At 50.2% G+C, this 71,332-nt stretch overlaps 1 protein-coding gene and 1 long non-coding RNA gene across 4 annotated transcripts in view; one reads left to right on the top strand and one right to left on the bottom strand.

The window, feature by feature from the left end:
- Positions 1-28,049: 28,049 nt before the first annotated feature.
- LOC117868946 lies at positions 28,050-32,616 on the bottom strand. The gene is made up of 3 exons (XR_004643743.1): positions 32,372-32,616; positions 32,029-32,268; positions 28,050-28,152 (listed from the first exon to the last, which is right to left on the bottom strand). It is a non-coding gene; the product is annotated as an uncharacterized LOC117868946 (long non-coding RNA).
- A 38,492-nt stretch (positions 32,617-71,108) lies between these two features.
- Positions 71,109-71,332, top strand: part of DUS3L (dihydrouridine synthase 3 like) — a 17,971-nt gene continuing 17,747 nt past the window's right edge. For 2 of the 3 annotated variants that reach the window (XM_034755390.1, XM_034755391.1), the window contains exon 1: positions 71,110-71,245. In XM_034755390.1, coding sequence (XP_034611281.1) covers positions 71,205-71,245 — 41 coding nt within the window. In that variant the 5' untranslated portion in view covers positions 71,110-71,204. Of the gene's footprint in view, positions 71,246-71,332 lie in introns of all 3 variants that reach the window. The other variant, XM_034755393.1, reaches the window with a different exon arrangement.

Raw genomic sequence — 71,332 nt, forward strand, 5'->3', positions numbered from 1 at the left:
ACAAGGTTGCAATGCTTGGAGTGGGGAGCCAGGCCCACCCCGTGGGACAGGAGCCACCGCTGTAGGCTGAGGGCTGGCCAGGCTCGCTCACCAGCCCTCCCCCTCAGGGCCTCCTCGCTGGGCTGGGCCGAGGTGCTGGGGAGGAAGGTTCTGCTGAGGGGAGGAGGTGGTGCAAAGGCCATGGACTCTGCTCCTTAAGCCCTTACCAAGGAGCTGTCTACACCTGGGGTATTTGTAACCAAACGGATATTGCTGTGCCTCTGCCCAGGTGCGAGAAGGGGCTGACACTGCTCTGCCTTGCCCCAGTTTGAAAGTAGGCACCAGCGCATCACACTCCATGCACATATCCCCAGGAGCTCCAGGCCTTAAGGCAAAATTCCCACTGGTGTCAATGCACGGTACACATTACCAAGCGCTCTCTTTGAGTGGTGAGCATGTAACCCATTGATCAGCCCATTGCGGGTCCCCCTTGGCGGATATGAGTTTATTCCAGCGCTGTGTAGTGGGGGGCGTTTCTTTAGCTCACAGCGTGAAGACTTATGCTTTCAGGTCTAGAGGTCGCTAGTTCAATCCCCGATGTGTACGGCAAGATGGGGGTTAGCATAAGTGCACATAGCCCCTCTCTACGAGTCTTGCATCTCCCAAGCAAGCTCTCTCTTTGCAGGCTGGGGAGCAGTGTGAAATAGCCCTGGGTGCAGGGCAGGCCAGAAGGGTGGCTTCTCTGGGCACCACCAGCTTCCAGGGGGTGTCATGCTGCTTGGATGGATCTGAGGGGGGTTGGCCCAGCCACAGAGGAGGGAGCATCGACAGTTTTATGAGCGGAGTGCATCCTTGTGAAGGAGTCAAATTCTAACAGCCTTACCCCCCAAATCTCCCTTTGTTTGCCCACCAACCACCTGTGTGAGGCAAGGATGGGGAGACGGTGAATAGCTCCTGAAAATGGGACCGAAAGTCAACTCCCAAAACCTCTTGGATGAGTAGGAGAAGTTCCCTTTCCAGTGACACATGGCCTGACTTTCCTCGTCCAACTGGCCACGGGGAGTCCAAGGCAGGCTGCCGGTGCGCTCTGACTGTCGGAAATCTATCGCTGAGAATGCTCTTGATTTCTGCGTGAATTAGCAAGGCTTTGTACAGGAGTCGATTACTGTGGCTTTATAACTTGCATCCCCCACTATTCCCCTCCCTAAGCTAGCAGGACTCCAGGAATATCTGGCCAAAGCACCTTCTCCTCCCACAACGGAAGCATGAACTAGGCGTCATGTCTTTGCTCTGGAATCTGCCATCTGCTTACAGCTGTGCAGAGAAAACCTTTCCTCCAGGCCTGCTCTAGACAGCACCTACGGGGCTTGCTCCTCCCTGTCATAGCCTCGTGGCATCAGGGGAGTCGTGCATACGTGTGCTGCACAGGGCTGAGATAGTGTAGTGCTAATTGTGTTTTACACTAGCACAGAGCATCTGCCCTGTGGGTCGCCATCAGCATAGCCACAGCAGTGTGGATAGGAGCTTATGATCACTGTCTCCTTGGGTTGGATTCAAGCTGGCACCCTGGAGAGAAATAGCCAGGATTAGCCTCCGAGACAGGTAGGACTTCAAGTGCTATCCAGTAGCTTCATCTCTGCAGTGCGCGCGCACACACACACACACACACACACACACACACACACACACACACACTTACTTACTTACTTACTTACTTACTTAAACAGAGCCGGCCTTGTGACCTAAACAGCACAAACAACTGCATCCCCATCGGCGCTTAGAGAAGCAGCTGGGTAATTAGGAGGAACATGAACTTAATTTCCAGGAGGGGAAAGAAGAGGAAGAAAAAAAGCAAATAGGATTATATTTGACAGGAGGAAATTAAAAGTTACTTAATCACAGAGCAATTAAAGAAAGTTTCCTAAACTGCGCAGCTGGCAAGGAATGTCTCTAGCTGCCTAGGATGGGGGCTACAGGACCCAATGCAGCGTCTATCCGCACTTCATGCCAGTTCTGTCAGCACAGAGAGCTCTTGCTACTCAATGCCCTTTTCTAGCTATCTATTCCTAAATCGTTTTCTAACGCCAGCTTACCCCACCGGCTTACCTTTGTTGGGGAATGATGAGAAGGCGGTGGGCTCGCAAACACGTGCTGCTCTCCGGCCACATCTACTTGGCCAGTGCTCTTCCCAGCTCGGCGTGATCAGACTGGTAGTGAGACGGGAGGCAGGGAGGTAAGGCAGGGCTGGTGGTGACTCATTCTACAACCTGAGGCAGTGCCGTGGTACCCCCAGGACAGAGAGCTGGGGGAGAGGCAGAGCAGTGAGAGTAAGAGGGGTTGATCCGATACGAATGCTGGCTGGGAGTGGGGCTTTAGCCTAAACACGGGCTGCTGATGGGGTCATGTAGCCAGTGGCACATTGATTTTGGAGACCTCGAGGCTGGTTCCGATGTACGTTCCCAGCAGCTGCTGCTAGTTTAAAGGTTGCTTTCTACGTGTCCTGAGCAATAAGATCTGACACGTTGCAGCCCAGGGGCCTTCTGACAAGCGGCTAATGAGACGTGATGGTGACGGACAGCTGGCAGTCCATCACAGTGCTCCGTAGGAGGGCAATTGCCTGAGCTAGTTCATGGGGGCAAAACCCAAGAGAAGCGTGAGTGATGGCTAATGTCAGCTGGAAAAGAATTCCCAGCCAGATCGAACGGAACGAGATGCGCCGGGTCAAATTCCACCACACGCACCAGCACCGCGGTGGGCTTGTCAGGACTCTGCCAGCGGCCTGAGTGTGACACGTTCCCCTTTGTGGCTCAGCCACGGAGAGTGTGGGTCTCTGACAGCTCTCAGCTCTGGCTCTTCCGCTCAAGTTCTAGGAGACTCACGCCTTTAGCTCTGGAGATCCCTGGTTGAGTTTCTCGTGGCAGTCCAGAGGCTGGCCGTCACACGAGGAGGGCTCATCTGGGTCCCCAGGAATAGGGACCCCGTGGATCAGTGGGTTCCAGGTGCCTGATCCACCGAGCATAGGAGTCTGCTCCAGCTCTGGGCTAGAGACCCTGGATCAAGCTGTAGCAATTCATGCCTTTAGCTCTGGAGCCCCATAGCACCAGTTACTGGTAAGATAAATACCCCCGGGGTGGTGAGAACCCAGCTCCAAATGGTTCTGAGCGAGACAAGAGCTCCTCCCCAGACAGGGAGGGACAGACAATGATTATTAGTAATACAGGAGCTGGGCCAGCAAGGAACCAGCTGAATCTTGTCCCCAGCCCCAGGCTTCTCTGTAGCTCACTTCTTTCAAGTCCCCCGAACCCGCACAGCCTCCACCGCTATGATCCAACTGGGCTCAGCACCACTGTGTACCGCTAACAAGCCCTGGCCCCTGCCTTGAGCCTTCCTCCAGGGCTCCCCCTCCTCTGCCTCACAGTTCCCCCTCGGTGCTGCCTCCGCTCTGTTAGAACTGCCCACTCGGCACCATTCTGTGCTGCAGCAAAGCCCCTCTGCCCCCCCCCCCCTCCATTGCAACTTCCCTCTGCTGCACCTCGCCCCAGGGCGTCGGAGCCCGGGCCCGCGCCGGGCCCCTCTCACCAGGGCATCGGAGCCCGGGCCCGAGCTGGGACCCTCTCCCCAAGGCATTGGAGCCCGGGCCCGCGCCGGGCCCTTCTCCCCAGGGCGACGGAGCCCAGGCCCGCGCCGGGCCCCTCTCACCAGGGCATCGGAGCCTGGGCCCGCGCCGGGCCCCTCGCCCCAGGGCGTCGGATCCCATGCCCTCGCCGGGCCCCTCTCCCCAAGGCATCGGATCCCATGCCCGCGCCGGGCCCCTCGCCCCAGGGCGTCGGAGCCTGTGCCCGCGCCGGGCCCCTTGCCCCAGGGTTCCCCCTTCCTCCTGCAGTGGCTCTGAGCTCCCACACTCTGTACATCATCCCAGATTCTAATGGCCCCTGCAATTCAGCCAGAAGGGCAAGGGGAGCTCCGAGGGCTTTGCTGAGCCCGGGGTGAAAATGGGGCAGCCAGAGAATAGGGATGTGCCGGGGCCTGAAGGCAGCAGACAGGTCTGTTCAGAATGACGATTCCTTTCTAGTGACGTTCTTGCCCAGTGCCGCTGGGACTGGAGGTGCTGCTGGAGCAGCAGGCGCAGAACTAACAGTAAATGAGCCGTTTTCCGTTCGTTTCTGCCCTGGCGGCTCGCCCCGACGAGCGCTGTTGTTTTCTGTAATAACAGCGGCTAGCGGATGATCGGTTACCGCTCTAATGAAGGCTCCTGACACATGAAGACTAAGCAGAGGTGTCTCCATGGGGCGGCTGCTGACAGCCGGCAGCATTCGCTCCATTTAATGCCTTGCCTTCTCTGTCATCCGGCCTCAGTTCTGGTTTCCTTGCAGATGAGCGGAGACAGGCTCTTCCATTGGGGGCGCAGCCCCATGGCTGATGAGCAAAGGTCTAGGCAGTGGCACAAGCCTCCTGTTCGACTTGCTGAAATCCCCCCAGAAGATGGGGCAGGACCACTCAATCCTACAATTCTTATGACTATTCCACCTGTTGGTTTCTGCCTTTCAGCATCAGGGCCGGTTAGAGTGTTTGTTCTTCTTGTTGTGCCTTTTGTGCCCAAGGGCCCCTTGATGCCAACTGGCAGAGCGCGTAAGGGGTGCAGAAGGGACTACAGGGACCCCCTGGGTCTGATGTCTATATAAAAGTGCCAACTGCCAACAATGCACTGGTGGGCCTAATCGTTGTGAGATGTATGTCCAGATTCTATTTAAGGAGTTATGTATCTATACTGAAAACTATCTTCTTAAGGTATGTAAGACAGGTCACTAGAAGGTGATAAGCAGGATCTGGTCAAGCAGCGGAGGAGATGCTTATCTGCCTGGCTGACCATTGTGTGGGTTTTACAATGTGAGTCTATTTGCATTCAGAGCCACCAGTTGATCAATGTTTGCAAAATCTACAGGAAAGGAGGCTACAGGAAAAAACAACCAGTGTGGGGTGGGGGTAGCCTGTTTGTAATGAAAGACAATGGATTGTTGCACTATCTAGGGGCTCAGGGTTGTACCCGATCTCCTTCACCTAGGAGACAAGCTGCCAGCATGCATGTCTTACGAACAGAGGGTCACAGCTGTATAATGCTCAGAGAAAGACTTTGGGATGAGCTAAACTCTACAGACCTGAAAATATCTGGTTAGAGAAGTCTAGGCTCTAGAATGCGTGTTACGATGTTAGTTGATATGTCACCTTTCGTTGCCATCAATTCTACTTGCTCCTTCTTGAATCTCTGTTTGTCGTTAAATAGACGTATTCTTGTTTTCTCTATAAACATATCTAAGTGCAGTGTGTTAAGCGGGTGGTGTTTCTGCCGTGACACTGGTCAGCGACTCCTTTGGGAGTAGCAGATCTGTGAAATCTCTGAATGCCCAGTGGACCAGGGGCCGGACATTCCAGGGGGCACTTTGTGGGCACAAGGGTCGGAGTGTGCCTATTGCTTACCTGCAGAGAGACAGCAAAGTCTGCATAGGCTGAGGTGGGGGTGTGTGCTTGTGTTGCTTGTGGAGCCAGGGAGCTGACCCTCACCTAAAGGCAGGTGCCGCACAACGCTGGGTACCCCGGGAAGCTTCACACCTTTCCACCTCTTCCAGGCCGATTTATCAACAGCAGCTCAGAGAATTTGCAAGGAAAAAAATCAAATTCCACTGGGATCCCCACAAAGCCTCCCTTTGCTGTAAACCTCAGAGTCCTCCCTTCCGCCATGTGACCCTCTCCCCCAAACCCACCTCTGCCACAACGCCTACCAAACACCCCACTAAGGTTAAGAAAGGCAAGAAACCCACGCCCATGTGGGTTGTGCCAGTTGGCTGCCAGTACCGGCAAGAGAAAAACCAATGCCAATTCCAGCGGTTATAGCTCGCTAGCATCCAGTTACCACATGGGCGCTTCCACGGGAGTCCGGTTGGCAAAATATTTTCCAATAGACAAGAAGCTGGGCACAAACTTCTGTACAGGGGTGGGAACAACAGCAGGAGACAGGGCCTGAGTGAAATTATAAGAGCAGCCCATTTGTTGGGTGCTGGAATCCCGGGAGATAAATACCACTGAAATGCCATGATCACAACTTGCCCTGTTACTGTTCCAACACAATGGCGTGTGTGTGTATGTTTCTCAGTATCCAATGACAGCCAGTGAATAGATCGAAGGCAACTGTCAGGGGATGAGGCATGTCTGAGTAAGACATGCCTGTGGACTGTTGTTTTAAAATCCTTTTTCTCAAAATGCTTTGTTCCTATTGTTAAAATAATCAATACCATGGTTTAAGAAGGCTGCCTGGTCACTATACATTCTCTTATACATGCACAGGGTTACCACATACAGCCGGGTTTTCCCAGACATGACCTCTTTTTTGATCCTCCAATCTCTGTCCAGGCAGATTTTTGAAATATGAGCCAATGTCTGTGATTTTGGTATTGCCACCCTTACTTCTGCGCTGCTGCTAACGGCGGCGCTGCCTTCAGAGCTGGGCAGCTGGAAAGTGGCAGCTGCTGGCCGGCATCCCAGCTCTGAAGGCAGGGCCACCGCCAGCAGCCCTGTGCAGAAGTAAGGGTAGCCTGGTACGTCCACACCCCCTCCAACTCCACCTCCCCCCGGCAGTGTCCTCTATTTGGGAACTTGAAATATGGTAACCCTATACATGCAGGAATCACTTACAGTGGGGCAGGAATGCAAGTTTGTCAGCAAAGCAGCCAGCACCCTATATATTTATGATAAGGCACCAGATGGATCTGCACAGCCCTATTGACTGGCTATGCCCTCTGGGGCCAAGAGGGGATTTTCTCTTGATGCTCACTCAATCCTCGGCCTGACTGCCAGGTCTGCCAAGCAGGGGGCAAGTTAGTTCCAGTTGCGGTGCTGGAAACTAGCCAAAAATGTGACCCAGGCCAACTGCTTTCCTAAGACACAAATACCTTTTCTCCATTCCCGGGCAAGTTCCAATGTGCCGGGGGGTGCTCGACCCCTGCGGCTCTGCCCCAGGCCCAGCCCCCACTCCACCCCTTCCCCTAAAACCCTACCCCACCTCTTCCCACCCCATTCTGCCCCTCCCCCGAGCGCACTAGGTCCTTGCTCCTCCCCCCTGTACCCACCCTTTTTGCCCTGTGGGTGCTTCAGCCCCAGAGCGCCCAGAGAATCGGTGCCTATGGTCAGTATCATTACCCCACCGTCACAGGGAAATGAAGGCAGAGGGGTCAAATGACCTGCCTATGGCTACACAGGGAGTCAGGCCTGCTCTGTGCTGAAAAGTTATATCGGCATAGCTACATCAGTCAGGAGTGCAAAAAACCCTGTGCCTCTGACGGATACAGTTATGCCAACATAACCCTCAGTGTAGACACAGCCGTGTTGGTAGAAGAGGGCTTCTGTCCACATAGCTCACTTTGTTCTGTCTCCGTTGCTACGGAGACAGAAAAACCCCTTCTGTTGGTGCAGGCTGCATCTACACAAAGGGGCTGCACCAACGTAGCGACGCCAGTATAGGCTCCAGAGTGTAGACGTACTTTCGGGGGCTGGTCTACACTGAAAACTTACATCGGCCTAACTACGGCAATGAGAGATGTGAAAAATCCACACCCCCAAGAGGAGTTGCTATGCCAACCTAACCTCGGGTGTAGACAGCGCGAGGGCAACAGGAGAATTCTTCAGTCACCGAGCTACCCCCTCTCAAGGAGGTGGATTAACTACAGCGATGGGAGACCCCCTCTCGTCACTGTAGTGAGTGTCTCTGCGGAAGTACTGTAGCATTCTAAGTGTCGACACAACCTCAGCGTCAGAACAGGAGTTCCTGGCTCAAACGACGAGACAGACAAGAGAAATGTTGTTTTCCCTGTTTTACAGATGAGGAACTGACGCACGGAGAGAGTAAGTGATTCGCCCAAAGAGAAGAAAATTGAAAAAAAAGTGATGGGACTTGAACCCACATCTCCTGGACCCAGATAAATGCCTTTTAGCCACAAAACCATCCATCCCCCCAACTCCACACCGAAGGGCATGTTTGCATTCCCTTTTCCTGGTGTTACTAATAATGACCATTGTATGAATTCCAATGTCTTGCTCACTGCATTGTTGGGTTCAGTGAGGAGAGAGTCTTTGTTACTTTACACGGAAAACATTAATAATGCAATATTTGTTTTTAAATTCTGCTTTGTGGCTAGGGAGTTTTAAAAAGCCTTTCTGCTCTGCCTTCGGACAGCTCCGCTGGAGCGAACTTGCCCGGGAATGGAGAAAAGGTATTTGTGTCTTAGGAAAGCAGTTGGCCTGGGTCACATTTTTGGCACGGTGGGACCTATTGAAATTAGAGAGTGTTTTGCTATCACCTTAAGTTGAGCTGTATCGTGCCCGAATCATGCAACCTTTGCTCAGAAAAGGAATCTGCAAATAATCCTACTGAAGTGGAAAGGGCCACTCCCAGGGGTCAGGCTGCTTTGGTCACAGAGTTGGCCTAAAAAGGGGTTACTCCACTGGTGATGGAGGACTTGATTCTCCATTACTGGAGCCCTGTGTTTTTCACTAATGAAATGGCTACCAAAGTCTCTTTTTACTTCTCCTTATATTTCCCCCAAACTGCCTGTTTTGACCCCAGTGACTAGACAACCCCAGCAGCTTCAGTTTCTGCTGTCCTCCCATGCTGATTTCACATCCCCCTCCTCGACCTGGTTTTTCCTGTTGACTCACATGCAAATGCAGCTTCCTTTGTGTTGCTTTCCCAATGCTCAATATATATTGGAGGCAAAGAAATAACTCCTTTCCCTCCTGTCTGGAAGAAAACCTGTCTCCCGCGGTGTTGGAGGACAGACTTTCAACCATAATATCAGCAGGGATCCACATATAGCGTTAACACACACATTTCACAACGATTTTAGCAACCGGCGTGTCACCAGCTCTCTTCGCTACCTTACAAGATGACTTCCGGATAAGCACTTTGAAAACAGTGTGTAGTGAGTTTGTCAGGCCTGATAGGAGCTGCTGACGCTGGGTAGCGAACCACCCGTGGGCCTCTGCATTGCAGTGTTGTTTTGCATTTACGAAAAACCCAGGGGCTCTAGTGATGGATCAAGGTGCAGGACAGCGTAGAATCTAGCCAAAGTGTTACTGGCTCATTATTTTGGGACTAGTGTCAAACCCCGTTCTTCCAAATCTCGATTATCTCTTCCCGATGGGTTTCTCTGCTCACTTATAGGGACATACAGGGTACAAACACTGCATGCCTCTGTGACGTCCCCCTCTGGTGTTATCCGGACCAGTGACCGGCTAGGTCACTCCAATCTTTGACTCTGGGAGCCAGCCTTACCCTGCTCTGCTGTGAGAACCCCCACTCCTGGGCTGTTCACGCACAGCCTCTGACATGTAAACTGCTCCTTGGATTGTGCAACCGAATGACACTAGCCAATATCTCCAGTCCCAGACACAACTCTAGGAACTTCTGTCTTGCAGTGTCCAGTTATGCCCACTGAACGCTGCAAGCTTATATGAGTTCATCAATTTAACAAAGAAATTGATATGTACCAGGCTTTTATCCCAAGGGGAGTTTCTGACACGCTTCAAACCAAACGCGTTGCTTCAGGTAGAGTAAACAAACAGATTTATTAACTACAAAGATAGATTTTAAGTGATTATAAGTCAAAACATAGGTCGGATTTGGTCAAATGAAATAAAAACAAAACGCATTCTAAGCTGATCTTAACACTTTCAATGCCCTTACAAACTTAGATGCTTCTCACCACAGGCTGGCTGGTTGCCCTTCAGCCAGGCTCTCCCCTGCTTACCTGATTCCCCATTTACCTAAATTGCTCCTGCGTCTCCCAAGTTTCTCTGTCAGGGATTCAGCGTCATTAAGCATTTGCTCCTACTATGCTCCAGACTCTAAAGGTTCCGGGTCTAGTGTACGCAGGCCTGTTGAGAGAAATGTGGGGTGCCCGTACATCATTTTCACTGCCCCGTTTTCATTTTATTTACACAGACATTTCAGACTTTTGCGGGGGCGGGGGGCATACCGGCCTCCCTTTCGTCAGCCCTGAGTGTATGCAATCTGCCCCATAACAGTTTTGCAGAGATTGCATAAGCCCACATGCCTTCAGGCTAATGCTACCCTTTATTGTTTATTTGCATAGCAGTAATTAATTTTAACCAGAGCTCATTACATACAGAATTATCCAGCTCTGCTCTTCTGCCCCGTTCTCTCAAGTCATTTGCCAAAAGCAACCTTAAGATTCTCGGTAACTGTTTTGACATTTGTTTCTGAGCAAAAATGAACAGAATGATAGAAAGGGGAAACGGAAGAGGGGAAAGGAGAAGGGGTCTATCCATATGCCAGCCCTGCCTGTCTGTATCAGCTGACGTTTTTGCTCTGGACTAACCCTTGGCTGGGAAGTTTACCCTTCTGAGTGCAGTAGTTTTTATAGCTGCCGTCAAGCAAACATGTATGTCCACACTGGTCTTTTTTACTTCAAGTTAACCGATTGCCAATTATCTGGAGGCACTTGGTACGATTGAATAGATGAGTGTGGACGCTCTACAGGTGTTCGATCCAGGTTACCAGTAAAGAACAAATGTTGGTAACTGGATCAAAGGTGTGGGGTGTAGACCCTGGCAACCCAACCTGAACCCAATGGGACCTGGCGACAAGTGTTGCGGGGTGGGCTGGGTCAGAACACAACCCGACCCTCTTGGGCTCAGCTTGGGTCACTCGGATCACCTCCTCCTGCCCATGGGGTTGGCGCAGTGATGGGGCATGTGAGCGTGCCGACGAGCCTGTGCAGTACTGCGAGGCGGCAGCCAGTAGGAGTGGGACACACAGCCCGTGACGCATGCAGCCCCCACTGTGCCCATGGGCAGGAGGCAGCTGGAGAGTGATGGCGGGCATGGGCATTAAGTGGCCAACAGGCAGAAGGCCAAGGGTGAAGCAGCCGCAGTGGCGGCACTGACTCAGGCTTGGGGAGAACGGATCAGGTCCGTAAATGACTCGGGATTGGGTCAAGTCCAGGTTGGGCTTTAAAGTGAGGCCCTGGAGTGGGATGCATCCACCCCTTTAAAAATCTATTAAGTACCTTGAGTCAATCCATTAACTTGAGACAAGAGAGCCTAGAGAAGAGAAGCCCACACCATGGTTTTCTTCTCCGTGGAGCATGGTGGTTTGGCATATGCAAGCTGACCAATGCTGAGGAAAGGTCTGTACCCCCAGGGCTCAAACGGCTCAGCACTTGGGGTGCTGAATACAGCTCTTTGGGAAATGTTGTTCCCACAAAACGAATCAAGGAAGATGAAAAACTTCATTTTTCTTCACCAGTTTTTAGGATTTGTTTTTCGGGGAGGGGGGGATTTTAATTGTTCAGGTTTGGGGGTCTTTAGTTTTTTGGGGAGGGGGTGTTGATGAAAAGCCCAAAAGTCAAAATCAGCCATCTCCCACAGAAATTTCTGTTTTGACAAAAACGCCGTTTTTCAGTTTAAAAAAAAAAAGTTTTTTTCAAATGAACGCTTTTGACCAGCTGTAGTGCAGACCTCTTTGGAGACGCAAAGCGTCACAACGGGAGCTGCAGGGTGCTCAGTGGTGTTAAAAATGTGGCTTTTATTTAGGCACTTTGAGATCGGCTGCTGAAAAGCACTAGGTATTAATTATTATTATTAACAGGATTATTAATATCCCATCTGATGCTGGTGTCTCTTCCTTCCACTGCCAAAAAGGGATACGCAATTAGGGAATTTCAAGGAAGCCCAAGAGAGTTGTCTTAGGGTTGTCTACATGGGGAAGTTGACCAGCATAGCTCCCCGTGCGGATACTCTGATTCCCAGAATAAGGGTGTCTGTGGCGGAGTGTGACTCACCACTCTGGCGCCTCCTGCCGGATGTCATGGGAATTAGCTCTGCTCTCCAGGGCACCCTCCTCTGGTGGTGCCTCACTGCTGTCACTTTTATTCCAGGATCCACGCCACTCCAAGGAGTGTGGCATCGTCTTCAGTGACACTGCCCCCCGGCAGTGCCACACTTTGTGTTCCCCCCTTCTGGGGGACCTGCAATCTCTGTCCAGCCACTCCCAGCCTCAGTGGCAATTGCAGTCCAATTTCCCAGGGCCACTTCCCATGCAGCTCCAGCACCCTCTTCTGCCCTTACCTCAAGGTGTCAGCCTTTAAGCCCTAGCAGCCAGCCGGGAGCGCTCTCTTGCTCCCCGGGTCCCTGCTTGCAGCACTGCTGTGTCCCAGGTACGGGTGCTCCTTCCTCCTGCCAGAAACCTGGTCTTCTCTCCTCGAGCTCCAGTCAGCTACTGAACTCTGCTCTTCCCTGCAGCCCTCCTTATATGAGCCTGTTGGGCCTTGACTGGCTGCTCCTCTCAGCCCCTTTCTAATTGGCTGCCTCCAGCACAGCCTCTGTAGGCTGCTTTCAACCTCTTTTCTGCCAGTGAGGGGCAGCCGCCTCATCACGGTGCCTCTTCTCAGTTTAGCTTGACCTGCTTCCCAAGTAGATTAACCTAAACTGGGGAAAGGCACTTGATTAGGTACCCAACTCCCACTGAAATTTGGTAGGAATTGGGCGCCTAACTCCCTGCAACTCTCCAGAGGATCCCAGCCCTTGGACCCAGTGAGGCGGCCACCTGTCCACTGGTAACTGGAATGACTCCCCCCTCGCCAATTCACTCCACAGGGGCATCAAATTTTAGTCCCCACTGACCTACTAATGGAATCCAATAACTCCCTGCCTGTTATAGGATCAGCTCTAGTTGAAATGTCCTGGCCAAAATGTTCAAACTGAGATGCCTGAAGGCAGGTTGTAGGTGTCTAAGTTTAGACTCCCATGTCTGAAAACTCCGACTGCATTGCCTCGCTCATGGGTAACATGCTACTCAGCTGATCAATACAACGTCCAGTTGAACTAGCCCTCTACATACACTGGGAAGTGCTGACGTGATGGCTGCGATAGAGGGACACACGGAATCTAGGACATTGCTCTTAAACACATCCGCACACAATTATGTTCTGGAAGTCGAGCATGCACTCAGTCTGAAGGGGTCACGACCTTCCAAGGGACTCGGACGTGTCTATCTCTGTCTAACATGAAAGCCTTGACAGCTCACATGGGTTGATGAAATGGCACTGGCTGTAGGTTTCACGTTGGCCAAGGCCAAGTGAGAAATGGCTACCCATCCGAGCCCACAGTTGCTCCCACAGCAAAGAGTCACTGAAGATTTTGCCACCCTGAGTGACTGGCTTTAAACAAGGAATATTATAACTGGCCCTGGATCCAGAGGCAGCCAGCAAGGTAGGCCCAGGAAAGCTCTACTACTTTTCTATCTGGTGGCTTCTCACGCTCCCTCCCACCTGGAATTCCCTGGGTCTCTGGGATGCTTCAGCTGGTGCCAATTGTAAAACTACCTACGGATATGTCTACATGGCAGCCGGGAGCATGCTTCCCCGCTCAGGTAGACAGACGCGCGTTAGCTCTGCTCAAGCCAGCGTGCTAAAAACAGCAGTGTGGTCATAGCAGCATGGGCAATGGTCTGGAATAGCCACCCAAGTACAAACCCTCCCGAAACCTTGTGTAAGTTCTCAGGAGGCTAGTCCGGGCTGCCATGGCCACATTGCTATTTTTAGCATGCTATCTCGAGCAGTGCTAGATCACGTCTGTCCACCCATGCTGGGAAATATGCACCCAGCTGTGATGCAGACATACCCTATGTCACTTGCAGGCTGCACCTCCCTACTCAAGGTCACCTAAAGTACAGACCTCCTTCTCCCGATTTAGCTTAATCTGCTTCCAAAGTGGATTAACCTCACTGGGAAAAGGCATTCCTTAGGCACCCAACGCCCACTGAAATTTGGTCAGAAGTGGATGCCCACCTCCCTGCACTGCTTGGGTGAATCCCAGCCGGTTGTGACGCTGTCCCGGGTGGCATGAGGTGAGACAGAATGGGACGGATGAGTTAGGGACAACAAGGCCATTTTGCAAAGAAAAAAAGTTTTCTGTTCTGAAAATTTCAGACAGCTCTGCCTACCCTGCCACCTACTGCCTAAAAACCATTCCCCTCCCCTCCACCTATTCTGTGCCAACTTAGCCCAGATATACACAGGCGAGGACAGGACTGGGTAAACTTCAGTTAAAGTGCCATAATCTCGAATGGTTTTCCAGAGGATGCTGAGGTTTGGAGAAGCCAGTGGTTTTGTGTATTCATTTGCCAGGTGTTTTACCTTTAGGAAGGCTCTCCAACACACCAGTATCTCGCATCACAAAGGACAGGATCCTTGTGACAGTGCCCGGCTGACCCAGGAGAACACAATCTTATGGGTTTTGTGAGAGCGTAATCCACTTTGAGGAATTGCTCCTGGCCTGTATGTCAGACAGGGTAATTATATCAACCCTTGCCTCTGTGTCTGCTGTGTTTGCATGGCGGGATCCTGTCACTGCTTCCTGCCTGGGCGTGTGACAGGGTCCTCCACTCACCGCAGGGATGGCACCTCCTCCTGGCTATTCTGGGGATTAGCTGTGCACGGCCAACGCCCCTTCCTGCATTTGCACGCTGTCTCCCTGTCAACCTGCGGCTCCTCTCTCGCTCCAGGAACCACAGCGTCCTCTTTGTGACTCGGCCCTCCGGCCAGGTCGCTCAGCATTCCCCCCCTTCCGGGGTAGAGTCCTTCAAAGTCTCTGCGACTCCCACAGTGACCCAGGCAGCCTTCCAGTTCACTGCCCCACCGGTATCATTTCCCCAGGGGCGGATAGGGGGACCTGGGCCTGCCCTCTACTCCAGGTTCCAGCCCAAGGACCCTACAACATACAGCCAAGGTCTGTTCAGTCCCCAGCTTTGCTGATTACACCCAGAGCTGCTTCCTACCCCACATCCCAAGGGCTCTCTTCTCCGTCCTGCCTCTGGGCCAGCCCCCAGGATTCTACCCTTTCCCTGGGTTCCCTCCTTCCCTTTCTACTAAACAGAGGGTGACCACAAACTTTCCCCCGGCCACCTTCGCTGCTACCAGTTTCCTAGGTTTATACGAGCCCAGTCCACCTCTGTTCAGGTGAGCTTCCTTCTAATCAAGGTTCTCCGCCCAGCCTGTATCTCCCTCGTTTGCTGCTTAGTAGGTTAATTGGCCCATTGGGCCTCCATTAACCCTTTCAGGGCAAGCAGGGGGTGGACACCCCATCACAGGGTGAGATCACTCATTGGCCAGTTGCAGGAGGTCAGGATGGAGCTTTCCTATGGCCCGAGATCAATAGCACCCATATTCCAGGGATGTGGAGGACATGCTGAAACCTGGCTCGGTTCTCAGGCGCTTCCACTCTCCTGGCCAGCTACAAGGTACTTTTACTAAGAGGTTTGGGGACTCTAGGCCTCTCTTTTGTGGACTCCTTGGTTTCTTTATGCTTTGATTCCATATGGGCCAAATGGGGTCAGGCCGTCAGCAGATGGGGTTGCGGTGATCCCTAGTGTGCAGAGGATGACATTTTGCTCCACACAGCGTCACCTCGCATTGTACAGTGTGTGTAAGATCACAATTGTCAAGGTTGATTCCCCACTCTGACACTTCGAGTGCAGAAGGTGGGGGCCCACACGGATTCTAAAAATTAATACTGGCCACTCCAGGCTTGTATTAAACTCCCAAGGTTACAGTTTCTCTCCGACCTTGGATGGGTAGATGCTGCTACTACCCAAATGCAAAAAAACTTTTAAAACCAGAAAGGCGCACTTGGGAATTCCTGCCTGTGGGGTACCCTCAAGCCCTTTCACCCCTCCATGCCCTGGGGAAGAGCTGAGAAAGGAAAACAGCTGTTCATAGAACATCAGGGTGGGAAGGGACCTCAGGAGGTCATCTAGTCCAACCCCCTGCTCAAACCACTGAGCTACGCCTCCCCCCAGCTAATGAAATAACATATGCACAAGCCTCTTAGCACACCAAAAATCCAATCCGGTTCTTAAAAAGAGGTAAACGTTATTAAAAACAAAAAGAAAGAAAATACATCTGGAGCTTCGGCTTTTGCTAGATTTAAAAAACCCACTTACAAAATGTAAACATCAAGAATAACCTTCTTGAGGTCCAGCTTAAAGGTTACAAGCAAAACAAAAAAGCATTTGGGGTTAGCCCAGAGGAATCCACAAGCCAATAAAAAATAAAAGAAATAACCCTAATCGCGTCTTCCTAGACATTCCCTAATTTACTTACATTTTGGGGGTTTTTAGATATGCAATCTTTAGGTATGTTCTGATGGTTTTTCATACCTGGCTTTCAGCTTCTCCCAGCATAACTGTTCCCTGTCCCCCTCTTTCCCGGAAAAACAACACGCAGACAAAGGGAAGTTTTTTCCCCCAATTTTAGAAAGCTCTAGCCCTTCCATTGACTCTTTTGGTCAGGTGGCCACTCCTTTCCTTTGACTTGTGGGCTTGTTAACCCTTCCCAGGTAAAGCAAGTAGAGAACAGCTACTAACAGGGGTTTTACAGCTAACTGGCTGGCTGGGGCTAGGTCTACACTACGGGGGAGAGGTCGACCTAAGATACGCAACTTCAGCTATGTGAATAGCGTAGCTGAAGTTGTGTATTTTAGGTCGACTTACCTGGCTGTGAGGACGGCGGCGAGTCGACCGCTGCCGCGCCGCCGTCGACTCCGCTTCCGCCTCTTGCCGCGGTGGATTTCCGGAGTCGACGGCAGAGCCATCAGGGATCGATTTTATCGCATCTTCTCTAGACTCAATAAGTCGATCCCCAATAGATCGATTGCTACCCGCCGATTCAGTGGGTAGTGAAGACGTGCCCTGGGTGTCCAGCAAAGGGAGCTCCCCCCCTCCCCCCGCTTTCATTTATCACAACAATGCATGGAGGACGGATGCCATTTTGCTCCACAAAACGCTGTCCTTGGTGCTGTCCGGGGTCCCGGGAGGAAATAGCTCATTAAAATGGGGTTGTGCCAGCAAACAGTTTGGGAACCCCTCGGCTAAGGGCTGCGGGAGCAGCGGGGGGGACGCAGCTTCAGGTCTGGGAGAGCTTTAGCAGAATAACATGGAGCAGCAGCCTGGAGATCCGTCCCACCCTCACCCTCAACTCGCTCTCTCTGACTCTCACTTTCACTACCACGCCCTTTCCTTCGGGCCTGGAGCCAGACTGAAATCTCGCCTCTGGAGAAGACGTTCCTTGACGGTTTCCAGAGCCCGGCTTCCGGCTCAAATGCTTGGGGTTCCTTTGTTTCCCATCACCTGGAAAGCAGGTGTGAGAGGAGCTAGTGTCCCCGAGTGACTCCGCCGTGACCTTGAGGTGCCCTCCAGCTGTTTGGCGTTCCCACAACGTGGCCTGGAAGGAAGCCAGAACCAAACACTGAACACACACACACGCTAGTTAACAGAATCTGTGCCTGCCCCAGCCAGTCCGTTCACCACAGAATCATTCCCCACTTCCTGCGCTGTGTGCAGCCCAATGTCTGGGGCCCGCTTGCCAGAGCTTGAGGCGATCGGCTGAAATGCTGTCAGAGAGAGATGTCAAAAGAGGCGGAGCTGGAACACAGGGCTAGGTTAAATAGCAACAAGTCCCCGGGATTGGGTGGTAGAAATCCGCAGGGAATATCGACAGGAGTTTTTCTGCCTGTGTAGGAATGCCACCTCCCCAAACGATGTTAGCTATGGAGACAGAAGCCCTCTTCCATTAACACAGCTGCATCTACAGTAGGGTTTTTGTTGACATAGCTGTCGGTCAGGGGGGTGGTTTTTCACATTCCCGATCTATCTTTGTTGATATCGCTTTAAAACGCACACCACGCCGAAGAACAAAGTGGCCAAGCGGCTAGCAATAGCGTGCAATCTCTCGTTAAAATCAGCGACAATCCCGGGGATTGTCACCGCTATCTTTTTAAAAGCCAGCATGGCTCGTTAGTGGATATAGAACCCAAGAACCTCGGCACCAGCCACACAAGCCCCTGGCACTTGAATACAAGGAGCAGCGGTTAGCTTGAGTAAGCAGCAGGCTGTTATCCTCAGCGCAGGTGGAGCAAGGAAGACGCTAACCCATGCACAGGGCTTGGGGCTCTTCTTCGCCCAACCTATGTAAATGGCCACCGTGTGAACGTTGTGATGGTGCCACACACTCAGGCGTGCACAGCGGTTCCGTGCTCTCAGGTGTGCACGATGGTTCCGTGTTCTCACATGTTCAAGAGGGTTGCGTGCTCTCAGGCATGTGTGAGGGTTCCCCGCAGTCATGCATGTGTGATACGCGCGTCAGCCAAGTGGGAAGGCAAAGAACCACCTCTCCCCTCCCACAGCAGAGCCTCACTGAGGGGAACTGTACCTGGGTCAGTCTTCTCCCAAGTGTCCCCCTGTGGCCTGCAATGGCTCTACGATGACCTGCCTCAGTTTCCCCTTGTGCTCAGGACCCCTTAAGAATGCCACACCACAGAAGGCGAGTTGGCTCTGTCCCCAGTGGGGCTGGGCCCATCTCCACCCTGAGACAGGAGCACCCTGGGCTGGCTCATCACCAATCCTCCATCCCTCCTCAGGCTCACCAGGGCCATTCCAACCGGCTGGCCCCAGCAACACACAGACTCACATGATGTAGAAAGGCAGGCCCCAGCATACTTTGAACGTGTTGCTTCTTGTCAGGCAACACACAAAGCACACACTGTCCTGCACATCAGCTCGGGTCTGGGGCATGTGCTGGCACAACCATTTGCTACTGGAAGCTGCTGGCTGTGGGACCCAGCAATGCTAAGGCACACACCCAGAGGTTCCTACTAGGTCTGGGCTTCCCTTCTTCAGGATGCCTGGCTCTTAAAGGCCTTCAGAGATGACACTGTCCCCAGAGCATCTCCCACGTTCTTCAAAACGGCAACATATGGGTTTTTTCCTATGACAATATTACATCAAACAGCCTTTCCCAGAGCAGGAAAAATGTATTTTCTGTTAAGCGAAATGCTGCTGGCGCACGCTGGAAAACGCATGTGTTTTCCTGTTTGTGACAGCTGGTTGTCAGCAGCCAGGGGCCCATCTGTTCTTCAACATTTTTTTGTTAAAACTCGGATCAAGCTAAATAACATCAGCTCTTAAAGAGATACAGCTAGACGGCAGCGTGGTTTAGTGGGTACAGCACAGAACACGAGACCTGGGTTTTACTCCGTGCTCCACCTCTGAGTGGTCATGTGGCCTTGCGCAAGTCACCTCCTCTCTCTGTGTGTGTTTCCCCACCCGTTTTCTGTCTAGATCGGAAGCTCTTTGAGACGGGACCTATCTCTCACTGAGTCGGTGCGGCACCTGACAGAATGGGGCCTCGATCCCAGTTGAGGCTTCTCAGTGCTAGAGGAGGAAGTAGAAAAGCAAAGTGAGGCATGAACATCAGAAATGGACAGACAAACGCATGAGCCCATGGGGGTTAGATGGACAATCATGAAGAAGGATGGTCTTTCTTCGTCAAGGTACCAGAGCAAGATTCAGGGCTTCAGCCTGAGCTTCCTCTCTTAGCAGGTGGAGGAGCCAGCCGCCTCTGGCCAATTCCATCTTTTTTAGCCGCCGTGCAGGGCTAATGAAGGCAAATAAACTCCGGGGGAGTGGCAGTAGGAGGTGGAGCAACTTCCAGCCAGGAAGGCATCATGAAATGAATACACATCACTTTCCTGCTGGCACTTTTTAAAGGGGCCTTGTTTGAGTGAGACAGGTGCTCAGCATTGCCTGGAAATCAGGCCTTTGCAAGTATCTCAGGTTGGGTATTCAAAATCCCAAGTCCCTGTTTAAAATCTTGGCCATCAAGCACAATGGAGCATAGCAGAGACGAGAAACAGCTGGGGGAAGATTCACTCTTTCAGTGGACGTTCCCTCAGCTTGGCATCCTGGGCTTTCTTAGCTTCATGACGTCTCCATTCCAGCCACAACCAATCAAGGGACAAGAGCATAAGGACCTGAGATGGTTCCATAGCTGTCCCATAGGGGACATGTCCCATGCATGACAGTCCCGTGTTTATCTCATGCGTGACGTTCAGGATGCGCCCGTCGCGCTCCAGGATGTGTGGTAGGATCCCACGGTAGCTCCCTGTGTGAGATGTTTCTGTGGAGCAGCAGCAAGAGCTAGGGGGGTGATGTGGGAGGGGGTTTTGGCCAAAGGTGGCTTTTCAAATTAAAAAAAAAAAAAAAAAACACCCAGAGAGAAGCAAACATCTGGCACAAGATCCCTTCGATTCATTTTAAACTTTCCAAAAATGGTTCCACTTCCCCACAAGTTTCACAAACTCGAAACACACAGTCAGCCTCTTGTCATCAACGAAAATGTCCTTCAGCCCTAGAGAGGAGGGGCAGGTGAAATCCCTTTCACCTTGAGATAAACCAAGGAGAGGGGCTTGGTTCCAGTTATTCATTAGCTGGAGGTTTGAGGTTTAACCAGGGCTAGGATTTGTGTTTGGCTTAGGCGATGCTAACGTCTCATGAGCGGCTTTCTTCAGCCAAGATGGCTGACAGCATCTGACATTGGTCACTGCTTCAGATAGGATCCTGGACTAGACAGCCACCGGTTGTAACTCCTATGTTTCCAGGGAACAGGGCCTGTATTTGCTGTCTCAGCTCCAGGGCCTGCATGTGGGCTCTGTTTTCTGAGGGTCTCAAGAGGTTAATGAAAAAAAACGCCCTGAGTTCTTAATGCCTCAGCAGAACACAGAGCCTCTGCCAATGGGCTTATCTGAAGCGCTTTGTGAACAAAGTGAGGTGATGAGGCTCAGGAACAGGATATGCAGGATACAGGCCAAGTCTCCTACTGCTGGTGGGAAGAGAAACTTCCATCTTAGAGGAGGGGCTGGTCCAATTAGCTCACACACCCCATCCCACACGATCTCAGCCTTCTGGCCTAATAGCTGCCCTCCTTTTGGGGCGGCTGAATGGCTCGAACTGCTGGCAAGGCCCCACTGCGCCTTTTCCTCTACAAGCTACCAGCTAGAATCCAGTCCAGGTTGGTAGCATTGGCCTCCAGGAAGTGCGTGTGTAGCCCTCAGTTCATGTCCTACTAGGCAAGTATCCACCATCATAATTAGCACTAATGTTGTAGTCACCGCAGAGACGTGAAGGCTGGAATAGGGCGTGGAAACCAAATGGGCTTAGTTTAAAGATGGTCTTGTCGTTAAGGCACCGACATGGGCTGCAGGAGATCTTCATTCAGTTCCCAGCTCTGTGTGACCTTGGACCGCTGACTTCATTTCATTATGCCGCAGTTCCCCAGCTGTAAAGGGGGGATCGTTGCCCTTGGTTGGGTGGCTCCAGAGCATAGCGGTTCTCGGCTTGGCTTTGCATACAGAGGGGGGGGGGGGGGGGTGTCAAGCCCCAGTAGAAGCAGGAAGCCACAATGGTCCCTCCAGGCCTTAAAACAAACTGAACTGAAGAGCACGGCTAATGCCTGGGCAGGAGAAACCCAGGGCAGTCAGCACTTCACAGAGGCCAAGCCTGGCTGTCCTCTTTCCAAATTCTCAGTATGTCACAGGGACTGGAAATGGAAAGAGAGAGAATCCAGCCAAGTGCTCTTTCCGGTTGCAATGTAAGGGTGGGGTAGATAAAAATCAGCTGTAACTGAGGGCAGACCAGCTATAATTTGTGTTTATTCATAAGCGGGTAAATCTGCGGTTCCAAAGAATAGGTCCCGCCAATTCCTGGAAACAGAACCTGCAGATCTCTTCTCTCGAGCTACCGTGCAGCGGCTGTGGAATCGCAGGCCCCTCAGCACAGCTGGGAAAGAACTGGAAAACAGCCACCCTTGGCCTGCGTCTTACTGTTCTTTGTAACTTGGAAATGCGTCTCAGCCTCAGTCAAGCTCCGTGGGCAAAGCGCGAGGGAAAGCCCCTGTGATCCTGCCTGACAAAATGCAGAGAAAACCACTATGTGCACAAATGGAGCCCAGCCTGGCCCTGATAGGACATGTCTGCAGTCAAGACACTGGCAGTATCCCTGCTCCTTCCCCAGTTTGGTGCTGGAATCTCTGTCCAGAGAGAATAGAGTCCCGCATCCACCGGATCTAACCTGTGATTTAGAACGCTGACGCCGTCTCTGGGTACATCTACCCTGCCGTCACGGGGAGCGTTTGCAGCTCACGTAGACGTTACGGAGCTAGCTTTGCTCTCGCTCGCTCAGGTATTGGAACGGTGAAGCTGCAGCAGTGCACGTTAGTGTAGGCTGTACAAGCCCCCAGAACCCCAGAACGTTATTCAGGCAGCTAATCTGTGCGGCCGCGGCTCCGCATCTACCAGTATCCGAGCTAGGTAGGTTAAAACGAAACGAGTATGTCTACAAGGGCTGCACACACACCCTGTGACTGCAGGGTAGACATCCCCTCAGTGTCACCGGGTTTCCAAAGCACAGGCACCAGCTCTGCTAGGAAGTGATGTGGTGGACAAATGTACAGAACAGAGATTCTGCTAGGTTATGCTGGTGTCAATCCAGAGTGACACCCCTAAGTAGAGGAGTCTGATTCTGATCTGACTTACACCAGGGCAACTCCATTTATTTCTATGGCGTTACTCCAGATTGACACCAGATTCAGAGTATAAGCACCAGAACCCAGTTCCTGCCCCAGGAAGTAATTTTCCCAAAGGCAGGTGTACATTGTGCAGCCAAGGACACCGGTTTCCTCCAGAGCAAGAAAAGGATATTCCTGCACTAGCTATCCAATGCTTCAAATGTGCAGGACACATTTCCCTGGTGGGAGCCAGCCCAGTTGAACATGGACTGAAGAAGCCCCTAAATTACATGGACCAAGATTGTGAAACATAATTAGTGTTTTGGGGGTCCAACTGGAGACATCTTCCAGGGGTCTGATTTTCACAGGCTGGATTCAAAGCCCATGTAAGTCAATGGGGGTCTTTCCATTAACTCTAATGGGTCTTAGATCAGTCTCTTAGGACACGGGGTGCTGCTCAGGTTGGAACCAATGGGGATTTTGCCAATAACGTCACTGTGGGTTGGGTCAGCCCTCAAATAACTGAACGGCTCTCGAGGTTGCTGCAAGGGAAGGAATTCATGCAGCACAGCTTCCACCAAGCTCCATGGGGCAACGAGGACTTCCCCAAGGGTCTTCCTCTTTCCAGTTGATCGGAAGAAGGAGGAACTCGCCGTCTGGAGCTCTATTCAGATTCTGAACTCAGTCTAAGAAATTCAGAAAAACACCTACTCTTCCCTGGAATGCCAGAGGAAGAAAAGGCCTGTCCACTGGCCCTAACCTCAAAAGAGAAGCCCACGGACAAGATCGTGTATGGAAAGATCTTGATTACGCTCAGCGAGCAACACAAACAGAATTTGCTGATCACCTACCACGGGGCATGGTGTTACAGCTCCCTACATGGGATCAGAGCAGCTGATGACACAGAACTGCTGTGTCCCACTGGATATGCTGAGACTCAGGGATTCGACTGCCAGTGCAATTGATGGCGCAGGATTAGGGGGTTTCCAAGGTGCTGGTCAATCACTTTCTGGTTGATTTACTTGGTGTTTTACCTTCCTTCCTTTGCAAAGCCCTCCTAGAAGCCAGAAAATAAAAGGCCAGATCCTCAATTGGTGTACCTAGGCAACTGGGGTCAATGGAACCATGCTTATTTGCACCAGCTGATGGTTTGGCCCCAACTTGATCTTCTGAGTACAGTAACTCCTCACTTAAAGTCGTCCCGGTTAACGTTGTTTCGTTGCTGATCAATTAGGGAACATGCTCATTTAAAGTTATGCAATGCTCCACTCTTACGTTGTTTGGCTGCCTGCTTTCTCCACAGCTGGCAGTCCCCCTCTACCCCCCAGCACCTCCCGCCCGCCGGCAGACCCCATAGATCAGCACCTTCCCCCTTCTTCCCCCACTTCCTGACCACGGCAGGCAGCTGGCTTGCAGCGTTCAGAAGGGAGGGGAGAGAGGGAGGATACAGTGTGCGAAGTAAAGGGGGAGGAGGTGGGGGGGGCAGAAGAGGCAGGTCAAGGGTGGGGGCTTGGGGGAAGGGGTGGAGTGGATGGGCCGGGGTTGAGCCCCCTGCCCCCGGCAAAGTCAGTTCCCGTGCTTGCAAGAACAGTAAGAGGAGCAGCCGGACAATCCACCCTCTGACTCCACCACCTCAACCAAGCTTCATACTCAGCAGTGAGGACTGTAGTATTATATTGCTGGTTTAAAATGGTTTAAAATGTATATAAAGCCTTTTGTCTGGCTAAAAAATTTTTTCCCTGGAACCTAACCCCCCCCTATTTACATTAATTCTTATGGGGAAATTGGATTCGCTTAACATCGTTTCACTTAAAGTCGCATGTTTCAGGAACAGAACTACGACCTTAAGCGAGGAGTTACTGTAACTTTTCACCCGAGGCAGAGTCGGACATTCCCCGCTGTGTTCTGAAGCAAGGCTCAGTTAGTGCCCCCAGCAGTCCAACACTTGCAGCTTACTCAGACGCTGAACGTTTGTGAGTGTGCATTAACGCTACCCAGGGCAGTTGCACCTGTGACATGGCTGAGCTGGGAGGGGCACACCGACCACCAGGACGATGGCTTCTCCTGTGTTGACTCCCACAGAATTAGCGCCGGCCTCTTCTCTGTCATTGCACTCGTTTCTTCGGCGTCGCCAAACGTTGTTTATGGATCCAGAGGTGAAGGACTAGTTAGGGGCGCATCAGCTTCCCACTGGCTCCAACCTGCAAACAATGACAGATCCGATGGCGAAAGATGCCAAAGACAAAAATCTCATTGTACTGCTCTTTGTCCGGCTCCCAAAGTCTGTCTCGTTGTGCAGCGGGTGGAATGGGCCAGCTGGTGCCAGAGTAGCTGTGGCGTTCCCCTGGTGTTATCCGGACCAGTGACCGGCTAGGTCACTCCAATCTTTGACTCTGGGAGCCAGCCTTACCCTGCTCTGCTGTGAGACCCCCCCACTCCTGGGCTGTTCACGCACAGCCTCTGGCATATAACTGCTCCTTGGATTGTGCAACCGAATGACACTAGCCAATATCTCCAGTCCCAGACACAACTCTAGGAACCTCCGTCTTGCAGTGTCCAGTTATGCCCACTGAACGCTGCAAGCTTATATGAGTTCGTCAATTTAACAAAGAAATTGATATGTACCAGGCTTGTTATCCCAAGGGGAGTTTCTGACACGCTTCAAACCAAACAGTTTATTCTACCTGAAGCAACGCAACAGATTTATTAACTACAAAGATAGATTTTAAGTGATTATAAGTCAAAGCATAACAAGTCGGATTTGGTTAAATGAAATAAAAGCAAAATGCATTCTAAGCTGATCTTAACACTTCCAATGCCCTTACAAACTTAGATGCTTCTCACCACAGGCTGGCTGGTTGCTCTTCAGCCAGGCTCTCCCCTTTCAGCAGCGCTTCAGTCACTTGATGGTGGTGTCTGTAGATGGAGGTGGAAAAGAGAGAAAGAGTCTCTTCCTTTTATCATGTTCTTTCTTCCCTCTTGGCTTTGCCCCCCCCTTCAGAGTCAGGTGAGCATTACCTCATCGCAGTGCCAAACTGACCAAGGGAAGGGGGGTGATTCACTCGAGAGTCCAACAGATCCTTTGTTGCTGCCTAGGCCAGTGTCCTTTGTTCTGGTGAGGCTGGGCTGAGTTTGTCCCTCTGCTCCTGGAGAGTTTTGTCTGGGCCTGTTTTAAGCCACGAGGACACATTTTCAGCCTCATAACTATATACATGAAATTACAACCTATCACATTGCTACAACATTACTGTAAGAACAATTACTATAACAACAATGCTCAGTGCATCATGAGCCTTCCAAAGACACCCGACATGACAAACTTTGCCTACCACACAATCATTTTATAAAGATGAACACGGGGGTGTAGGATGTTCCCACGAGGTACAGAGTGTTACAATAGCCAAAAAGTCTTTCCACCAGCCCGGCTTTTCCTTCCCACAGCTTTATGCCTGAGCTGCCACATTCCTTTGCAGGAGAAGCAGTGGGCATGGGAGACATTTTTCAAGTGGGAAAAGAGGGTAAATACCGAGAGGAAAGGTGGCCAGCAGAGGAAGGCAGCGGGTTTGGAAGGCATGGCGGATGAGGGGGCTATGCCCTAATGTGCACATGCTTAACTGAAAGCACGTGGGACCAGCCCCATCAAGCCCAGCATGTGAAGTCAATGGGGCTACTCACATGTTCAATATTAAGCATCTGCATAAGGGCTCTAGCGAATCGAATGCAGAGAGAGGAATAGACAGTATCCTCATTTGCCAGATGGTAACGGGGAGATGGTGGTGGTGTTAGTGGTAAGAGCCGGGTGAAAATGTTCAGCCAAAACTTTTTTCCAGAAAAAAAAAAATGCAGATTCATGAATTCAGATCAGTTTACCCCAATTGTTCCAGTTTAGAAAAATATCCTGAGCAAGCTAAAGCATTATGTTTCAACATTTCCCAAACGAAATGTTTCGATTTTTCATTCTGAAATGACAGCTTATTTCAAAATGTCCTTCAAATTTTATTTTTTAAAAGGCTCATAATTGATAAGGAAACAGTTCGTTTGAGCTGATATAATTTTTTCCCAACATTTTCAATAAAACATTGCAAAAAAAATTGTTTTCGGGTCAACCCAAAATTATTTTTTTTCCTGATTTTTCAGAATTGCCAGGGAAGCAAAAAAAATCAGTTGTTTGCACAGCTCTGTTAGTGCTGATGGAGAGGACAAGAACAGAGGGCTTGGGACAGATGATGGGGAGCCAAGGTACTCTTGAGTCAGTGCTACAGTACCCAGGGCAATACATGCAATAGGCACAAAGCTAGATGGAGAGGACAGATCAAGGCAGAGAGAGTAATTTGTGAGTCAGAGTCAGGAAGCTGAAGCCGCGTGAGCGGGTGGGGTCACCCAAGGTGACTCACAGGCCTGGATATCCCAAAGAACCGTCACTGAAGGGCCTTAAGGACAGAGCCCTGTGAGGAGACCGACAGAGAGGGGGAGTGGCATCAGACGAGGCGGTTTTGGAGGAGCAAGGAGCACTAGGAGAGGACAGGGCCCTGGAAGCCAAGTTGGACAGTGCCAAGGAGAAAAGATTGATCAACGGTATCAAAGGCACCTGGAGGATCTAGGAGGCGGATGAAGCAGACACCCTGTGCCTGGATAGGAAGCGGTTGTGGAGATCTTTGTAAGTCACATATAACCCACTAGTCAGGCCACTCTGAGCCAGTCCCACAGAGGATATAAGTCTGCTACTGCTCTCCACTTGAGAGCTTGGATCTTTCACTCAAATCATAGAGACTTGTGCTTTCAGCTTTGGTGGGCCCTGATTCAGTCCCTGGTGCATTGACCAAGGTAGCAACCATTCAGCAGAGCAAAGGGGAATGAGAGTTAAGTCTGTTTTGAGGAACCCTCCCAATAACATTGCTTTAAAGTTTAAATGAATCGTGCGAGGGAGGCGGTTATTAAAACTGTCAATTCTATTTGAGCTCGAGGTCTCAACCACCAGCAGATCCGCCAGCTGTTGGAAAAAGCAACAGAGGGTCGCAAGAAGTGAGGTTCTTACCCACGAAAGCTTATGCTCCCAATACTTCTGTTAGTCTTAAAAGGTGCCACAGGACCCTCTGTTGCTTTTTACAGATTCATACTAACACGGCTACCCCTCTGATACTTGACAGCTGTTGGAAGAATGTGACATTCATCGTGGTCTGTTGTATCACACTGAAGTTCGGTGGCTAAGTCCAGGAGCTGTGTTTTTTAATTCCATGGTGAGATCCAACTTTTCATGGCTCACAGAGGGAAAGATGTCACTGAACTGCAGGACAATGAAGGGCTCCTGACCTTGCTTTCATGGTGGATATTACAGAGCGCCTGAACATGCTCAAGACACGAATGCAGGGTTTCACCCAAGTAGTGACAGAATGTTAGGACGACATTCATGCCTTTGAAATTAAGCTTCAGTTTAATGCAACTTATTCCAAGGAGAACGTGTTGAACTGCAGTACCACACTCTGTTGAAGGGCAAGCTTTCCAATATTAGTGTTCCCAAGTTTTATCAATATCTGGGATCAAATTATCTCAAACTGAAGTCCTTTGCAGCAAGAATTCTTTCCATGGTTGGGAGCACACATGTGCGTGAATCATTATTTTCCATCGTAAATATCAACATATTTAAACTATGTTCTCAACTGACTTACTCCTGAACTCGATACTCAAGATAGCCTCAGCCCAGTGGTTTGCTCCAAATGTTGATGCACTGGTTCATGCTATGGCAGGGATCGGGGAGCAGCAGTCCCTAAAATCAAAAATCAATGCCAGTAACGACCAACATGGTTGATCTTGATCTCTTTCTATTTTAACAACTTTTGCTGAATGTGGCCTGTGCCAAGCGGCAGGCCATCGGAGCAGGCCCCGCCACATGAAAAGAATTTGACACCCTTGCTTGAAACTAATTACAGCCATAACTCTGCACCACACTTCTGTCTGGGAATCTTAATTGCTTTGCTGCAAAGTTTTCTTTCTTTCCCGGGAGAGCTGTATCCTGGCTATATACTGGCACCTCCTCATTATGTTTCTGAAAGCTCCTGTCTCGCTTTCTCTTGCCTCATGCTTTAACCTTGCCAGTGCCCTTCTTGGAAGCTTTTCAGAGATTAGCATTCACTAAGCTGGGCTCTTCCTTCATGCATCAGGCCTCTTGTGCCCTCTTATCAGACAGCGGGGAGAGGTGCTCACGCTCTGCCAAACCCACGTGCTGCCAAGCAGCGTGCATCTGCTGTTTGTCTGATAACTCGCTTGCTAGAGCCGAAGTGAGGAGCCTGTCCTTTGCTGCTCCCCCCGATGTATGCAGCGGCTTGGCACCGTCATATTTGCAGTTTCCCCGGCAGGTCGTTAACATGTATTCAGTGATCTCACCCCACGTGGCTGCTCAGGGCAATTCGTGGTGGCAATTCATAGTCACTCACAGTGACAACGAATAGTCATTGGGCCAAGGGAGCCGTGGGAAAATGATTCTATAGCTTGGTGATCAGGGCATTCGCCGAGGAGGTGAGAGACACAAGTCCCTGCTCCAGTGACTACTCAATTATTTATAAAAAGTGAAACAGCTTCAGCAGGAAAGATTGAAGGAGACCCAGAGGTGAGATACTCTCCTGGAACATGGGAAACGCACATGCCAACCTTTCCTCTACGTGAGGGAGGGGATGGAACTGAACGTGGGTCTGCTACAGCCCAGCTGAATGCATTAACCACGGAGGTAAAGCCTACCCCTGCCTAGCGGCTGCCTTATGAAAAACCAAAAAGTCTGAAACTAGTCAAATTTGTGACTAATTCCAGGTTGACCGAAAGTGCATATTTCAGCCGTGTCTGAAAAACTTCTCCCATGTTGACCCTGACTGTGCACACGCCTGGGGGAGAAAGGCCTGTCCCTCCAGTCTCTTTGAGGCTACCGGCATCACCGAACCGTGTGCTCCTCCCTCTCCGGCCCAGATGGACAGGAACCGGGAAAGCAGGGAAAGGGTGTGGCCAGACCCTTGGCTCCACCTCCCTGGGATGCCAGCCAATGGCACAGCAGGGGAAGTAATGCTTTGCGCCATTGTAAGAGACGCCACAGCTCCATGGAGCAAGGGGCAGCAGGCGGTAGATGAGGCCTCTGATGAACTGTCATTCAGTCCCTGCTCTGCTCCACGGGCAGCGCAGCCTGTCACGCCGGCCTCGTGGCACGGGGACGAGGCAGCCCTTCATTCCTAGTGCCTCGCACTTGAAACCCCGAGTCTAGTGTGAGTCAGCTGCTGCAGGCCAAGCTCTGGCTGGCTACGTTTCACTTGCCGGAAGTGCTGACAGGCTAATGATGTGTTTCTAAACTTATTAACTAAATTACTCATGGCGCTTTGTTTTCCTAGCGCCCCAGCCAGAGCCCGAGAATATTTATCTTGGCTTTGAATCCCCCTCTCTACCTTCCCCTCGCACGCTGAGTGCGCAAACGACAGGAGGGGTGCACTATTAGACACCTAAGCAGGCCGTCGGGGTAGAAGGTCTCAGGCTACATGGCTACAAGGTCTCAGGCGCTCCCTTGAACTTAGAGGGTACGTCTACACTGCAATGAAAAACTCGCCGGCTGACTCTGGCTCGTGGGGTTCGGGCTAAGGGGTGTTTAATCCCATCTTGCAGGGTCCTAGAGCCCGGGCTCCAGCCTGAAGCCCAAACATCTACACCACAGTTAAACAGTCCCTTAGCCTGAGCCCTAGGACCGCGATTCGGCTGGCATGGCTGTTTTTTCCCTGCAGCGTAGACATACCCAGAGTCTCATTGGCCAAAGCCGCCGTGGTCCTGGCTACACCCGTGACAGGCAGTATTCAGAACCTGACTCTGCCCTAGGCTGCAGTTTGGATAGATGAGGCGTCAGCCTCAGGGTCCGTCCAAGGGCCTGGTGTTGACACTTGGCCCCCATCAAGCTCCACACCCATCCCCGCTGTCGTGCCCCACAGGGATGGGCTTGCTGCAGAGGCCGCGTGCTCGGCCCCTCCAGAGCGGAGAGCACCCCACACACATCACACAACCCCTGCCGCAGCACTGAGGGGGCTCAAGGGAGAGCCCGGTCCAAGCGCCTTCCTCCAGAAGAGAGACAGAGCAGGGAGAAGAAATACCAGTGAGTCACGACAGCTGTGACCCCCTCAGGCATCTACAACCAAAACACCCTTGTTTCAGTGGACGGCTGGGGATTGTGGGAGAGACTGGATCACCGTGGGGAGTAGGAGAGGGAATGGAATGAATGGAGAGGGCCAAATTCATCCTCGGTGTCACCGTACTGAACTGGCTGCAGTTACACTGGGGGGAGGGGGGGCGCTGAGATTGTGCAAGCTGCCTAGGGGGTTTGGGTGCCCAGTTCCCATTAAAATGGACGAGATTTGGGCATCCAAGTCCCATCAGTGGCTTTGCAAGCTCCACCAGGACCGGACAGACTGATCCACTGTCCTCCAGGAAGGGGCTCAGGGGGTACCTGAGACAGCTCCAACAGCTGGGGAATGGGGCTGTGCTCAAAGGGACAGGAACATGGAGCCCCATCCCCTAAGGGGCAAGAAGAGAAGGGGAGGAGATGTGGTGGATGGAAAGTGAGGAAGATGAAAGGGGCAGGGGGCAGGGCAGAACACAGGATCAGGCCCCAAGGCGTTGTACAGCAAATGGCTGAGCGCTATGGCACAATTTGTTCTCAAGTTAGAGAGGCCGCATCCCTGCCTCCCCCAGGGGGCAGAGTCCTTACCCAACCTTGCAAGCAAGCTGCACCCCTTTCACACACCCCACCCCCACCCTGCACCCACACAGGCCAGGGGCAGTCCAGCCCCAACAGCTCATGTGCCGGAAGAAACAAGTGCTAGATCCACAACTGGGCCCGATTCTCATTCACACTAGAGCTACTCTCCACGGTCAGAGCAGCGTGAACGAGACCCAGGGCCTGCTTAGTTATATTATCTCCGGTCCCTGCTCTGCCTGCTTCAGAGCCGTGACCTGAAGCTAGGTCTCTCCCGTTCCAGGTGAGTGCCTAGACTGGGATCTTTCGCTTGCTGGTTTTTCATTAAAAATTTCCAAAGGTTTTTGGGTTGGTCCTGACACGGAACAGAGCCTCTGACATTTTTCATGAAACCCAATTCTTGTTTGCTGGCCAGCCCGAGTGCTAGGCACTGTATTTGCACATCGTGAAAGATGCTCCTTGCCCAAAGAGCTTAGAGTTTAAATAGATAAAGGCTGTGAGAGGCAAAGTGATGTGCCCAAGGTCACGGTGAGGACTAGAACACAACTCTTCCAAGTCTCAATCCAGAGCCCTAGCTATTGGCCAACATGACACTGTCCCTCTTATATGTCCTACAGCCCCATCTGAACCCGACAGGACCCAACACCACGTGTTAGGTTTGAGTCGAATCAGAACACAACCCAACCCTCTCAGGCTTGGTTTGGGTCAGTTCTCCTCCTCCTACCCCGGGATGGGTGTGGGAGCTTCATCCCCCGTTCCTGCCAGCCGCTGACACCTCGCTGCGCTACACGTGAAGCGGAGTTAGTGCGTAGAGGTGGCACAGCGCCTCTCACTGCCCAGCACAAACACAGCATGGCAGGGGACTGCATGCACCAGTGCCTGGGGCAATGCAGACTCAGGTTCAGGTCAGAAAACAATTCAACTTACACAGTTTGGCTTCGGCACGGTTCAGGCGTCAATATCAGGCCCAGACAGCCCTCCGGCCTGGACGTTATGGGAAGTGATGTCAGGTAGCTTGAACGCAGCTTCCATCCTGGATAAACAGGGAAAACTTCACCACGCCCTGTGAAATGCTGAGTTCTTCTGCGGATGCTTTAGTCACCAAGCAGGATGGAAACTGGTTTATTTCACGCTGTAACTCTCACACATGAGGTCATTTTACTTCCCCTGCAAGACGGTGGCCAAAATCCGGCAGCTCAGAAAAGCCAATTTAATTATAAAAATTATTCCAAGTATTATTCATGGTTAATAGCTGGCACGAAATACTCACCAAGTGAACTTGCCGATCCCTGTCTTGCACAATAGGGGGCAATTTCTTCTCGTATGTGTGTGTGTAAAACCTTCTTGGACTCCATCGATGTATGAAAATTTTAAACCGACAGGCACTAATTGTAACATAGCACTTGAGTAAATTTTAAGCACCGTGGAGCCCTCAAAAATGTAGAATCATAAAACATCAGGGTTGGAAGGGACCTCAGGAGGTCATCTAGTCCAACCCCCTGCTCAAAGCAGGACCAATCCCCAGACCGATTTTTGCCCCAGATCCCTAAATGGCCCCTTCAAGGATTGAACTCACACCTCTGGGTTTAGCAGGTCCATGCTCAAACCACTGAGCTATCCCTCCTCCATCGCTTGTGTTGCATTGGCATAACTGAAGCTGACAGGGGAACATACACGTCTTCCATTCCATTAGCACTGGAAAGAATGGCTAACTCCATGTTTATGACGGGGCTCAGAATATTGCAAATTATGGATTGCTTCCTTGATAATAAATCTAATGTCATGAAACAGTGTATATTAGATAGTTTACTTTGCGGTCCTGGCTAGTGCAAATTGTCACTGCTCCATTGATTTGTTCCAGATGAAGATATGGCCCCTAGTCTGTAAGAGAGTCATACCTAAGACTAGATATGTTGGACCTGTTCTCTTCCTACATTGGTGTATCACAGATTATCAGGGTTGGAAGGGACCTCAGAAGGTCATCTAGTCCAACCCTCTGCTCAGAGCAGGGCCAATCCCCAGACAGATTTTTGCCCCAGATCCCTAAATGGCCCCCTCAAGGATTGAGCTCACAACCCTGGGTTTAGCAGGGCAATGCTCAAACCACTGAGCTATCCCTCCCCCCAATACGTATGTCAGGAGTGACTCCATTGTCTCCAATGCTGGTATAAAACCCGTGCACATGAGAGGCGAATCAGACCCATGACATACATAAAGACTAACAGACTTATTTGGGCATAAGCTTTTGTGGGTAAAAAACCCCCTTCTCCAGATACATGGATGCATCTGATGCTTATGCCCAAATAAATCTGTTAGTCTTGAAGGTGCCACCGGACTCCTTGTTGTATTTGTGGATACAGACTAACATGGCTACCCCTCTGATACTTGATGACATACATACAGCGGCTAGGTACAACAGCAGGAGCATACGTCAATGTTTCTGGTCTCTAAACAAGTTTTATACTAGAGCCCTCTACTAGCTTTTGTGGAGTTACTCCTGATTGACACCAGAGTGAGTGAGATCAGAATCAAGACCCGAGTACACCTGGGGAGGAATAGCATACCTAGGGCACAATATCATCAGTTGAGTCTGAATGTTCTTGCTAGAGAAACATCTTCCGGGAAACACTCCAGCTCCAATGATCCCATACTAGAATGGGTTTGTTCATCTCTGTCTAGCACCTGTTCATGTCCCTGGAGAGTAAACTTTTCCAGAGAGGGACTGTCCTATCACCAAGCACGGGCCATCATCACCTGACTTGACAGGTGGAACTGGAAGTATTAGGACATAAGCTAAATTATTACTTAATTAGCATCACATAGCTTTGGTGGGATAAATCTCATGGCTGGAATAGGGGGAGAGAGGGTCATAACTTCTTCAGGAAGGAGGAGGGAGGAAAGGAAGGAGGTGGTGTGTTATATGTGAAGAATATATACACTTGTTCTAAGGTGCAGAAGGAGGTGAGAGGCAGACCAGCTGAAAGTCTTTGGATGAAGATAAAGATGAAGGTTAAGGACTATTTAAAAAAGCTGGACATGCACAAGTCCATGGGGCCGGATGCGCTGCATCCAAGGATGCTGAGGGAGTTGGCTGATGTGATTGCAGAGTCATTGGCCATTATCTCTGAAAACTCATGGAGATCAGGGGAGGTCCCAGACGATTGGAAAAAGGCAAATATAGTGTCCATCTTTTAAAAAGGGAAGAAAGAGAACCCAGGGAACTACAGGCCGGTCAACTACACCTCAGTCCCTGGAAAAAATCATGGAGCAGGTCCTCAAGGAAACCATTTTGAAGCACCTGGAGAGGAAGGTGATCAGGAACAGTCAACATGGATTCACCAAGGGCAAGTCATGCCTGACGAACCTGATTGCCTTCTAGGATGAGATAACTGGCTCTGTGGATATGGGGAAAGCGGTGGACTTGATATATCTTGACTTTAGCAAAGCTTTTGATACGGTCTCCCAAAGTATTCTTGCCAGTTAGTTAAAAAAGTATGGCTTGGATGAATGCACTATAAGGTGGATAGAAAGCTGGCTAGATTGTCGGGCTCACAGGTAGTGATCAACGGCTCAATGTCTATTTGGCAGCCAGTATCAAGCGGAGTGCCAGTCCTGGGGCCAGTTTTGTTCAACATTTTCATTAATGAACCGGATGATGGGATGGACTGCACCCTCAGCAAGTTCGCAGATGACACTAAGCTGGGGAGAGAGGTAGATATGCTGGAGGGTAGGGATAGGGTCCAGAGTGACTAGACAAATTGGAGGATTGGGCCAAAAGAAATCTGATGAGGTTCAACAAGGACAAGTGCAGAGTCCTGCACTTAGCAAGGAAGAATCCCATGCACTGCTACAGGCTGGGGACCGACTGGCTAAGCAGCAGTTCTGCAGAAAAGGACCCGGGGATTACAGTGGACGAGAAGCTGGATATGAGTCAGCAGTGTGCCCTTGTTGCCAAGGCTAACAGCATATTGGGCGGTATTAGTAGGAGCATTGCCAGCAGTTCGAGGGAAGTGATTATTCCCCTCTATTCGGCATTGGTGAGGCGACATCTGGAATATTGAGTCCAGTTTTCAGCCCCCCCACTACAGAAGGGATGTGGACAAATTGGAGAGAGTCCAGCGGAGGGCAACAAAAATGATTAGGGTGCTGGGGCAGATGACTTATGAGGAGAGGCTGAGGGAACTGGGATTGTTTAGTCTGCAGAAGAGAAGAGTGAGGGGGGATTTGATAGCAGTCTTCAACTACCTGAAGGGGGGTTCCAAAGAGGATGGAGCTCAGCTGATCTCAGTGGTGGCAGATGGCAGAACAAGGAGCAATGGTCTCAAGTTGCAGTGGAGGAGGTGTAGGTTGGATAATAAGAAACACTATTTCACTAGGAGGGTGGTGAAGCACTGGAATGGGTTCCCCAGGGAGGTGGTGGAATCTCCATCCTTAGAGGTTTTTAAGGTCATGCTTCACAAAGCCCTGGCTGGGATGATTTAGTTCGTGTTGGTCCTGCTTTGAAGCAGGGGGTTGGACTAGCTGACCTCCTGAGGTCTCTTCCAATCCTAATCTTCTATGATTCTATGACAGCCATTTTAAACTTGATTCTGACTCAGAGGGAGGAATTGGTTGCAAATCTGAAGGTTGAAGGCAAGTTGGAGGAACATGACCGCGAAGTGACATTTCAAGATTCTACAGAAAGGAAGGAGCGAGAGCAGCAGAATAAGGACAACGGAGTTCAAAAATGCAGACTCTGACAAACTCAGAGAATTGGTAGGTAAGGTCCAATGGGAAGAAAATCTAAGGGAAAAATGAGTTCAGGAGAGCTGGCAGTTTCTCAAAGAGACACTATGAAAGGCACAACAGGAAACTATCCCAATGAGAAGGAAATATGGGAAGAAGAAGTCACCAATATTGCTCCATTAAGAGTCAGTGGTATCTGTACATAGGTAACTGGATTCTTATAAAAAGATATCCCAGATCCTCCTGCTCTAGAAGAGTGGGTCTCTCCACTGCAGGTAAAGCAGAATGTACATGAAGCTATATAGGGGTTGTGGCAGTTTGGGCATTCTGGTCCCATCCATTAGAGTTCCCTCGCCGTGGGTTGTGACCAAAGGGTACCAGGAGGGTCACGGGACATGCATGCTGTGCCGTGAGAAGCAGCTCTGTACCCCGCCCACCACTGCCATGTTATGCGGGGAAAGGTACTGGGGCAATGGCTGGTTGGAGAGAGGCTTGCCATCACAGCCATGCCAACCCCATAGGCAGGAGGGGAACCCATCCAAACCGAGCCCGAGGGAGTCGGGTTGTTGTCTGACCCAACCCAAGCCCCACACTTGTTGCCTGGTCCCATGGGGTTGAGGTCAAATTGCAGGGCTCTTAGATCCCAGGGGGTCATGTTAACAGAGGTGAGCCCAAAGGAGGTCACGGCCTAGCGTAGTTTGGGAATCATGGCACTAGAGAGCAGAGGTGAGCATTCTATGCCAGCCAGCTCCTTAAACACAGGGCGTTTCTAGCTGAAAAAATCCAGGCCCTTTTCTTTTTAACCATGGTTGGCTTTGCTTTTGAGGCAGTACAATATAGCCGCAACAGTTTGGGCCACTTCCCTTCTCCTTGTCATGACTCTCCGAGCTGTGATGTCAGGAGAAGGATTGATCTTCAGCCTAACTCATTCAGAGATGTTGGGTTGGGTTTTTCAGCTGAGCCAGGAGCAAAGCTTTTAATTTTTCCCAGGCCAGGAAAAGCAAGTTCAGGCTGATAAATCTCTGTCAGCAAAAGACATTAGCTGAATAAATGAAGTCACCAAAACATAGAAAGCTGCCGTTTCTAGTGAAATTGTTCAACAACCCCCGCCCCCCATGAAGTATTTTTAATGCATTAAATGTCTCCCATACATTTGCACAACAGTTGTCCTGTTAGATGATCTGATTATCTGAACCTACCTAAAATTAAAAGCTTATTCCTGCATAATGAGGACTAAACAGCTGCTGGACATCTGCTTTTTCTTTTGACACTTTCCAGTCCGATATGGCGACCCCCAGACCACAGACTGAACCGCCAGCCTAGAAAGCTTAAGACGCTATAGCTTGAGGCAGTATTTCCTAATGGATAGAGCCTTGAACTGGGCCAAGGGAGACCGCGTTCTATTCCTGGCCTGCTAGGTGACCTTAGGCAAGTCACTTTGCTTCTCCGTGCCTCAGTTTCCCCATCTGTATAATGGGGATAAGGATGTAACATGCTGGATAAGAACTAGGGCTTATTATAACTGAGCGAGAGACCCAGGCAAAACAGTTGGGGGCTAGAACAGACTCACATCCTCTGTGGATGAGGCAGAGGGAAGATGTATCAAACACACTCGCTCATCCCCAATTCAGGATATGTGCAGTGGCTGTAACTGGGTGTGCCCCTAAGGCATCCTGCGAGGGCACAAAGCAGAACTAACACCATTACAGCCTCAACCACTAACATCCCAAAGTGACCTGCACCTAATGTGAGCTCCATCTCGTGCTGGTTCAGCTCACCCCCTGGTAGGCGCTGATGTCACTACCTTGAGGTGCCGTTCTGTCATGCGGGCAGGGCCTTAACCAGGAAGCTCTGGCAGCTCACGCCAAAGGCTGTTGTTAAACACCTCTGTTAAAGAGCCTCTCTTTCCAGGTTTTATCTGATCTGGGTCAATGAGGCAAAGACTCAAGATTTCAGCACAAGTCTCATGATTTTGGGTGTTTTTTTCTTAAAGCCCCAGCTCCTGGAGTCATGGGAATCAGTAAGAATCTCAGCCTTTATCTTTTTATTTTTTAAAAAAGGGTTCTAGCCCTTGTGAATGCAGAGAAACATTTGGAAACTCGACCCTGAAGGGTCCAAAACGAAAAGACGAATAAAAAAGGACCCAAATTTGGTTTTGTTTTTTTATAATCTCCTGGTTTTTAAGCAACTCTCATGACTTCCTACTGGGTCCTGACTCCCCATTTTTGGATGCTTGGGGTTGGCAATATGGCTCCGGTATTTACAGACCTCCAAGTACCATCGCATCTGCTAGCTTCTCCTCACGGTGTACAGCAAAAGCAAATTGGTTTGACTACTGCATCCCGCTGTGAGAATCCTTGTAATCCCTTGCCACAGAGAACTGACTGTAGGGAAGCTCTGGTGAAAAAATCATGCTCCGTCTTAATCTCGGGTTCCAAGTGATGGCCGTGATCCTGCTCCATTTGATATCAATGGTGCCCCCTTGCCCCACCCTCCCGGATCTCAGTGGGACTGGACTCCACCAGCCTGATTCTCCCTTGCCTTGCATCACGGGCAGTCAGTCTCTCCGGCGCAAAGTGGGCGTATGATGCCCCCATTCTGATTTGTTGGTGTTTCACACCTGGCTTGCACTGGTGCAAGTGACTTCATGAGGCACAGGACAGCAGAGAATCAGGTCCTAACAAGAGGGAAAATGCTGAGAAGCGAAGGAAATCAACAGTGCTCTGCACGGAGGCCCCAGCCGGCCAGATCTACTGCCTGCCAGCTCCTAAAGAGGTGGCTGGAGAATCAGTAGCGGCTCCAGAGCTGAAGGAGGCGAACCAAGCAGGGAAGGAAATGGAATAAAACAAACTAAACAGCTGCAATTGTCTGAATAAGGCAATAAAGAAGTCGTGCTGGATCATGAAAATGTCACTTCCTAGGCGTTACACTATCTGGGTCAAATTCCTCCACTGCAGTCAGTGGAGATATAGAAGGATGAATTAGGCCCTGTTGTAAAGGGGTGCTGGGCCTTCCATAGCTAAAGGAGAGACTGGCTGTTGTGGTTTTCAACCACTGCCTATCAGGGCCGCCCGGGGGAGGGGGGCAAGTGGGGCAATTTGCCCCAGGCCCCGGGCCCCACAGGGGCCCCCCACGAGAATATAGTATTCTATGGTATTGCAACTTTTTTTTATGGAAGGGACCCCTGAAATTGCTTTGCCCCAGGCCCCCTGAATCCTCTGGGTGGCCCTGCTGCCTATTCCAATTTCACCCAAACTAAACGGCTCCCCCTAATTGCTGCAGGCTACATCTCATCCTAGGGTAGATTTGTCTCAAACAAGGAACTTCCAAGATTTGTGGCTTTACCATTATCCCTTTTCTAGCTCATCCTGTCTCCGGAAGAGCTTCAAACATCACGCCCTCGAGAATTCCTGAGGGATCAAAGCTTCCCCTGGGTTTTGCAGGAATTAGGGAGATGTTTAAAGGTGCTCATGTGAGCGTTCAAACACACCGACATCAACGTATATTCCATAAATCAAACCGTCCTTTCCAAGGGGCTGAGTCTGCTTGCATGCAGCCCCAACCCAGTGCAATATCGCATTATAAATTCTCCCCCCATGTACCAGTCAGGAGGCAGCACACAGCAATTAGTTCAAGGTCACAGAGGCAGATCTTCTGATTCCCCGGCCTTTGTTTTTGCCCCAAGACCATTACCCACAGCAGCATTTAAACATTCACCTGCTTATCGGAAGGGTCCCTCTTTGGAGGTTCCCTCATCAGGACTTACAGCCTGTGTAGTCAACGTGAGGACCAAATGATTTTTTGGGGGGCCCAACTGGATACCACCGAAAGTGGGGGGAGGGGTTTGATCTTCAGAAAGTGCTGAGCCTCTGGAAACATGGGCCCTGTAAAGTGCCAAAATTGGGCAACTAAAATCACTAGTAATTGGGCAACTAAAATCACTAGTCACTGCTGAAAACCAGGGCCTTGGTTCCTATAAGGAGATACTGGTAAATCTTCCACGAACTCCTTCCTTACAGAGGTCTTCAGATGCAATAGGCTTGGGGGCCACTGGGAGGGACAGATTTTCAGGGAATCATCTCCCAACCAGAGATCGAAGAGTCGGCCTTTGAATTCTACCTTGCTCCATGGGCTCCAACACTGCTGTGGAAATCTGAATGCAGCTCCGGTAACAGCTCAGTGAACCACCTGGGATACCCTAGAACCCCTCCCTCCCCGGTTTCCCCCTCCGTCACGCCTTCCGGAGGCTCCAGAATGTTTCTCCCCACCATCGATTTTCACTCTCATTCTCCGCCTGCGCTCTGCAGCTCCGTCCGATCCCCAAATCCCCTCATGCCTTCACAGTATTGCCAGAAGCAGGAAGCGCCAGGCGTGAAGGGAGAGAGAGAGAGATTCCCAGCCCAGTTCTGCACGCGTCTGAGGCATCCAAATGGATGGAGAAAGCCCAAGGGCTGGGCCCAATCCTGCAGCGGGAGAGGGACCACACATGAGAAAGTGCTGCAGAATCAGGACCAACCATAGATGCAGAGGGCAGGGGAAGCAAGGTGCTGCTATCGCCCCGCTCCCCAATGCAAGGGGGCATGTTAGAGCTGCAGGAGCCTTGGAGAGACATCTCCTCCCTCTGTAGAGCTACCTAATTCAGCGCTTGGTCTTGGGTCTGTGCACTGGGACAGCATCTCTAAGGTACATAGGAGCTAGAGCCCCATGTGCCTAAGATCTTCATGATTTGCTAACGGGGGAGAAACGGGGGGAAACTATGGCCGCTTGCAGAAAGGTGTCAGGGGCCGATCTACAGCCAGGCCTCGGTGTGTGTCAGCAAGGAAGGGTCTGGTGGACCCTGACCTTAATGCAGGGCATTACCAGCAGATTTGCAGATGTACGGCAAGAAATCCTGCTCTGCTGAGCTCAGCTGGATGGACGGACGGCAGCCACCGGGGATCCCAGACTCTCAGCAATCTGTCTTCAAAACTTCAACCACCAAGTAAAGGAAAGGGGCCCACTGCTGGAGCTCGGACCAGGGGAAAAGCTTTAGGGGCAAACTTTTTATACTATAAGCTCTTGGGGGCAAGGTCTGCCAGGTACAGTGTGTCTGTCAGCACCTTCCACAAGGGGGCCCTGTCTTGATCTAGGTGCTCCCACAATGCTAATACCACCAACCCTGTTCTCCAGCTGCCATTAGCTAAGTCAAACCAAACCCTGGCGAGGAGGAGGACAATGGTGATTTGTACAGTGGCAGCATCTAGGTACCCCAGTGATGGACGGGGCACCCAGTGGGCTCGGTGCTGGACAGACACAGAACAAAAAGACAGTCTCTGCGCCGAAGAGATCTCTGTGCCCTGGGAACCGGAAGGCCTGTGTTGTCGCTCAGAGGCTTCTCAATGAGGCCTTGTTGCTGCTTCTTTTGGAAGGCCAAGGTAATCGCAACCCCCTGGCACCTGTTTGCAACACCCCTGGGGGTCGTCGTGACCCCATGGCTGAGAACCCAAGAGGCAGACCGTGGATCTAGTATTCTCATCAGGACGTCAAACAAGAGGGAACCGATTGTTCTGTCTGGTTCCTAGGTAAGATTTTCTTCTCTGGGGAGAAAGACCAAGCCTCACATGACAGATGCTAGTCATGTCGCATAACGCACTCCCAGAAAGTGCTCAGATACTCGAGCAATTAGGAAAATTATAAGCAGCTCCATGGAATAGAATAGTCTAGAGGGGAATATTTTCCAAAGAAATTCCCACCTCCCCCAAATACTCCCCTTGTCTAGGATTCACACGTCGGGAAAACCTCTGGCTCCCCTGCCCAAACGAGAGGCAAAAGGCAAACCATTCTGCGAGATTACTGCCCTCTAATTCCAGCCAATAAAGTGTTTTGTGAACAGCTTAAGAAGCCCATATGCCAAAGATCTGCTAAAGCTCCCATCACCTTCTTGATCCCTACATTCCATCCATTTGCTGAACAGGTATCACTTCCTCCCAGATGGACTTTATCCAATTAGTTCTTCTGTTAAAGACGGGCTGGTTGGTGCACACATCAGCTGTTCACTCCCCCCCCCCCCAGCTGTACTTTAATCATTGCTCGAGCAATGAAAAGCTGCAGGCTACTGAAAATACTTGGCAGGGCAGGGCCGTTCCATCTGCAATTTGTACAACGTAAGAACAGAGATGGGTCTGTAGATAGGAGGGGGCAGATAAAGAGCTTTTACTGCCTGGTGGAAAACTCGGACAAACATTCTATTTAGGGAGTCTTTGGCTCTTCTCTCCTGCTGCTTTCTGTCCTCCCCTTCCTCCTGAAGATAACTGCATGATAAATGGGACCTTGCCGCTCAAGAGTTCCATCTGCTCCTTTTGCCGATTCCCAGCCTGAGGTCAGAATCTTATGTTCTGGGGCCGAGAGAGGGAAGGGAACAGAGCTTTCCCCAGCTAGCATGGCATCCCAGTGACCACAGGTTAACGCAATGGGATCTGACATCTACCATAGCTGTTTTTATCCCAAAAGAAGCCAAAGCTCTTTTGACGCCATGAGCTGCTGACCCTGCCATCCTCACCCAGGTGACTCAATGGGCAGGATTCTCCTCTGACCCCAGTTTTACACTGGAGTAACTCCACCATCTCCAATGGGGGTGTTGCAAGACGCACACTGACAGGAGAGGAGAATCGGGCCCTGCATTCTGGTCTCAGTTGGACTGGTGTAAATTGAGTTACGTAGGCATAAATCCAGCATCACTCTATTGAAATCTGCCGAGCTACTCCAGAGCTTACACAGGCCGGGCAGTTGTACCTTTTAGAGATGTGGGCTAGAACTTGCCCCAGGGGGAAGGATAGCTCACTGGTTTGAGCATTGGCCTGCTGAACCCAGGATTGCGAGTTCAATCCTTGAGTGGGCCATTTAGGGATCTGGGGCAAAAATCTGTCTGGGAGCTGAACTAGATGACCTCCTGAGGTCCCTTCCAACCTTGATATTCTACGCAGACAGACTAGGCCAGCAGTTCTCAATCTTTTGGGGCTCAGGACCCAATTGTAAATGGTTATGGCCAGTCACGACCCAGTAAATAGTTTGGGGTGGAGGCCCTGGGTGGTTCAGTCGAGTCCTGCCCAGCACTTATTTCACAGTGGCAGCGCCTGCAGCTCCTGTCCGGGGGCTGGCTGGCCTTGGTTCTCCACTCCGGGTGTCGCAACCTCTGGGGTTGCAGCACCACTCAGGTTTGAATCCCCCCCCCAAGTGGACCACATTTGTGTGAGTAGAGTTGTGACCCAGCTCATGGGGTGGCAGATTTGGCCAACCTGGACTCCCGTTGTCATGACAGCCAGGCCAAACCTGAGCAGCGCTGGGACCCCAGAGGCTCTAGTGCCCTGTGGGACAACAGCTGCCACGCGACTCTTTGAAACATTCTGGCAACCCAATTTTGGGTCCCGACCCCCATGTTGAGAAGACTTGGGACTAGACTGTGGCAGAGCCAGGAACTAAACTCGGACTGTGGAGTCCCACACTGGTTCAATCCTTGAGGGGGGGCATTTAGGGATCTGGGGCAAAAATCTGTCTGGGGATTGGTCCTGCTTTGAGCAGGGGGTTGGACTAGATGACCTCCTGAGGTCCCTTCCAACCCTGACCTGCTGAGGTCCCACACTGGTGCCTTAACCTCAAAACTAGATTCTCCCTCCCTGTGCACACCTGCAGCAAATTCCTTCACCCATCCACACAGTCATTCACCCTTCTGCCTGCTTTGCACTCATGCTTCGGTTACCTCGGTCCCGACAGGGAAATTCACATGGATTCCCTTGCTCCACTTGTTTGGAAGGAGAACCCAGGCTTGGAAGGCATGTGTCTGTAATAAGCTGAGTCACTAGGAGCATTCTCGACAATGGGAAACAAGGGGCTGGGGTTTAGCCAGGGCTCACGTGTCACATTCCTCCGTGGATGGAAACCGGGGCATCGCTGCTACAGAGCAGCCTATTTTGGGAACAAAACAAAACAATCCTAACGGCTGATACGCTGGATGCCGGATGAGGGAGCTGACGACATTTACAAGGTGCCAGCGTGACGGGTCCAGAAACTGGTGGGTTGCTGCAGCCAGATGCCGCTCCCAGGCCACCAGTGTCACTGCAGTGCAGAAACCAGCTATCTCCCAAGGCAGGCAGAGAGGCTGCGGTGGATTTTGCTCCTACGGCAGGCGTGGGGGAATGCGTGTTGCGCTTCAGAATGCTCCCTATCAGCAGGGTTGCGCCGATAACAATCCCAGGACCTGCTCTGGCCGCCAACACAGATAGTTGCTCAATTTAGTTTATCCTCGAAACCAACCAAGAAAGGCAACGCACAGGGGGATGGAGAGAGGGATGGCTCTGGCTGGCTAGGGCTCCGGGCAGCACACTGGATTTGTGTCATTGAACATCGCTCCCCCTGGTGGCTGGTTCAACAGACTCACAGTCGGAGCTAGGAGAGGGGGAGAATCAGAATTTCCCTCCTGTGGAAAATGCTGCTATTTCCGAATTTGGTTTTGCCCCAAATTGGAATGAAAAAGTGGAATTGTTGAAATCTTTCAGAAAGTTCTGGGAAAGTTTCTATTCAAAGGACTTGGCAATAACATCCCCTGTATCCAAATGTTTAATCTGTGTCCCCCTGAGTGCCTCATGCCAGGTATAACTCCGGTGCCCCTTGCCCCCATTCTCTGCTCCGGGCAGCTCCCCAGCTGGGCCGAATCTCCCATGATCTCATGGACTTCAGTGATGCACTACCTTGATTCAACCAGAAGAGAGACATCATGGGGGCCATAGTCCATCTGATGGCATATTCCTGATCAGCTCCACTCACACTTAAAGGCATCACTCCTGTAGGGGCTTATGCTTTTGGTGCTGAAAGTCCGGGGTTCGATCCCTGCTGATGACTATAGAGTCTATGTACACAGTCCAGAAAACCTGGATCTCATTTCTGGTCTTGCTTGCTGGATTGGGAGTCCAAGAAGGGCTGGAGCATCTCGCATCACTCAATAGTGACCCCTCTGGCCAAGTAGGGGATCGGCATTGGTGTGTGAAATGGGGCTTTTTGAGAGTGAGCATGAAGCAGCAAAAAGGACATGGAGGAGGCCTGGATGAAAGAGAAGCCCTCTCAGGGTCCATATGACCTTTCCACTGGCAGGATAAAACCTAACGGGAACTCCCTTTGCGAGTTCTGTAAAGCTAGAGAGCCCCGTCCAGGGAAGATCCCAGGGGGCATTCCAAAGAATCCTGCTTGCCACCTGTAATGATGCTGCCCTTGGTGGAAAACTACAGAGAGTACCAATTCAGGACAAATTGCTTAGAGCAGGACAGTTACAGCCCCAAGGCTGGGATACCTTTGCACACCCAGGCAAATCAAACCAGCCAAACAGAGAAGATTTTGGTTTTACCCCACTGGCTAACCATAAGTCATACGAGCAATTTCCTTAGACACTCCAGTTTCCCAGTATCACCACCAGTGCCACTCATTATGGGGACAAATGGTTATGAAAACTAATACCCCAGTAAAAGAAAAAGGTCTCCCGATCCCAAAGGGCCAAGCCCCAGACCCAGGTCAATATACAAATAAGATCTTACCCACAAATCACGCTGTTGCCAATCCTTTAGGATCTAAAATCTAAAGGTTTATTCATAAAAGGAAAAAGATAGAGATGAGAGCTAAAATTGGTTAAATGGAATCAATTACATACAGTAATGGCAAAGTTCTTGGTTCAGGCTTGTAGCAGTAATAGAATAAACTGCAGGTTCAAATGAAGTCTCTGGAGTACATCCACAGCTAGGATGGGTCATCCAGTCCTTTGTTCAGAGCTTCAGTTTGTAGCAAAGTCCCTCCAGAGGTAAGAAGCAGGATTGAAGACAAGATGGAGGACTTTTCAGGGCCTTTTATATCCTCTGCCCATGGAAGAACACCACTTTGTTCTTACTGTGGAAAATCACAGCAAGATGGAGTTTGGAGTCACATGGGCAAGTCAAATGTCCATGCATGACTCAGTTCTTTACAGGCCGACACCATTGTTTACCTGTTAGTTTGAATGTTCCCAGGAAAGCTCAGATCTGGATTGGTGTCTCCCGAAGTCCCTTGTCAGTTAAGCGTTTCTTGATTGGGCACTTACTGAGAATAGTCCCTTCTCAAGAAGCTGGCCAAATGCTTCACTCTGGCTACTTGAAATCAAATACATAGCCCATATTCATAATTCAAATACAAAAGTGATACACACATACAGATAGCAGAATCATAACCAGCAAATCATAACCTCTTTATAGACACATCACACGACAACCTTTTAATTAATTAATGGAGCTATCCCATCTCCTAGAACTGGAAGGGACCTTGAAAGGTCATCGAGTCCAGCCCCCTGCCTTCGCTAGCAGGACCAAGTACTGATTTTGCCCCACATCCCTAAGTGGCCCCCTCAAGGATTGAACTCACAACCCTGGGTTTAGCAGGCCAATGCTCAAACCACTGAGCTATCCCTCCCCCTTTGTACAAGATTTGCTGCAAATATAGAACAGTGGTTGCAACAATGATCTATACGGTCCTAGTTTAGGTTACTAACAGTACACCACCCCACAGGCATCTGGTACTTCCCTGCTTCTGGCATTAGGCGGCACTAGCAACGCAGGGGAAGGGGAAGGAAACATCTGGTAATGAAGGAGACTCAGTGGCGTGTAGGTTTCTGACTCCAGGGACGGTGACTTTGAAGAGATGAGAAACACCCTAGGGAAGGAATTTTGACTGGACTGCTTTAGTGTCTGGGAAAAAGGGGTCCAGAGATATGGGAACAATCTAGCAAACAGCTGGAGACTGGGGCAGAGATTCATCCTGGATCATTCGGAAAAGAGGAAATGGCACCAGAGGCCAAGGCGGTTAAGTAGGGATATAAGGAGCAGCATAAGCAATCAGCAGAAGGCTTTTAGAACTATAAACACTCTGCCGTGGAGGAGCTGTGTATTTAAAATAAGCAAAGGCAAATTAAAAAGGGGAACCAGAGGAATGAGACAGCGAGAGGGAGTGGGACTGAACAGAGACTGGCAAACCATTTCAGGTGAAAAGAAAGCTCTTCAAATGCATTTGCGAGAGATTAACGGGGAAAGGCCTGAAAACGGCCTGTGGGGCCTATGAGAGAGAACACAGGAAATGAGTGAAGATCTCCAGAGCCATCTGAAAGAAGGGCCCCACGTGTTGGCATGGATGAGGAGCAGATAGTACTGCACAGTTCTTAACTGCTTCCCTGCTGGGTGGGTGAACCAAGGAGCCATAAACCAGCAGAAGCTGCCACCGGTTGCTGCCAGAGAGCAGACGAGGAGGATGCGGCTGAAGATGGCTTGGTGTTTGGTCTTCACTCGGACCTGCTGCTGGGTTCCTTTCCAGTGGGGTTTGCTCAGCTGGAACACAGAGCAGTCACCGGGAGCCAGTCAGCACCAAGCCTAACCGAAAGCCGTTCCTGCACTGCTGCCAGACATGCTTGAACTGGGGGCAATATTCCCCCAGGCCTTGCTAAAGGAGAGGTCTCCTCACCCTGCCTAATACAAGTGACAGCCTTCCAGACAAGGGGATCTACAACCCCTGCCCTGCAGCTAATGGGCAGCTGTGTCCTCACATGATCCTTGTTAGCACAGAAGGCCCAGAGCTTTCAAATATTAAATGGTATCTTTGTTTGCATTACAGTAGCACCTAGAGGCTAAAATCCTGGCCCCGTTGAGCTAGACACATCGTAAAAGACAGTACCTTCCCCCAAAGTACTGATGATCTAAGCAGACACAAGGTGGGAGAAGGAACTGAAGCACACAGGCCAGGTCTTCACTGCATAGTTAACTCAGGTGATTGGCTGAGCATCACCACTGCAAAGCCTTACCCATGTCCCCATGTCCTTACTCTTCCTGCATCTGCCCATGTGTGTCTGGGGGCATAGCCCATGGTTCTTTATGCTGAGCTAGTCTAGGATCCTTCCACAGTCACTTGCAGGAGAACTTGTCTGTCCTCCAGGTTGGGGGAAGGCATTGGAGGACTATCAGAACTCCAGTGAGCCTGCAGCCTCACTGCGTAATGGAGAGGATCTAGCCAAAGTTAAACAGGAGCCCGGCCTTAAACCTTGTACAAATCTGGCTGTGATGGGGTGTTCACCCCACACCAGCTCCTGAAAGAGTTAATGTGGCTAGGAGGGCCAATTAACTGCCTACACCTGGAGGAGCCAGGGAGCAATGAGGACTAATTAAAGGATGAAACTCTTCTGGGCAGGAACAGGCAGGCCTTGTATAAAGCCAGGTAACTGAGGGCAGAAGTGGGCTGCAGGGAGGAGGTTTGCAGTCACCTACCCTGAGGGTAGGGAGCGAAGGGAGCTAGGCCTAGAGAGAAGGACATACCTGAAGGAAGGTGGAAAAGGAGCCCGACAGAGGCACGGTAGGAAGCAGTCCAGGGAAACAGCAGCAAGGTGTGGGACAGTACAGACCCTACGCTGGTTGTAGGGTCCCTGGGCTGGAACCTGGTGGGTTCCCCTCCCAGCCACTGGAGAAGTGCCACCATTGAGGGGCAACAAATTGGAAGATTGTCTGGGACAGCTGATACAGAGAGACTTTGGTATACACCCCAGAGGGGGAAAACTACAGTGACCTGGCCAAAGGACCAAGCCAGGAAGATGGTGCAGTTCTGAGAGTGAGCACCTGAAGAAAGATGTCAAACTGGCAGAGCTAATCCCCAGCTGTGGCCACAAGGAGGCGCTCCAAGGGTGAGTCGGGCACCCCGTGACTCTGGGTCAGAGGTTTATTTGTGTGGATGGTGGGGAGAATTGGGCTAAAACCCAGGTAAGAACCTGGGTTAACTATGCAGTGAAGACATACCCATAACAGTGGGATGGAATGACTTGCCCAGAATACACGGATTCACCCGGTAATGCGCTGGATGCAGAGAATCTGCTCTCATCAGATTTCTTTTTCAGCTCATTTTGCAAACCCGGGTGCTCTAGATGGTCTGGTGAGACGTCCAGACTTCAGGATATTTATCCAAAGCCAAACTTCAAACTCCTCTACCGTCTCGCGTTCCTAAAAGCTCACCTCTGCATGGGTTGCATTACTAGGCAGCGATCGATGTGTTCAGAAACTATTATTCAAACTCCCTGAAAGAAATACAAACAAAAAACACCCAGCTCCTTAAAACCCAGGAGGCTTAGTGCTGCTGGGAAGCATGGGAAAGTTTAGCCCATGCCAAGACACTAATCAGACCTACATAAACTGTTGAGTCAGGAAAACTCAAGTGATTCGCAAGAGGCCAAAAGCTTAATGCCTTCACAAGCATTCCCCTTCCACCCAGCTCAACAGGTTTAATGACTGCACCAACCGCAAGCCGCTGGGAACGTTGTGCTCCACTCAGGTCATTCCATTGCAGTCTGGCTCCCGGGGGACAAGGTCCATTCAATTAGATAGCCCTGGAAGCTTGTGCAGCGCTTGATGTTGGGCCTGTATCGATCAGCCCCTGGCTCGTGGTTTTCTATCTCCATTTATCAGGCCTCCGCATTCCCTTAATCCCGTCCCAGCCCTCCCCAAGCAGCAGGCTGGAGAGGCTGATAAAAGGAAATCACACAAATCCATTAATGCGGCTTCTGTGCTCGGAATTACAAACTCTGCCCTTGTTAACTATCTCGCCTGGCGAGAGCCTGGAGACACCAAAGGCCAAGAATGGGGACGCTTGCTAGCAACTTGCGATGTGAAAAGAGGGTGTAATGTAGCAGTTAAACTACATCTTGGGAGTCAGGACCCCTGGTTTCTGTTCCCAGGCATGCCACTGACTTGCCACATGACCTTGGACAGCTCAATTAGGCCAAACATTTTCAAAGCCAGAGACCTGAAGGTCAACACCTAAATGTCATGGTTTCTACGGGTGCTAAGCACTTGCAGTTCCCACTGAAGGCCCTGGGAGCGGTGGGTGCTTAGTACCTTGGAAAATCAGGCCACTTTTATTTAGATGCCTGGGTCAAATTTAGGGGTGCTCTTTGGGGATTAACACTGTGCCCGGATCTGTTACTTGCATGGTGTGACTGTAGCATAAACGCCGGTGGATATTTCAGTCTGTCCAGGTAGCAGAGCCTGGGAAAAGAGAGGAGGCCTTTCTAATCGCTGTCTAACAGCTTACCCTTAAGGGTCATTAAGGGACAATGCTAAAGTGAGCAGCATTAATGGCCCTAGCCCACTCTCCAGGGGAGCAGCCAAATGAGTTTGAACAAGAGAGAACCAGATTGAGGGCGTGTCTTTCTACATAGGGAAATTGCCCCGAATAGCTATTACAGGATACGCTATTCCACTATAGCTCTGCTGGAATAACTGCCCATGCGGACACAGTTCTGGAATAAAAGTCACCTTATTCCAGAATCTTTACTCCACAAGAATAGCTTATTCTGCGGTCGCAGTGCTGGTCAATTTTCCCATGTAGACAAGGAGGATGAGCGCTGGCTTAGAGAATGTATGTGGCTTCTGATCTGGCCCAGTAATTTAACCAAAAGGCCTAATTTAGATTATCATAGAAGATTGGGATTGGAAGAGACCTCAGGAGGTCATCTAGTCCAACCCCCTGCTTCAAAGCAGGACCAATCCCCAACTAAATCATCCCAGCCAGGGCTTTGTCAAGATGGGCCTTAAAAGCCTCTAAGGATGGAGATTCCACCTCCCTAGGGAACCCATTCCAGTGCTTCACCACCCTCCTAGTGAAATAGTTTTTCCTAATATCCAGCCTAAACATCCCCCACTGCAACTTGAGACCATTGCTCCTTGTTCTGTCATCTGCCACCACTGAGAACAGCCGAGCTCCATCCTCTTTGGAACCTCCTTTCAGGTAGTTGAAGGCTGCTATCAAATCCCCCCTCATTCTTCTCGTCTGCAGACTAAATTAGCCCAATTCCCTCAGCCTCTCCTCGTAAGTCACATGCCCCCGCTCCCTAATCATTTTCGTTGCCCTCCGCTGGACTCTCTCCAATTTGTCCACATCCCTTCTGTAGTGGGGGGCCCAAAACTGGACGCAATACTCCAGATGTGACCTCACCAGTGCCGAATAGAGGGGAATAATCACTTCCTTCGATCTGCTGGCAATGCTCCTACTAATGCAGCCCAATATGCTGTTGGCCTTCTTGGCAACAAGGGCACACTGCTGACTCATAGCCAGCTTCTCGTCCACTGTAATCCCCAGGTCCTTTTCTGCAGAACTGCTGCTTAACCAGTTGGTCCTCAGCCTGTAGCAGTGCATGGGATTCTTCCTTGCTAAGTGCACTTGTCCTTGTTGAACCTCATCAGATTTCTTTTGGCCCAATTGTCCAATTTGTCTAGGCCACTCTGGACCCTATCCCTACCCTCCAGCGTATCTACCTCTCCCCCCAGCTTAGCGTCATCTGCGAACTTGCTGAGGGTGCAATCCATCCCATTATCCAGATCATTAAAGAAGATGTTGAACAAAACCGGCCCCAGGACAGACTCCTGGGGCACTCTGCTTGATACCAGCTGCCAACTAGACATCAAGTCGTTGATCACTACCCGTTGAGCCCGACGATCTAGCCAGCTTTCTATCCACCTTATAGTCCATTCATCCAATCCATACTTCTTTAACTTGCTGGAAAAAATACTGTGGGAGACCATATCAAAAGCTTTCGTACTTCAGCTTTTTCCACATCTGTCACTAGGTTGCCTTCCCCATTCACTAAGGGTCCCACACTCTCCCTGACAGTCTTCTTGTTGTTAACATACCTGTAGAAACCCTTCTTGTTATCCTTCACATACCTTGCTAGCTGCAACTCCAATTGTGCTTTGGCCTTCCTGATTACACCCCTGCACGCTTGAGCAATATTTTTATACTCCTCCCCAATTATCTGTCCAAGTTTCAACTTCTTATAAGGTTCCTTTTTGGTGTTTAAGCTCACTGAAGATTTCTTTGTTAAGCCGAGCTGGTTGCCTGCCATATTTGCTATTCTTTCTGCACATCGGGATGGTCTGTTCCTGCACCCTCAATAAGGCCTCCTTAAAATACAGCCAGCTCTCCTGTACTCCTTTCCCCCTCATATTAGCCTCCCAGGAGATCCTGCCCATCAGTTCCCTGAGGGAGTCAGAGTCTGCTTTTCTGAAGTCCAGGGTCCGTATTCTACTGCTCTCCTTTCTTCCTTTTGTCAGGATCCTGAACTCGACCATCTCATGGTCGCTGCTGCCCAGGTTGCCACCCACTTCTACTTCCCCTCCCAATTCTTCCCTATTTGTGAGCAGCAGATCAAGAGGACCACGGCCCCTAGTTGGTTCCTCCAGCACTTTCCCCAGGAAGTTGTCCCCCAACACTCTCAAAAAACTTCCTGGATTGTCTGTGCACTGGTGTATTGCTCTCCCAGCAGATGTCAGGGTGATTGAAGTCCCCCATGAGAAGTCCAGGGCCTGTGATCTGGAAACTTCTGTTAGTTGTCCGAAGAAAGCCTCGTCTACCTCCTCCCTCCAGGTCTGATGGTTTATAGCAGACGCCCACCACGACATCACCCTTGTTGCTCTTGTCTCTAAACTTAATCCAGAGACTCTCAACAGGCTTTTCTCCAGTTTCATACTAGAGCGCTGAGCAATCATACTGCTCTCTTGCAGTGTATGCAACTCCGCCACCCTTTCTCCTCTGCCTGTTCTTCCTGAACAGTTTATACCCATCCATGACAGTGCTCCAGTCATGTGAGTTACCCCAGCAACTCTCTGTTATTCCAATCACATCATAGTTCCTTGACTGTGCCAGGACTTCCAGTTCTTCTTGCTTGTTTCCCAGGCTTCTTGCGTTCGTGTATAGGCACTTCAGATAACTAACCAATTGCCCTACTTTCTCAGTAGGGAAGCATAAGAGCAGAGGAGGTTAGCCAGGTGTACTCTGTCCGTTTAAAATCCTTTTTCTCTAATGCTTTCCTCTAACCACTGCACACAAACACTTTGTTTTGAGAAGGCTGTTGTTGGTCACTATATCACTGGTCACAGGTTCCCAAAGGGAAGTAACATGGGTGCCTAGACGGCAGTCGGACATAGAACATGATAAATGGTCTGACTGCATGGGGCACTGTACCCAAGTCCTGGTCTGAGAGTGGAAGAAACCAGAGATTCCACCCCGAGACGGGTAAGGGCAAGAGGCTCATGTGCAAGACCTGTGCTGGTTGCACTCAGAGCCCAGAAAGGAGGCAGAAGTGCAGCAGGAGGGAGGGATAGCTGAGTGGTTTGAGCATTGGCCTGCTAAATCCAGGGTTGTGAGCTCAATCCTTGTAGAGGGCCATTTAGGGATCTGGGGCAAAAATCTGTCAGGGACGGTACTTGGTTCTGCTGTGAAGGCCCTTTCAAGGTCCCTCCCAGCATTATGAGATAGGTCTATCTTGAAATTAAGTCCCATGACCATCTGTAGAAGAGTGACCTTGGCTGGATGTGGCATTGCTGGGCCTTCCCTCTTGGTCACCTCGTCCTGTTGGCTATCAGGCCCTGTGATGGTCTGGTTCCAGTGATTCAACCTCCAGCTAACTCACAGACAGTTCACCCTTCCCAATGTATCATGTCTCAAATAAAGTGTCCAGAACAATAGTGGTCATCAATATCATGTCTGGCTCCTCTTCAGTGCCAGCTTTCCCTCAACGAACATCAAATAAAACCAAACCATTTAAGCCACGTTGCCTGGAGCTTCAGCTTGCAGACCCTTGGGGTCCTCCCCAGCATTCTGTTCCTCTTCTGGAAGAGCCAGCACAGGGATACTCCATTCCTACGGCTTCCCTATGGTTCCATTCCCAGGGAGAGGGAACTCTAGACCCCTTTCTCCTAGGTCTGGCCCACACAAGTCTCCTTAGCCAGGTCTGTATAAGGAAAGGAGATGGAACAAAGTGGGCTAAGGTATACGCTCCATCACACAGTGACAGTGCCTGACAATATGTATTTTGATGATGAACTTAAGCACCCAGGCATGAAAATGATGGGATCCCCTTCTCTCTGCCTCACTTTACCCATCTGTATTATTGTTGTGTGGGCTATAGTAGTGCCATGAGGCTCCCACCAAGACCAAGGCCACACTGCACTAAGTGCTGTACAAACACATAGTAAGAGACAGTCACGGCCTCAAAGAGCCTGCAATCTAAATAGACAATATGGAAGGGGAAACAGAGGCATGTAGAGGGGAAGGGACTTGCCCAAGGTCACACAGAAGATCAGTGGCAGAGACAGGAACAGCATCCAAGTTACTTGTTTCCCACGCCAGCACCCTACCTACTGGACTGCCCAGGTAGCCTCTGTAAAGCCAGGAGCACAAGGGTTCTGTGATCCTGGAAGGACATGGACTTTACTAATTTCTGGGGAGACACTTGTGCTTGTGATTTTTGGGGAGTAGGAAACTCTAGAAGTCTCGGCATCTAACTTGTGAGCCAGTTCTGGAGCCAACATTAATGAAAGGGGCTTTTAATCCTCATCCTTCCTGGACGGCAGGAAGGAACTTCCACTGACAAGAAACTCGGTCTCCCTGTCAACTCCCTTGTGAGCAGTTCTGAGGGATTGTTAGGAAAGAGACGTAATTATGTTTGATGGATTGGTGCTGGGGACTATTATTTATCCCTGGGCTGAAGACAGAACATTACATATATTTCACAGAAGAGTTCAACCTGCTGTTGCACGTGACATACCGGATTCTGCCCTCACACTGCTTTTACACCTCATTACTTCATTTTTACTGCCTTCAGTGGGGAGTTACTCCTGAACTGCACCAGAGTAAATAAGATCAGAGTCAAGCCCCTTACGTTCAGCTTCATGTTATCTAGCTCTTAAGTTTTGCATTTGCCCACCTCGATTAACCTCTGTCTCTATGTACTCTGGCTGTGAACACGTTATCCAGCCATCCACCAGCAGGTGACAGAAAGCAACGCCGTCTAAGCCTGGATAGAGCTGGACACACACAGATGGATAGAACTAATGTCAAACAGAGCTCAGTTTATATATGGAGAGACTAGAACAATTCAAAGTGGATATGGTGCAGGGACAAATGTGGAAAATCCTTTCTTGTCAACAGAATTAGTCAATCTTCCACCGAACCGGAATGACTAGGAAAAGTCTGTTTATCATTTCCTACACTTCAAATTACACCACATATCTCCCCCTGAGAACCCAGCCCTATCTCTGAAGAAAGGAACACAAGGGCATGGCGGAGCAGGAAAGGGAAATTGACATGCTTTTAAATAATTAAAATAATAATTTGTATTACATTAGTGCCTATAGGCTCAAACAGAGATTGAGGCCCCCCCTGTGCTAGGTGGAAACACACAGGAACATATAATAATAGACAATCCCTGCTCTGAAACATTAACAATTTAAACAGACAAGACAGAGGGACAGTGAAAATGGAAGCACAGAGAGACAAAGTGACTAGGAAGTCAGCAGCATCCACACGTATCAGGGCATGTCCCTTCGTAATCCGCCGTCATCCACAGGGCCGGTGCAAGGAAATTTCGCGCCCTAGGCGAAACTTCCACCTTGTGCCCCACCCCCCGAGCCCTGCAGCAGCTCCCCACCCCCCCTTGCCCTGAGGCGCCCCCCCCACCCCGCAGCAGCTCCTCCCCCACCCTGAGGCACCCCCCCGCGGCAGCTCCCCCCACCCTGGGGAGCCGTGTGGCAGCTCCCCACCCCAGTTCACCTCTGCTCCGCCTCCTCCCTGAGCACGCCGCCCCCGCTCTAATTCTCCTCCCCTCCCAGGCTTGTGGCGCCAAACAGCTGATTGGCGCCGTAAGCCTGGGAGGTGGAAGAAGCGGAGCGGCCGCTGCGCTGGGAGAGGGAGTCTGAGCCGCACGTGTCAGCGCGCCGCCGGCAGCCCAGCCCAGGAACGCTGTAAAAAAAAAAAAAAAAAAAAATTGGGGGCACCACTTTTTGGCGCCCCCAAATCTTGCCGCCCTAGGCAACCGCCTAGTTTGCCTTAATGGTAGCACCAGCCCTGGTCATCCCCCTTCTCAGGGAAAATGGGATGAAGCCACGACAGGCAAGATAAAGGAAGGAGGCATCCGCAACCCATGTTGGCAACCCCTCCTCAGCACCCCGCTGAGTGACAGCAGTCGATGGAGCAGGGCCTTGTGGGGAAAAAGGCGAGCGACAGGGCCGGAAAGCCGCTCGCTTCCCTTCAGCCCATGCTGTGAAATTAAGCGATTGGTGAAGGTGAGGCCTTGGCCTGATTCCATGGTTGCCGAGTGGAGACAGGCTGCAGGTGAGGAGCTGTTCTTACGGTGTCTTTGACAAGGCACCTGACCTGCTGCCCCGGCCCTTACGACTCCACTACGCTCATGGCTCCCGCCTGCGGCAACAACCAACCCGCTGCTCGCTGAGCCCTCTAACCGGGCTCCTCCTCCAGCTCGGCATCTCACGGGATCAGGCCTTTCTCGGATCCCAGGGCTGTTTAGAGCGCTGCAACGCATGAATACCGACGATTTGCAGAGAGGCAGGAGCCGAGGGGAGACAGACTCCCTGGAGCCGGAGTTTAGAAAACACTGCCCAGTGCAACGCGCCCCTCGAACGGTTCTCATTTTAGGGAGAGACGGCGGAGATTTTCAAAGGCGCCTAGGGAGTGCGGATGCCATTTTAACTGGGAATAGTGCATCTAACGCCCCTCCGGTTGCTTTGAAAAGCTCAGCCTGAATTGGAGACAAAAAAGGGTCCAAAGTGTACAACTTTTAAACCTTCGTGTTTTTTAAGCCAATCTCATGGTTTGGGGAGCTGGAGTTTTGAGTTTTGAACACTGGGGGTTGGTCAGACTGTGTTATTGGCAGAGCACAGCATGAACAGACTCGGTTGGTTCACGTCTATGCCCCTTTTTCTCCGTGTAGCACTGAAGCAGGCCTGCTTAATTTAAAACACGTGCGTATTCTCTGGGACTTGCTCTGAGGCTCAAAATTAAGCACATGCTTAACTGCTGTGCTGAACTGGGGCCTCCCATTGGCCGAACACTACACAAAAGCAATAGTGAACGGCACCCTGTCCAAGAAGGGAGTGGGGGCAGAGGGAGGGAAACAAGTGGCGAAAGGATCCTCTGCTCAGCACAGCCGAGGGGACAGTCCTGAAAAAGTTCTCGCGCCTCGGCTCCTGTTCAGATTCAAAGTCCCCAGCCAAAGCCCTTTTGCTTGCTGCTCGACTTCTACAACCCGCAGCTTGCCAAGGCCTAATTGGAAAAAGCGAACGACTGTTTCCAGCGCTGCCAATTCCTCACCCTCCAGCAGCAAGAGCAAAGCTGCCAGCGGCTTTAAGAGGAGAACAAAAAGCCAGAAAGGATCACTCGCCCCACATAAACACACTGGGATCCTAAAGCTACCATATGATATTTATTAGGACTGCTCAACCAAGGCAGTTTCATTGCTCTCTTAGGGGCTGGGTAGGAGGTCAGGTGACATTCTGTTGCCTCAGTAAAACTAAAGTTCACTGCAAAACACTGGCTTCTCATTATTATTATTTTTGCATTTGCATATAATTGGGTTTGCATTATATGGAATACAGCCCCCCATCCAGCAACGGAATTAACTTCGTATGCGCTTAATTTTAAGCATGTGATTAAGTTCCATTGAAGTCAATGAGGCACGTGCTTAAGTGCTTTGCTGAATCGGGCCCTTTTCAAGAAATCATTTCAAATGCTACGATAAATCTGTGACCGCCTCGGATTTCGCAGGTGTTCCTAATCCCATGACAGAGTGGGGCAGAGAAATGAGACCCACTGGCTACAAAGCCACTCAAGATAAAGGAGAATCTCCGTTAGCAAAAAGGGCCCATGACACTCAGCAGCGCAGTTCAGAATACATGTTGACAGCAGGTCTACACAGCTGTCTGTGCTGCCCACTTAGGGTGACCAGATGTCCCGATTTCAGAGGGACGGTCCTGATTTTTGGGTCTTTTTCTTATATAGGCTTCTATGACCCCCCCCCACCGCCTGTCCCGATTTTTCACATTTGCTGTCTGGCCATCCTATGCCCACTGCTATTTTTTGTGTACTAGCTCAAACAGAGCTAGCGCCTGTATGGTAACCTCCCCCCTGCAACGTAAACATGGCCTGAGTTTGATTTTGTTTTTAAAGGCATGTGGCTAACCTATTGTACTATTTTGTCCTATGGAACAGAGATAGGATGAGAGGTTATCCCTACATTTGGGATGCGAGATGACAAACCAGAGGCAAAACTGGGGGTGGTTTTGATTTTTGCAAAACCTCGACGGTTGCCACAGGAATGAACCCGATTGTAGCGTGTGTAGCTCAGGGTTCAGAGAACTTTGGGTCTAGGCTGCTGCATCTTTCAGTCGAATATGGAGACAGAAAATCAACTGGGGTTCCATTTACTTGCCTCTCCCACAACGTCGGAGATGAGGGGGTTCCATAAAGGGTCTGGGTTTGTCTCACCTCTAGGATTTTTTTTCCCAACCCAACTAAAATTTGAGATTTTTTTTCATTATTATTAGTTTTGTAAACAGAGACGAAGTTGGTCTTTAGTCTGGATTTAATATTTTAACGAGTTCCTTTTCTTTATGGTGTGTAATAGGAGAGATGGAGCTGGAGGGGGAGATGAGGCTTGCAGGATATCAAAACAATCTGATAGTCTGGACCCGATTCTCCGAGTTACACATGGAAGTGGTGGGAACAGGCTCATGCTGGCAATGCAAAACCCACCCTCCATATTGGATGCCCTTAGGAGGAAAGGTTGTACATGGGAACGCTAAGGTCCAACAAGCTATCAGCTCTGTTAAACTAGAAACAGGGGGAGTATCAGGGGGGAAAAAAATGTGCTTTTGGAGTGTGCTGCAATTGCTCCTCTCTGCAGCTGGCTGGTGTGGAGGTGAGGGAAGGAGACGGTCACGGCCTCGTTTTCTCCCCATTCTTTCTGGAGAAATCACTAGCCCTCAGTGGGTGAGGGGATTGCAAGGGCTGCTGTTGTGGCCAGAGAACATCCAGAATGGATGGACCAAAAAAGAACACATCTGGAGCGTTTCGAAGTGTGGGTTTGGGTTCCCCATCAGTGGAAATGCCACGTATCTGTCTGGGGGCCATTCCACCCCATCTCTTTTAATAAGCTAAACCAAACCACGGGCAATTCTATAAATCAAATGATGTTCTTTGGCTCCAAGTCACACCAGCCATAGGACAAACTACACTGACGGTACAGCCGCCCTGCTGCAGTGCCATTGGCTGTGCTGTTGTAGCAGCTGTAGTGTAGATGTGATGCCCAACTTATAGGATTGTATATAGGCAGAATAAATGACATCTTTGTCTATGACATGCCGAACACTTAAAGCACTAGGCAATGCCATTTGTCTGAACATTGTAGCACGTACGCTAAAGACCAAAACAGAAGTTTCGATTTCACTGCTATAGGCTGTATGGATGCCCCCTAGTGGTTCACACCGATTCTGTTTTTCAGCTAAAGTCTGAATGTAGGTTGAACTTTGGGTGACACATCTGACTATTCCTTGCAGTGATGTTGTAGTCGTCTTGGTCCCAGGATCTTACCAGGTGGGTGAAGTAATATATTTTACTGGACCAACGTCTGTTGAGGGAGCGAGACTAGCTTTCGAGCTTACACAGACCTGAAGAAGAGCTCCGTATACGTTCGAAAGCTTGTCTCTTTCACCTACAGAAATTGGTCCAATAAAAAAAGATTACCTCACCCACCTTGTCTCTCTAACATCTGACTGTTGCAGGGGAGTCGGTGGAAGGTGTATTTTCATTAATAAACATGTCTTGTTTAATTTGGTCATTGAACTGGCTGAGCTCTTTCTAACTTGGTTCCCGTTGCGTAGATCACATCTGCCTGTGACTGACCTTTCCCTTTTTGGACTTGGCCTTTCAAGGCAAATGAAGGGAGGGGGGGGGACACACACTCCCCTACCCACTTCAAATGGCTTTAGTGCTGATGAATGATGTTGAGTTGACAATCCTGGAGAGTCAAGCCCCATGTTTATCCACAGAACCAAGACAGCATGAGTAGCAGTACAGGAAGCTTCATACTTGCATGCTCCATCCACCAGCCCCAGGACCCCCAGTGTGACCAGGGCAGCAGTAGGGGTGAGTGGGGAGCTAACTCTCAGGGGCCAATTAAATTCTGCACATCCCTGTTGAGACTGCCAGCAAGAAGGGCAATGGATGGAGACCCACTGACTCGTTTTCCATATGCATCTAAGCAGCCATTGATTAATTTCAAGCACTACCAACATGGGCTTGAGTTGAACTGGCCACATGGAGGCTCCTTATTCCATTCTCAAAGACCGTAAACCAGAGTCCCTCAGGAAAGTCACTTTAGATTCAGTTTCCTGTGCTGCCCTGGAAGGGATTAGACATGGAGGTCTGTGACCTCAGCCAACCACAGATAGAGTCAAAAGTGGATTGCTCTGACTTTGGGCTTAGTGCTCCATAATAACACCGGTGAAATTACTTCATTAGTCCCTAGGGCCCCATTTCCTTCCTTCCTTTCCTCAGCCAAAGTGAAGCTGAAAATAGAGGCTTGCATTTCTTGTATTTCTCTCCGAAATGTATTAAGATCCAATCAATCAAAACCTCTTCTCCTGGCAGCCAGTCCTGAGCATGTGACCTACCCCCCTCAGAGAAGGAAAGAACTTTTCTGCTACACCAAGAATTCCACCCCAAATACGATTCTGATGGAACATTGAGGGAGGAGTCCCATTAAGTCCTCAGAAGTCAAGAAAGACCAGGGATAAAGCTGCAGGGGCAACCTTAACTTCTCCCCTGTGTGCATGTACAACTGTCTTGAATACATGACTAAGGCTACAATTTGGTCATGGAGGTTGTGGAATCTGACTTCTGCAGGCCTCCGTGACTTCAGTCCACAGCAGCTGGGAGTTGCAGGATACCCCCCACCGCCCATCCCCCGCAGCTCCCCAGCCTAGGGCAGGAATCCCCCAGAGCTCCCCAGTCTCTGGGCGGTGGGGGATCCCCTGGAGCTACCCAGCCGCTGTGGGCGGGGATCACGCCCAGACACTGGGCAGGAGAAGGGGGCACAGCTGCCAGCCACAGCAGGACAAGACGCTGGACCTTCCTCCCTCTCCATTTTGTCATGGACATTTTTTGTAAGAGTCAGGGACAGGTCACGGCGTCCGTGAATTTTTGTTTATTGCCCGTGGCCTGTCCATGACTTTTACTAAAAATGTCCATGACAAAAATCGCAGCCTTAACATGATCTGATGCCAATTCTCAAATGCAACCAGGAGAGCCCTAGACTGTACCTAGGGTGACCAGATGTCCTGATTTTATAGGGACAGTCAGGATTTTGGGGTCTGGTCACCCTAACTGTACCGGGGGTCAAATCCACCAACACCTACATATGGGAGGCCCAAATTCCTTCTTGGAGCAGCTAATTCTGGAACCCACAAGGAGAGAGGTGATTCTTGATTTAGTCCTAATTGGAACACAGAATCTGGTTCAAGACGTACCTATAGCTGAAACGCACAGTCATAGTGACCATAATGTACTGTATATACTCGTTCATAAGCCGACCCCCCAAAATGGATAGGTAAAAATAGCAAAAACTGTATGACCCTTTCATAAGTCGACCCTATATTTCAGGGGTTGGAAAACTTTGCCTGGCAGGTCAGGATGTTTTGTTTACTTGGAGCCAGAGGTGAAAGTAAGCCGGTCCGGTCCGGTATGGCATACCGGCAAGAGCTGGTTCACCGTACCGGACCGCTCTGGGCTCCCAATCTGCGGCGGCGATTGGGAGCCCAGAGCCCTTTAAATCCGCCTGCAGCTCCGGCGGCCGGGCTGGGGCCGGGATTTAAAGGGCTCGGAGCTCCCCGCAGCGACAGGAGCTCTGGGCCCTTTAAAACCCGGCCCCAGCCGGGCTCAGGTGGGGATTCAAAAGGCCTAGAGCTCCGTGGCGGCCGGAGCCCCGGGCCCTTTAATTTGCCCCTGAGCCCCGGGGGCTCCTAGCCACCTCTGCAACTGGGAGCCCCAGGTTGATTTAAAGGCCCTGGGGCTCCCAGCCACAGCCGGTGCCCCAGGGCCTTTAATTCTTGAGAGGCCCCGCCCCTTCCGGATGAGGCCACGCCCCCTCAGGACTCCAGCAGCACCGGTAAGTCCTGTAAGTTACTTTCACCCCTGCTTGGAGCATCTGCAGGCATGGAGCCCCTCAGCTCCCTGTGGCCGCGGTTCGTTGTTCCCAGCCAATGGGAGCTGCGGGAAATGGTGCCAGGACGGCTGGGAACAGCAAACCGCGGCCACAGGGAGCTGAGGGGCTCCATGCCTGCAGATGCTCCAGGTAAACAAAACGACAATGTATTAGATATTCAATTCAATGATTCCATAGAGCAGAGGTCAGCAACCTTTCAGAAGGGGTGTGCCAAGTCTTCATATATTCATGGTAATTTAAGGTTTCGCGTGCCAGTCGTACATTTTACATTTACAGGGGCCAGTGGATGGAACCCCAGACTGGCAGCAGGCTGGGCAGACCGGCGGCTGAGACCCCAGGTCTGGGGTTCCATCCACCGGCCCCTGCCAGCTGGGGTCTCGGCTACCGGCCCCACTCAGCCCGCTGCCGGCCCGGTCTTCTGTCCATCCAGGCCAGCTGCGGGCTGAGTGGGGCCGGCGGCGGGGACCCCAGGCTGGCAGCAGCGTGCCACAGTAAATCAGCTCACGTGCCACAGATTGCCAACCCCTGCCATAGAGTTTAAAATCATCAAATTTTGGTGTAGACCTGTTTATAAGCCGACCCCTGCTCTCTGATGTGTCACTTTTTTACCAAAAATATTCAGCTTATGAATGAGTATATACGGTAATTAAATTGAATGTCCTTGTAGGGAGGGGGGAATAATTCTAAAACACCCACCAGGGTTACATTTAATTTTAAAAAGGGGACCTACACAAAAATGATGATGCTTATTAGATGGAAATTAAAAGGACCTGTAGCCAGGGTTAAAAGTCTGCAAGCAGCATAGGGACTCTTTAAAAACCACCATAAGAGAGGCTCAGAGTAAATCTACACCCTAAATCAGAAAAGACACTAAGATGACCAAAAGAATGCCACCATGGCTAAACAGCAGAGTAATGGAAGTTGTTAGAATCAAAAAGACGCCCTTTAACATTTGGAAGTCAAACCCTAATGAGGATAAGAAGAAGTTTACACAAACTCTGGCAGGTTAAGTGTAAAACTATAATACAGCAGGCCAAGAGGGAATTTGAGAAGCAACTTGCAAAAGATGCAAAAACTAACAGTAAAAATTGTTGAAGTAGAGCCAAAGTGGGAAGGCTGCCAATGAGGCCACTAGATGACATAGATGTTAAAGGAGCACTCAAGGAAGACAAAGCCATTGCAGAGAAACTAAATGAATTCTTTGCATCGGTGTTCATTGCAAAGGATGGGGGAAGATGCCCAAAAACGATCCCTGTGGTGTGGGTAACAAATCTGAAACACTGTCCGACACTGATGTGTCAATAGAAGATGTTTTAGAACAAATTGATAAATTAAACAGTGGTAAGTAAACAGGACCAGATGAGATTCACCCAAGAGTTTGGAGGAAGTCAAATATGAAATTGCAAAACCACGGTATATAAGCTATCACTGAAATCAGCTTCTGTACCAGGTGACTGGAGGGTGACTAACAGAACACTGATTTTTTTTAAAAAGGGGCACCAGAGGCAATCCTGGCGATTACAGACCAGTGAACCTAACTTCAGTACCAGGCAAATTGGTAGAAAGTATAGTAAAGAGCAGGATTATCAGACACAAACATGTCTGGTTAGAGAAGTGTCAACCCAGCTTTTGTAAAGGGAAGGCATGTCTCACCAATCTATTCGAATTCTTTGAGGGTGTCAACAAGCGAGTGGATAAGGGTGATCCAGTTGATATTGGATTTCCAGAAAGCCTTTGATGAGATCCTTAATCAAAGGCTCTTAAGGAAACTAAGTAGTCATGGAATAACAGGGAAGGTCCTCTCATGGATCAGTAACTGGTTAAAAGATATGAAGAAAACTTAGGAATAAGTGATCACTTTTCACAATGGAGAGGGTTAGACAGTGGGGTCCCCTAAAGATCTGCACTGGGACTTATGCTGTTCAACATATTCATTAATGATTTGGAACAGGGAGTGAACAGTGAAGTAGCAAAGTCTGCAGATGATACAAAATTATTCAAGATAGAGAAGTCCAAAACTGACTGCAAAGACTTACTGGGGGAATCTCGCAAAACTGGGTGACTGGGCAACAAAATGGCAGATGAAATCCAACACTAATAAGTGCAAGTAATGCAAATTGGAAAACACAATCCCAACTATACCTATATAATGATGGATTCTAAATTAGCTGTTACTACTCAAGAAAGAGAGCTTGGAGTCACCATGGATAGTTCCATGAAAACGTCAGCTCAATGCACAACAGTGGTTAAAAAGGCTAAAAGAATGTTAGGAACTAGTAGGAAAAGGATAAAAGAGAAGACAGAAAATATAACACCACAATCATAAAAATATAGGGCTGGATGGGACCTCAAGAAGTCATCAAGTCCAGTCCTATGTGCTGAGGCAGGACAAAATAAAATAAACCTAAACCATCCCTGACTGCTGTTTGCCCATGTTTTTGAAAGCCTCCAATGATGGGGACTCCACAACCTCCCTTGGAAACCTATTCCAGAGCTTCACTACCCTCATAGTTAAGGTACCCTTTCCTGATATCCAACTTAAATCTCCCTTGCTGCAGATTAAACCCATTACTTCTTGTCCTGCCTTCAGTGGACATGGAGAACAGCTGATCACCGTCCTCTTTATAACAGCCCTTAACATATTTGAAAACTGTTATCAGGTCCCCCTCCTCAATCTTCATTTCTCAAGAATGAACATACCCAGTTTTTTCAACCTTTCATCATGTCAGGTTTTCAAAACCTTTTATCATTTTTCTTGCTCTCATCTGGACTCTCTCCAATTTGTTCTACATCTGTCCTACAGCATGGCGTGCAGAACTGGACCCAGTACTCCAGCTGAGGCTTCACCAGGAAAATTACCGCCTGTGTTTTACACACAACACTTCTGTGAATACACCCCAGAATGATATTACCCGTTTTTGTCCAGCGGTATCACATTGTTGACTCATATTCAATTTGTAATCCACAATAACTCCCAGATCCTTTTCAGCAGTATGACCGCCTAGCCAGTTTTCCCCCCATTTTATAGTTGTACATTTGATTTTTCCTTCCATACGAGGAATACTTTGCACTTGTCTTTATTGAATTTCATCTTGTTGAATGCAGATCAATTCTCCAATTTGGGGGGACAGGATTACAATCCAAAAGAAACTTGACAAAGTGCTTGCAACCCCTCCCAGATAAGAGTCATGTGCAAATGTTATAAGCATACTCTCCACTTCATTACCCAAATCATTAACAAAAATACTGAATAGTACCGGACCCAAGACTGACCCCTGTGGGGTCCCACTAGATCCACCCACCTAGTTGGACAGCGAACCATTGATAACTACACTTTGAGTGGCGTCTTTCAACCAGTTGTGCACCCACCTGTGGGTGGGAGCCAGAATCTCCTGCCAAGTGATTAGACCCCAAGGCAGGAGTTACACCCCCAATGGATCTGGAGGTTCGCAGGCAGCGGCTCTACCTAGCTGGCCCTCCCACTTCACCACGTTCCAACCCAGGGCCCTGGGAGGCTGGTTCAGCTTCACTCACTCAGCGGTGCTTTGCATCAGCCTCAGGTCAGCTTCCTTAGGTCAATTCCTACTTCATTCTGCATCCCAGCTGGCTGCCGGCCATCCCTGGGTAGCACTGCATTCCAGGCTTCCAACCCTGGTCCCAGGCTCCAGGAGCTGTGACTCCTCCATCCCCAGGCTTAGTGGAGAAATCAAGTCACATCCTGGCCTGGAGCTCCCAGAGCACATCCTTCTCTCTGGCCTGCCAACCCCTAACTGAGCCGTCCGGTGGCCTTTTAAACCCCACCTCCAACCTGAGCATGCTCAGCATGGGTGGAGGGGCGTGGCCTCCTGAGCCCAGAGTTACTACTTAACCCCCACCAGTCCAGTGAGGGGTTTATACACCCCGTCACATCACATAATAGTAATTTCATCGAGACCACATTTCCCTAGTTTGCTTATGAGGATGTCATGTGAGACTGTGTTAGAAGCCTTACTAAAATCTAGATATATCGCATCTACTGCCTCCTCCCATCCACTAGGCCAATAAACCCTGTCAAAGAAGGAAATTAGGTTGGTTTGTCATGATTTGTTCTTGACAAATCCATGCTAACTATTCCTCATAACCATATTATCTTCTAGGTGCTTGTTTAATAATTTGTTCCAGTATCTTTCCAGATATCGAAGTTAGGCTGACTGGTCTATAACTTCCCAGGTCCTCTTTATTCCCTTTTTTAAAGACAGGTGCTATGTTTGGCCTTCTCCAGTCCTCTGGGATCTCACCCATCCTCCAGGAGTTCACAAAGATCATTGCTAACAGTTCTGAAATTGCATCAACTAGTTCCCTTAAGTATTTTAGGATGAATTTCATCTGGTCCTGCCAACTTGAATACATCTAATTTACCTAAATATTCTTTAATCTGTTCTTTCCCTGTTTTGGTTTACATTCCTTCCCCCTTGTTGTTAATATGAACTGTGTTGAATATCTGGTCACCATTAATCTTTTTAGTGAAGAGTCAAGCAAAATAGGCATTAAGCACCTCAGCTGTCTTGATGTCATCCATTATCAGCTCTCCTCCCCCCCTTAAGTAGAGGACCTACACTTTACTTCATCTTTCTCTTGCTCCTAATGTATTTAAAGAACCTCCTTTTATTGCCTTTTATGTCCCTTGCTTGGTGTAACTCAGTTTGTGCCTTTGCCTTCCTGATTTTGCCCCTATATCTGTTGCTATTCTTTTATACTCCTCCTTAGCAATTTGTCCATGTTTCCACTTCTTGTAGGATTCCTTTTTAATTTTCAGGTCATTAAAGAGTTCCTGATGGAGCCATATTGACCTCTACCTATTCTTCCTCTCTTTCCTTTGCACATGGAATAGTTTGCAGTTATGCCTTTAATATTGTCTCCCTGAGAAACTGCCAGCTCTCCTGAACTCCTATTTCCCTTAGATTTTCTTCCCGTGAGACCCTACCTGCCAGTTCTTGGAGTTTGTTAAAGTCTGCATTTTTGAAGTCCACTTTCCTTATTCTGCTGCTCTCATGCCTTCCTTTCCTTAGGATCGTGAAATCTATCATTTTATCATCACTTTCACCCAAATTGCCTTCCACCTTTAGTGTCATTACCAATTCCTCCCTATTGCTCAGAATCAAGTCTAAAATTGCTCTCTCCCTGGTTACTTTCTCCACTTTTTGAAACAAAAATTTGTTCCCAATACATTCCAAGTACTTACTGGAAATTCTGTGTTTTCCATACAGACGCTCCCCGAGTTATGTAAACCTGACGTATGCAAATCCAAGCTTAGAGAAAAAGTTCCATAAAGGAGTTTTTTTGTTTTTTGGAGGTTTTTTTTGCATAATGGTTGGAGATACATTTCCAACTTACGCAAAATTCAAGTTACATAAGGCCTTCCGGAACAGAACACTTGCGTAAGTCGGGGAACGTCTGTATTACTTATCCAACAGAAGTCTAGGTAGTTAAAGTCCCACATTACTACTAGGTCTTATATTTTGGGTATTTATGAGAGACTAAAAAGATTAGGGCTGTTCACCTTAGAAAAGAGGTGACTAAGGAGGGATATGACAGAGGTCTGTAAAATAAGGAACAGCATGAAAAAAGTGACTAGAGAAGTATTATTTACCCTTTTACACAACATAAAAACCAGAGGTCACTCCATGAAATGAATGGGCAGCAGGTTTAATACAAACAAGAGGAAGTATTTTTTCACACAATGCACAACTAACCTGTGGAACTCATTGCCGTGGGATGTTGTGAAGGCCAAAAGTATAACTGGGTTCAAAAACGAACTAGATAAGTTCATGGAAGATAAGTCCACGAATGGCTATTAGCCAAGATGATCAGGGATGCAACCCCATGCTCGGGGCAATACTAAACCTTTGCCTGCCAAAAGCCAGGAGTGGAAGACTGGGCTGGAAAACTCCAAACCTGCCCTGTTCTGTACATTCTCCCTGTAACTCTGGTACTAGCCATTGCCAGAGACAGGATACTGGGGTAGATGGACTTCTGGTCTGACCCAGTACAGCAGCTCTTATGTTCTTATGCCTCCTCTCTAGCCATGTTCTGGTGCCTGCACCGGCACAGGGATGAATTTGTAGTTTGGGGCCTGATTTCCAGCACTCACTGAAGTCAATGGGCAGCATGTGATTTCAGTAGTTCAGTAGCAGGTCCAACCCTTTTTCTCGGGACTCAGCGCTCAGGGGAGAAATAGAGAACATTGATCATTTTTATTTTGCATCCTGAAGTGACGTCAGCAGGCCAAAAACGATGTTAGAAATGACTCTTTAGCTGGTCTGAGAAGAGTCTCAGTGCCTTCTTGCCCTGTTGAGTGGGCAGGTGTATAATGTATTAGGCCCAGATTCTCAAAGGTATTTAGATGCCTAACTCCCATTGATTTCAGTACCTAAATACCTTCAAGGATCTGAGCCTTAGTCTTTAGGATTTCTGGCAGCACCACAGAACTGTAACCAATTTATGTGATGGCTCAAACCTCCATGAGAAGATGATCCTGATTCCCAGGGCCTGGGGGTATTATCTTGTGACCTCTCAATGTATCCTATTACCTAAGCACTTTGGGAGCCATCTCTAGGAGGAAAGCACTAAGCCATACAGGTCATTGAAGGGAGCGTGCGGAGAGCAGACGACCTCTTCCCATTGGCCATCAGGGACAGAAATACGAAACCTTCCCGGCTTGGTGCTTGGACTGAAATGGAAAATGTTTCTAAATGGTAATATGGAAAAATCTGTTAGCAGATCAACGGGCGGTGAAATCCTGCCCATGGGAACTCTCAAGAGTTGGATTTACTTTTCCGCTCAACGTGGGATAGTTCATACCCTCAGTTTAGATAAATGATTAGCAACTGGAGCGTGGCTTGCATTTGCCACCTTAAAGAGAGCGATCGATGTAGCATAAGCAAATTTAGATGTATAGAAAGCTGGGAAATGACCTTAAAAAGCAAAGCATCTTTTAGGGCAGGGTTAGCGAGGAGCTCCATAATACAGTCTGAAGCTGCAGTTGTCTTTAAGGATAGAGGGGAAGGAATCTTGCAGCTCCAGCAGAACACTGAGAGTCTATTCCCCACTCTGCCATTTACCGACTGTATGAAATGGGGCAAGTTACTCCACCTCTCCTGATCTAAATGGGGATAAATAATACTGCCTCGCTCCACAAGAGTGCTAGGAAGCATCAAGGGCTTTGAGATCCTTAGCTGGTAAGTTGTAGAGAAGAGGGAAATGTCATTATTATTATTTAATAAGGAGGAGCAGCCTGTGGAGAGAACACTGCACCCAGGGACCTCCCCAGGGTCCCCTTCCTCTTCCTCAGGGAACCCTGCCTGAGCATCCCTTCTGAATTAAACAGGAGGTTGACTGCGTTTTGCTCCACTTTTTGGAAAACAGGCAACTATTTAACTCCTTGCCAGCCATCAATACAGCCACCCATCCTCCACCTCCTACTTGGGCCAGTGGTTTTAATCAACAATCAAATTATCTTTGCGGTGTTGTTGTAGCTATGTTAGATATTAGAGAGACAAGACGGGCGAGGTAATATCTTTTATTGGACCAACTTCCGCTGGTGAAAGAGCATAGGCGCCGACTCCGTGGGTGCTCCAGGACTGGAGCACCCACGGGGAAAAAATGGTGGGTGCTTAGCACCCACCAGCAGCCCCCTATCAAAACCTCCCCCTCCCTGCAGCGCCTCCGGCCCACCAGCAGCCCCACAGGTCAGCACCTCTCCCCCTGTCTCTCTGTGCCTCCTGCCTGAAGCAATCAGCTGTTTTCCGGCTTGCAGGAGGCTCTGGGGCAGTGGGAGGAGGGACAAGGATGCGGTGCACTTTGGGGGAGGGTGCGGACTAGGGCAGGAAGAGGCGGGGCAGGGGTGGAAAGAGGCGGGTGGGGTGGGGCCTTGGGGGAAGGAGTGGAGTGGGGGCAAGGCCTGGGGCAGAGCCAGGGGTCGAGCACCCCCTGGCACATTGGAAAGTCGGCGCCTGTGTGAAAGAGAACAGCTTTCAAGGTACTCAGAGCTCTTGTTAGACTACAATGAATTTCAGGGATGGAGATGAGATTCTGAGTTTAAGAGTTAAGCCTCAACCAATTTATTCTCAACCCTCAAAGGCAGCAGTCACCCCTGTCTGGGTAAATACCAGGGGTGCCGACATACTCATGATGAAGACAACCCCACTGTGTGCTTTCCACAGGACCACAGCTCTTCCAGGACACCAACCTTTTCAGAGTTTTCACAAACGCACACTGTAGCCTCTTGAATGGACACATCCAACCACTGAGCCCCCAAAACCCACACAGAGCAGGTTAGCCCCACCAACTCCTCACCTCTACCTTCCTGGGACAAGATGTCAGCAGGTGCTAGGATGCTGCACAGAGAGGCAGGGCTGCCTTGCTCAGTTTGCCAAACCCAGGCATCCAAAGTCATGAGTCAGGCCCCCCTAAATCAAGAGATTGCCTTAAAAATCATGATCCCCCCCCCTCCAAAAAAAAAAAAGTTTGGGCATTTCCCCCCCCCCCCCTTTCTGGTTTTTGAGTCCTTAGACATTATGTTTTCAAGCTCTTCCCCCACAACCATAAGGGCTAGACCATTATTTTTTTTTTTAATGGAATGAAAGCGGAGTCTCCCAGGAGCACATGACTCCAGGGACTGGGGCCTTAAGAGAAACCCCAAATATCACCAGCCTCGTGGCGGACTCACACCAGCTGGCAGCACCGTGGGGTCTGTCGGCGCCAGCACAGATGAACTGAGTGCCCTGCCTGCCAGTGCCTGGAGAACCCAGTGGGCCAGCCAAATGACAGAGCCAGCCCCGCATGGCCAGGGTGCAGCCCCAAACAGCTGCATAAAGGCAAACCCCAGCAGGGAGTCTGGGCAATACCCAGGGTGGGTGCTGCAGGGCCAGCAGCTGGGGCAATGTCCCAGGGTCACCCTCCGTCCCACTGGCTGCTGGGCAGGCCCTTTGCCCCAGGCTCGCCCCTTGCTCCAAGCCCTTCGCTTGGTCTGGGGCTGCTGCAGCCTCTGCCCCATGCCTGTGCCTGGAACTCTGAGCCACCAGGCCAGGCCATTCTTCCTATCCAGGCCACATGGTATGACCTGGGTCCTCCCCATCCTAGACTACATGGTACGGTCCTTCTCCCCTGTTACCTTCCTCTCAAGCCAGCCCCGGCCTCGGCCCTCACGTGCGCGTGACCCAGGCGGGCGAGCGCGCTCTAGGAGCTCAGGGCGCGCGCCCGCCGTCGTGGGTGGAGCCAGCGAGCGAGCCGGGGCCTGGCGCGCGGCATGGAGGCGGCGGGAGCCGGCGTGGCGCCCATCAGAGCCCAGTGAGTACGGGCCGCCCCCGCCCCTCACTCGGCCAGGCCCGGGCCGGGCTCGCCTCAGCCCCCCCCCCGACCTCCCCTCGGTCCCCT

Source organism: Trachemys scripta, chromosome 22 (genome assembly GCF_013100865.1).
Source record: "Trachemys scripta elegans isolate TJP31775 chromosome 22, CAS_Tse_1.0, whole genome shotgun sequence".
Taxonomy (NCBI): domain Eukaryota; kingdom Metazoa; phylum Chordata; order Testudines; family Emydidae; genus Trachemys; species Trachemys scripta.